This window comes from Ischnura elegans, chromosome 7 (genome assembly GCF_921293095.1).
Source record: "Ischnura elegans chromosome 7, ioIscEleg1.1, whole genome shotgun sequence".
Lineage (NCBI taxonomy): Eukaryota > Metazoa > Arthropoda > Insecta > Odonata > Coenagrionidae > Ischnura > Ischnura elegans.
The window spans coordinates 79,105,299-79,169,970 of NC_060252.1; the positions used below are offsets into that span (position 1 = coordinate 79,105,299).

A 64,672-nucleotide genomic window follows, 5' to 3' on the forward strand; every position below is an offset into this window, starting at 1 on the left:
AAGGGACATTGTATTTTGAAGATGATCAGCCTGAATTTCTACTTTTTTAGTGGGATCGAAGATTAGGGTTGAATTTAGAGAGATAGGGTGAAAGAAAATTTTATCAGTATTTTTAAGAGATCTCATTGTCTTCCATATGGATTTTGTGTCAAAGGGTGCTGGGTTGTCAAAGGTTAATTTTTTGATATGGTTTTCCCAGTTTCGGAGGTTGATATTAGTAATTTCCTTTTTGATGTCATTTGAGAGGCGGTTGTAAGTGATTTTATATTGGGGTGCTCGTTGTCTTTGCCATAGCCTTCGGGCAATGTTGCGGCGCTTGATCATATTGACAAGGAATTGGGGGAATTTGGTGTGATCTTTATTTCGGGGAGTGAAGGAACGGAAGGCCAATTCTTTGGCAGAGGCTAAGGCGGAGGTGATTTTTTCCACCTGATTGTCTATGGTTGCGGGAGTAGAGTCTGTGATGGGATCGATTTTGGAGAGGGACTCGTTAAGGTGAACAGTGAATTTATCCCAGTCTGTGACGTTCATGGTTGAGGGGGAAGGTGGCTGGTTGTGTAGGGGAAGGGAAAATTTTAAAGGGAGGTGATCTGAAGTGAAGGAATAGATTACTGATGGAGTGAAGGAAATTGGTAGGTTATGGGCAAGGCCGAAATCGATGACGTCACAGGATTTAGGGGAATAGTGAGTAGGTGAGAGTGGAGCCAGGACCTAGAAGTCTTTATTTTTGATATAGGAATGTAGTGTGTTTCCATGTTTGTTTGTCCTATTGCTGTTCCATATTGGGTGTTTACAGTTCCAATCGCCGAAGTAGACGCCGCTTGGAGTGTAGAAGAGGCGTTCCAAATCGTCCGCTGTGAATTTTTGGTTCGGTTTACGGTAGACTGTGAAAAGGTTGAGTGGACCGGCTTTGGTGTTTAACGAGATACCAAGAGCTTCGAATTTGGTGGGGTCTGGAGAGTTTAAGAGGGAGTGAGGGAGGGATTTCCGGATAAGGATTGCTACTCCTCCGCCACGTGTTAGGCGGTCCAGTCTGTAAGTATTGTGTGGAGAGTACAGTGTTTTGTCTGGTGTAAGATGTGTTTCTTGTAATAGAATAATGTCGATGTTGTTGTCAAGGGCATACTGGAGGAGTTCGTGTTTTTTAGCCAGTATGCCGTTGCAGTTCCAAGATATGCCGTTTAGTGAGTTATTGTTGTTGGGGTGTGTGTTCATTGTTGGGCTTGGAGGAGTAGCATTTGATTGAGTAGGAATATTTTTCTTTCCACTGTTGAGTGGAGAGAGAAAAGGTGGGAGCTTATGTCCTTGAACCAGGTGAGTAGTTCACTGACTTCGTTTTGGGGAGCGGTTGAAGGGTATAAGGAAGGGAATCCAGGGTTCGTGACAGAAGCGAAAGAGCGGGTAAGCGGGGGAGGCTGGGGAGCAGATTGCTGGTTGGTACTTGCTAGGCGGCGGGCTGCCATGGCGGCTTTCGCCGCTTTGTGTTTATCGCACCCGCGGTAGCTGGCCGTGTGTTCCTCTGCGCATAGCGCGCATTTGGCTGGAAGTTCTGGGTCTTTCTCACATTCAGTTGAAGCGTGGTCTCCAGCACATTTTACACACTTAGGTGGGAGACTACAATGGTTTTTTGTGTGCCCTATGGCTTGGCACCGGTGGCATTGTACCGGTATGGCAGGTTTCTTAAATATGTCTATTTTTATGCCTACTCCGGCAATGTGCTTTGTTGCCATGAATTTGGCGGCATCAATGGTGTTTTCTGTGATAATATGTATGGTTTGGGTAGGGTATTTGGGAACTGAGAGCGTTCCTTGATCACGTAATCTTTGAGATGGTCTAGTTGAGTAGATACGATGGCAGGAGAGAACGGGGAATCCTAGTTGTTGTAGGTCAGCAAGGATTTGTTCCTCTGGAATCGAGACAAAGATTCCGCGTAGTGCGAATTCTCTTCTCCTATTTTCAGGAAGAAAGTATGTATTGTAGGGTATGTTGAGATGTTTGAGTGTGTTTTGTGTGGCAAGAAAGTCGGCGGTTGTTGAATATTTGATTATTGCTGTGTTTTTGGATGTTGCGTGGGAAACTGGTGGGAATTCGCAGTTTTTTAGCAGTTGGGAGTGTAGAGTTGGCCATTTGGAGGTGCCGGCCAAGTGAATTGGAGGGATGTTGGATCGTTTTTTGGAAGTGTCGTGTGTTCTTTGCAAAGTGCTAGCTTCAGCATTGTTATTAGTAATGGTTGGTGATGGGCTGGTTGAGAGGAGATCGGCTTGTGCGATAATTGCGTGCGTTTCAGTGATATTGCTGCTATGAGGGATGGGAATGGTACTTGCTGGGCTATAGGGGGATGAGGTTGGCCTAGGGAGGCGGGAGTAGGGTTGTCAGAAGTTACCAGTGCTGTGGGAACGGGTTTTTGAGATTGCGTGATTTTGGCCCTCTTAAGGGCCACTTCGGTTTCCGCTTGTCCTAGGACAACGGGAGTCAGGTTTTCGTTATTGTAGGTGAGTGGAGATTTCATTTCTGTAATAATCTCAGAATTGGTCCTCTTAAGGGCCGGGGCTAGGTTGCCTTGAGGAGGCGCCTTGGAGGGGTTTGTTAATCTTTGAGGTTTGGGTTCAGGGGTGTTTACTGGATTTTCATTAGCCTTAGACTTTTTCCGAGATGTCTTACTGATGGCACCTTTGTTTTTGGCGTTATTGTCGTTGTCAGGAGCCAGAAGGGCGTATTTACTTGGTTGAGCAAAAATTGGGGTGACTATGACATTTTTTCCTCTGCTGCGCGAGGTGGGGTTTTGGGATTTGTTGTCCAGACTCTTACATGGGGGGGTTTGCGACTTTTGCCTCTGGCTGGCAGGGTTGGCAGGAGGAGTTAAAGTGGTTGGCGGTGGTGGAGCTGGTGTCGCAGCTGGAACGGGGTTGATTGTTGCGACGGGATTCAGCTTTACTGTTGTCACGGTGGCATTTAAGGTCCCTGCGAGGACCTCGAGGGCGTCCGGTGGTAGCCTGGCAATCAGGTCAGTGATCGCCCGCAGCAGTGCCGCGGGGTCATCACCGGCCGTTGTCTCGGTGCTCGGTTGGGCCGCCATGGACTCCATGGTGGCCTGTTGTCTCGTTGGGGAGGACAGGGGTGGCTTTACGGGCCTAACTCCCTAGCGAGGGGACCCGGCCGGGTCCCCCAGGCGTGCAATGAGTTAGACTCTAGTGCCTGGGGTAGCGGCCGGGACAACCTGGGGAGTCGCTATTGTGAAAAGGCACCACCCGGAGGTGATAACCACGGTGACCGGGTTCGATCGGTAGGTACGAGCCCAGTCAGCCGCGGCCCCCCGGGTGCCCTTTTAGCGACGGGAGTGGCGAAGAATGCGCTGCCGAAGCAGTGCTTGAAGGCGGCCGATGGTGATGCAGTAGAAGCGGCTGAATATCGACTTCACGGTAGAAAAGGCCCTTAAGAGGGCCAATGTGGCGAGAGATTCGGCTGCTGCGCTGGACCAAGTCCTCAGCTGGCTGAGCTCTTGAGGGCGCTCGGCTTCTCTGGTCCTCCGGAAGCTGTCCAGATGGCTTCCAGAAGATTTTTGGGCTGACCGTTGTAGACCACGTGTTGGCGTTGATTTGTCGTTAAAAACGTTACAATTGACTTATTCTTATACTTATACTATGGATTATCAATAAAATACATCAGTAAAGAAAAAAAAACATGTCTATCTTCTGCAGCTCTTTAACCTGCAAAGAAACATAAGAAATAATTAAAGTCATCTCCATTCTAGGCATTACCAGTCTTCACAAATCCCAGGAATCGTTGGGTTTGTTGATGGTACTCATGTGGCCATAAGAGCACCATCTGAGAATGAGCACCTCTATGTGAATAGAAAGTCTTTTCACTCCATTAACCCATTACTGCCCAAATGATTTTTTTTACAAAAATTTCAATTTTTTAACCTGAATTACTTTATATGAACTCATTGAAACAAAAAAATGATTTTTTAAATTTTTTGCATTTTTCAATCTAAAAATATTTACATGCAACTCAAGTTGCTCGTGGGCACTTGAGTGAACTAAATTCAGGATCTTCATTAGTATTGTAATGAGAAAGATACTTTTTTTTAAATGTTACATGTTATTCATTTTATTCTTTTATATCACTAATTCGGATGCATCATAGATACAATGAGCATAAAATATTAGACAGTGACATTTTTTTAAACAGTTTTTACCGGGTGTTTCCACCATGCACAAAATATTTCGTCATTTCTCATGAAATGCAAGAAAACATTCTGGGTGTAAAGAAATATTACATTTTTTGCAAATGCAAACTGCTCTTTTTTACACTGGGCACATACTTTATACTTTGATGACCCTTTAGTTATCAAATGGTCTAAGTGATCAGTCCTCATTTCCTCAGCCCCTGTATGTGATTGTCTAAAACCACGTCCAGCAGATGGAGATCCAAACTGCCTCATCATGTACAGAGCGCATTCTCGTCGAAACTGTAAATTGTCTATTGTACTCCCCACATGTCGGTGTAACAACCAGCCCTGAACACATGACACGTCTACTGCCCAGGCAAAAAATGGCCACCACCACTTTTTTGTACTGATGTTCACCCTGTACATTAGGCCGGCCCTTATTTTTCAGAATTGCGAAAAGTTATGTTTTCCTAGTCTCAAAATGATCCAAATGAAGTTTATATTCACATGTTAAAATTTGGTTACTTTAAAATAACGGCAACCCGTGCCCCAAGGGCCCTAAGTACTGAGGGCCCTCAATTGAGTTTTTTGGAGCAGAAAAGGTGTTATCCCTATGTAAAACGTAAAAGTAATGCCCTTTAGGGCCGATTTTCTGTTTGTTTTGACCTATCTCTAAGCGTTTACGAGATATCGTCCGTCGTAATGCAATCCACCCCCCAGGGCGCAACCCCGCACCGCGACGCCGCTGAGGTACGGCCGCACCACTTACTAGAGACTTCCCCTCCACCCCCTCCCCTCCTTTGACAAAGTCTTTGCTCCCACTGGCAAGATCTATCCTCTGAAGAAATGTGCTTACTTTAGGAAGAATTAAATTGCAATGACAATATTTCCAATCCAATTGATCAATTTATTTTCACGCTGGTCATGAATTTCTGTAGATATCAACCAAAATAAAATACATTTTCAGAGTACTTCTAATCTTTCACTGACACCCCATATTTGGCACATAAAGTGTCTTTGCGCATGTTAGGGGTTGTGCTATGATGAAAATTCGCACTTAGCAATACATTTTTAAAGCTTTCTTCCTAAACTGACTTAAAGCCTTGAATTTGTTTCACCCCTCACTCTACACAATCATTTACCATTTGAGGACCGCGAATAATTTGCAAATCGTTCTTGGTTGTTCATCCCATCCTCGCATGTGTGAATCAAAGAATGGAGTGCATATTTACGATGTATTAAATAGCTTTCTCGAATTAGTAGTGACAAAATTGGATATAGATACCTTAGTCATGTCTTTATGTTCATAGAATGCCTTCTTCGGTGGATCATATTTTCCCTCACATGTCCTCATACGGAGTATCACGTTTTCCTTTTCACACCTAGAAAAGGATCCGTCAAAGAATGCCAGGCCGACAACTCCTCACTCAGGTACCACAAGTGGTTTGAAAACCTCTTTTGTCCTGCTTTCGCTATGTCCAGGTTAACACTTTTGCAATTAACAAATCTTTTTAGGAACTGAGGGTCACTGTTGGGAGCAGGTGCACCACAAGGAGCGGAGAACCACATCTTTTTCTATCTTCTTGAATATATTGAAATCTATTCCACCAATAACTGCATTTCGTGCTCCTCTTTGATTGCGTAAGAATTTTACTTCTTCTGCCCAAGCACATTTATCCGAGAGATTAACTTCACTTTCCTCCTCGTGCGTCAAAAAATCAATGGTACCGCGCCTTGCAATGTCAAACAAATCATCAAGTTTTGTTACGAAAGATTCTCTTCTCTTTATATCCACTATATTTCGAGCTTTCTCAATATTTCGTCGCACGTTCAACCATTCTTTGCGTAATTTTTCTAGCTTTTCAATCACTTTATTTTCCGTAATAACAGGAATTCTCGTTTTGTACCATGGATGAAACGCATTTCTTACGGTTTTTCTTGCTCTAAGTCAAATGCATTTCGAACCCATTAGGTGATAGAGAAAACACACAGTACTATTCTCACTGTAGGTAACCTTCAGCCAAGTTTTTCTTGACTTTCTTTTCCAACCAGTTCAATGCCTTGATTTATTCTTGATTTCATGCCTTTCCTTGTTGGCCTATTCTTAAAATGAACGTCACGTGTATTCATGATAAACTAGTTATTTCGCTTTAATTCTCCTTACATCCTGAAAAACTTAAAACTTACTATCCTTTGCACACTGTACACCAGAACTATCTCTCCACTGTCCGTGAACTGACCGCCTCGTTTCTTCTTCCTTGAATATTTCTATCTACTGTTGGAGCCTTGGAAGCCCAACTCATCTCCATCATTCCTTTGTAATTCACAGACTCAATGCTTGTAATATTTTGTATATAAAGAGCATTTTAGAACTTGCTGGAATGGTTCACGGTCGTATGGTGGCAACAAATTAAGGTTTAAGGGGTCGGTACCCAGTGCATAGGATGGCACTGAAGGGTTAAAATTGACATTGTACGCTTAGACAACATTAATCATGACACGAGAGGAACAACCTGTTCAATTCTGTACCAATAGCATGTAAATATTGTCATCAGGAGGAAAGTCTTTGTCGAGGGAGGGGAGGGGGTGGAGGGGAAGTCTCTAGTAAGTGGTGCGGCCCGTACCTCAGCGGCTCCGCGGTGCGGGGTTGCGCCCTGGGGGGTGGATTGCATTACGACGGACGATATCTCGTAAACGCATAGAGATAGGTCAAAACAAACAGAAAATCGGCCCTAAAGGGCATTACTTTTACGTTTTACATAGGGATAACACCTTTTCTGCTCCAAAAAACTCAATTGAGGGCCCTCAGTACTTAGGGCCCTTGGGGCACGGGTTGCCGTTATTTTAAAGTAACCAAATTTTAACATGTGAATATAAACTTCATTTGGATCATTTTGAGACTAGGAAAACATAACTTTTCGCAATTCTGAAAAATAAGGGCCGGCCTACTGTACATGGCCAATAGTTGGTCGCATAAATCTACTCCTCCCATGAATTTGTTGTACTCTGCAATGGCAAGAGGAATAGGAACAGTAACATTTTTTTTCTCTTTCCTTGAGTAACGGTTTACAACCTTATTTCCTCCCTGGATACAATTTGTCATCATTGTTACCACTGCATTATCGTTCCAGCGAGTAGCAAGTATGTCACCATTGGTTCTTTCCTCCATCGTTCCTCTAGCTTCTTTTTTGAATTTATTTTTTTCTGTTAACCCATAATCTGCATACTTCACTCGATTTTCACGTAGTGTGCCGGTACCTCCAATTTGCATATCCTTTAAAGTGTACAGTAACTTTTCAGATGTGAAAAGGTTATCGAAGAACAGCCTTGAACGTTTTTCTAGTTGACTCTTTTCCAATAAGCCCACAACTACATCACCTCCTGGCCCAAGATCAGACTTCGGTATTCGAGTACACAATCCTCCATAGGGCTCTGCGTGAATTATATGGCCATTTGATTCTGCCAGACACCATAGTTTGAATCCAAACCTAATTGGTTTTCCTTTTATAAACTGCTTCGCGCCATGTTTTCCATAATATGGAATTATAGTTTCATCAACACAGCAGTTCATCCTTGGAGGTAATAGCTTAAAATTTCTGTTTAAAAATTGAAATATTGGCCGTATTTTATATAATCTATCAGAAGTATCAAGGTTTGTGTTGTCTGCTAAGTGTAAGTAGCGGAGAATATCATCAAATCTATTCCTTCTTATTGTTTCTCTGACAATATTGACATTGCAGTCATCATCTGTGTTCCAAAAGAGGCGTTTTCTGGGTAAAAAAAATGCATATATCTCTTCACTAGCTACGCTGAATCCATGATTTCCTCTTTAAGTTCGCATACATATTTGTTTGTTCTACTATGTGCAACACGAAATCCTCAGAAAAGAAAACCCTAAAGGAATCAAAGGGTGACTGATTGATCGAGAATCTACTCAGAGTTAGAGGGGGGATAAGCTCAGGTAATTTAAAATTTAACTCAGTTTAATCGCGCGACCATTTTTTTGTTGAATCTTTTAACTTGCGTTTTTTGGCCATCCTTTTGCACCCTTTGAATGTCGACGGTTGCTCTAACTGCGATTCTTCAGGCAGAGTTTCCCTCGAATGAAGCTGTCCTTCTGCATCCAAAACACGTCGTGGTAGATGCGTTGGATCTCCAGTCACTTCCGCATCTGATTCATCGGAATCTTCATCCGTAATAGCCTCAGCACCTTCCTCCGGTCCAGTTATAATTATTGTCTGCGGCCTGTGTTCGTCACCCTCTTCCTCTAGTATATTTATTATTTCATTTACGGTCAGACGCTTTCGAGACCTGAAAATACATCATTTTAATTTATATTTACACGGAAAATCGTAAATTCATATGATATAAATAACTTGTTAAATGAACCTACATTTGAAAAGAATGTCTCAATAGACGAACAGTCTCAGCAAGAACAGCCCTCACTGCAAATCACTCTGCACCTACAAATGCTAATAGCAAAAAAGCTAGTTCATAATTGTTATAGACGTTTAAAGCATGGAATTGATCAATATTATGTAAGGTAATGTGGGGTAAGTGCGACCCCTAAATAGCATACATCAATTTTAACTAGCTTAGGAAAATTTTCTAGGTTTGCTAAAACATGAGATTCAATGTATAATATGTAGGTGAATCACTGAAAAAGATAATTAGATTAAAAATCCTCTCTCTATACGGCGGGGAAAGTCCCCCCATCTAAACTAAATATAATACCCGAGTTCCAAAATTTAAAGTAAAGCAAGGAAAACCATTCCATAAAGAAGATTAATCAAGATATATTTCTTACCTTACACCTCCGATGCGTTTATTCTTAGAGAACTGCGGTGTCGCCTCTCATCAAAACCAACTAAGACTACGAGATGAATGGACGGGTATATTTCCTAAGCATGTGAAACGAGAACTAAAGGGATAATTATTATAAAGTTGTTGGCTCTGGTTCCATTACAACGTATGGAATATGTTGCACTGCCGCCATCTGCTTTGAGAACAGAAATACGATCTTCCTCAAGGGAGGTCGCACTTATCCCGCAGTCGCACTTACCCCGCAGTCGCACTTACCCCACCTCACCTTAACATTTAGTAATACATAAGAAAAACCTTTTTACAGCTTGTTGAATGCATGGGAAGAACTGAAACCGGTATTCAATCTTTCAAGGCAAAGGAGACAAATTCTAAGGGAAAGGCAAAAATTAGTACTACTATGTGCCCACGAGCAACTTCAGTTGCATCAAAAGTTTGACCATCAATAAAAAAATTATTTTCAAGCCAAATCGCGAAATATTTTACTCAAAGAAAATTACATATTTACTTACCATTTTGGAGTATTCAAATCCAATATGCATTCCGCTGGGCAGATGGTATATATTCCCGAGCAGCACAGAGTCAGAAGCACAATTGGCGGCGACGGACCCTAAAAGGATCGGCGTAGCAAAGCCCCGTTATCTCTTTGCTTGGACGCTTTTAAAAAATAACCTAGTTAGAAGGAGGAACAACCCTTAAATAGGGTATTCTCCTGCATATTTGTGAGCTTCCAGGAGGGAAGGAGAATTTTTTTTCCTTGATGCAACTGAAGTTGCTCGTGGGCTTTAATGGGGTTCAAATTGTAGGTTTTGACATGAAGGTCACCTAGATAAAATAAATATTCACACTATGATTCTTATTTTGCGCATTTTTAGGTGTGTGACTCTGTCCTTAAAATTTTAAATATGAACGCCAAATATCCAGGCAGCTCACATGATTCATTTGTTTGGACAAATTCTGGTGTTAGGGACGTCCTGGAAAGAGTATGGAGAGGAGGTGAAGAATGTTGGCTCTTAGGTATGAAAATTGAAATTTTTTATAGAGTAAGAAATGGATAATGCTTAAAAATAACGCGGGTATAAATATCTAAACAGGTGATTCTGGATACCCGAATGAGCCATAGCTGATGACTCCCATCCTCCATGCAGAAGAAGGTAGTCCCGAAGCCAGGTACACCCATGCACGGGCAAAATGTGCAGTGGAGAGATGTATAGGGGTTTTAAAAGGCCGTTTCCGGTGCCTAAATAAGGCACGATGGCTGGAGTATGCCCCTCTAAAAGTATGCAAAATAATCAATGCATGCTGGGTGCTGCACAATCAGTGCCTGTTTTATATTCTGGATTACTTTAAAGTTTGAAAGTATACACATAATTATTCAAGATTTTACTACTCTTTTAAACGTCTTTAATTCACAACGGAACTCAATACACCATTACACAGGTTAACACACAACCGCTCTGACCGTCTTCCGGTCATGGGGTACCAACCTTACATTTATGTCAGTTACCAATCTCTAACATCTCCCCCTTTAAGAAGAATACCTTTGGGGAAGGTGTACAGCTCTCCCTGAGCGAGTTACATATGAGCTTGAAGCTGAGCTTTTATTACTCCCTTCAGGAACAGTACACAAGGATTACATACATTGTTAGATATAACCCTTGAGTCACTAATCATGCACTGGTCAAAGTCAAGAAGTTCTCTTGAGCTATGCATTGGGGAATTAGAATAACATTTTCTTAAATGCATAGTGTTTCTTCGCACTACAGTGCCACGTTCAGTTTTAACAAGGTATGATCTGGGTGAGTAGTGTTTGTTCACCACTGTAGCCTTTTCCCAAATGTCTGTGTTTTTGCATTTTAACCATAACCATCTCCCCCTTTTGAAATGTTATTTTACTTCTTCTAGCATACACACCATGAAAGGGTTTCATTTTAGAACTAGCTTTTGACAGTTCCTTGACAACAAGATTTGGGGAAATGACACAGGGTTTCAGGGATTCATAGGACACAGGAAGATTAGTGCGTAGTCTCCTACTGAACAATAGTTGTGAGGGAACCAGTCAAGTCCTGTCAAAGGACGTTTACGATATTCGCACAGTAACAACAGATACGATGTTTTAGTTTCAGCAGCCTTTTTTTATTTTTAATTTCTGACCTTCACGAACACCCGCTCTTCTCCTGGTTGCTATGACTTCTCTTCCTACCTCCCCGATTCACTGCCTTTACGTAATCCCTAGACCCCCCCTCCTTCAAAGACCTTCTTATCACGCATCTTTTTAGTCAAACTGTTTCCCCCCCTCCCTTGCTATCCTTTCCACCCCAACTTTCTCTTGCTGGACGGTATATAAAGAACTTGGAAAGCCAAATTGGTACCTTGATAATGACACTACGTGTCGAAACCGGGTCGGTACTTAAGTAAATAAAATTGTGTGGAAGGTTAACATTTTAGTTTATTCTCATGAAGTAAGGTTGTTATCGTTATTTAAGATAACCTTATGGTGTTTCCTGTGCACCTGAACTGTTTCAAAAATACATGGAACAAAATTTTGGGGACATTCCAGGTGTGGTATTATTCTTTGTTGATTTACTCTGTACTGAGGTGACAGAGAAAAAACATGATGAATGTGTGGCTGAGGTAATGGCAAGGGCCAATTCACTAGCGGTAAAGTTTTATCCCGATAAATTACTATATAAAGTAACTGAAGTAAAGTATGTGGCCAAGTCTTTTCAAAGGAAGGCATGAATGCTGATCAGGAAAGGGTACGAGCTCTATATAGTTAACCCCCACCAAATAATGTAAAAGAATTTCAGCGAACTTTAGGTATGTTCAACTATGTGAGGTCATACATCCCTAATATGGCATCTATTAGTGCACCATTAAGAGAGCTGTTAAAATCATCAGTTACTTGGAATGGCTGCCTATGCATCAAAAGGCATTTGAGCAGTTGAAGCAACTTATTGCCAATGCCCCTGTGTTAGCCACTTTTAATCAAAGTTTAAGGCTTGTAATTCAGTGTGATGCCTCTTAAAGTGGGCTTGAATGTGTTTTATTTCAAGAAGGCCTTCAACCTATGGTCTTCAACCTATGGTCTTCAACCTATTCATATTGCATCAAGGTCATTGACTTGTTCAGAGAGTAACTACTCCCAAATAGAATAAGAATTATTTGCAGTTCAATATGCCACTCAAATTTAATTACTATATCTATGGCAGAACAGTTAAAGTTCAAACAGATCACAAGCCACTTGTGAGTGTAATATCAAAGGCAGTTCATCAGATAGGATCTGTTCGCCTTCAAGCCTGTTGCACTCTGCATGACACTGGAAAGTGGTTTAAGATACCACATTTATTACACTTCTTCCCGTAAGCAGGGCACTCTCTCACTTTGTGTGATGTGTTAAACCTTTTGCACTGAATTAAGTCTCCTTTACATTTAGAAGACTTGTGAAATACCTTGTTGTGGGTGTGAGTTTTACCTCTAACTGCATCGACAGAGGCTGCTTCCGCATGCTGTTTGTTTTGGACTTGAGTGTTCATCTCCTGGGCCTGTTGACGGCTAACTTCAACCGTTCTACAGTAGCGTTCCACCTTTTCTAGCGTAACGTCTTCCATCCGCAACAAACTTTCACGGACTGCATCATCGCGGATATCGCGTACAATTCTGACTATCATTAGATGGTCTTCTTGAGCTTCTTCCTTGTCATAGCCACAATACTGAACCAATCGCCCAAGATCTGTCAAAAAGTGATCAAAAGTCTCTCCTTCCTTTTGTGCCCTCATATCAAAGTGGAAACTATCGTATATGCGATTCATTTTAGGCTGCGCAATAGGAATCATAAGCAGACTACACTTTACTATAATCATTCGCGTCGGCCGCTGGTAATTTAAACGTATAAAATAACTCCCTTCATTTGGAGCCTAGCATATTTTTTTGTAACGCTATCTTAACTGTGTCCTGGGACTCGTCTTGGCCAGTTGCAATAAGATAGTTTTCAAAGTCCCCAATAAACGTCTGCCAATCTTTGAGTGCCGATGGACCCTCCAAGTCTACCGACTCTGGAAGTTTAACTAAATTCACATCCATCTTATCCACAACAGCAATCACGGAAAGTAAGGATTAAACTTTCGCCCCCACTCACCGGCATGGCCTTAAACACTCGCGTGTTAAAATTCAATAGTCATCGTAGGTGCAATATATTACTCCACACGACTGCGCCATGTTTTATCTTCTGAATTACTTTAAACTTTGAAAGTATACACGTAATTATTCAAGACTTTACTACTCTTTTTAAACTCCTTTGATTCACAACGGAACTCAAGACACCATTGCAGGTTAACACACAACCGCTCTGACCGCCTTCCGGTCAGGGATACCAACCTTAAAATAATGTCAGTTACCAATCTATAACAGTGCCTCAGGGTGAACCTTGAAGAGCCAGTTCTCTTGGAAGAGGAAGATGGGGAATTAGCTCAAGACCCTGTTGAAGCACTGGGGCAAGTCGGTGATGTCGCCAGGGTAGTAAGGAGGAGATTAGTGAGGCGACTATTTCAGAGATAGCCTAGCCTAGATCTTTTATAGGCAGATGACAGAGGCCACTGTACACCCGGGCGTGGCTGGTCCTCTGTCATTCGTTACAGATTCTACAGGGATTGGGTTGGTGTGGTGGTTAGAGTGCTGGCTTTCCACCCAGTCGGTCCGGGTTCAAATCCTGGCAGTGGTAGAGATTTTTCAGACTGCCCAATCCCTGAGTGAGTGCCTTACAGAGGGCACTTTAACTACAGCACTCCATTCATCAGATGGGACATTAAGTTGTGGTCCCCTTGCAGTGGGGGAGCAAGAAATTTCATTTGGGGCGAAGGGGGGGGGGGCAAAATCAGGGGGAAATTTTTTTGAAAAACAGGGTACTAAGTAGAGGGTTTTAAACTAATTTCAGCACTTTTCATAATCAAAAATTTTAATTTGTCAAAGAAATCTTTTGTAAATTCAAAATTGTTCAGTATTTTCCCTTTCCTCATGGTGCAAATGACCTCAGCTGTTGGCTACCTACTCCAAATACCATGCCACTTAATCTACCCAAAACTTACTCATGCAAAATTTCTCTCATCAACTGAGGTATTTCTTTTGCCATTGTGGCCATTGCGTCAGCCATCTTTTCTGAGGTCGCAACACTTCGCTCCTCCAGTGAAGAGGCATCATCTATGGGATAAAGATCAACATTACAAGAACAATATTATAGATTATAGGCTTACAAGTAACATGAAATATATTTGTTTAAGTGCGAAAAATCCTAATTCATAGTGACAATGGCGTAGGATCTTTGGTAAAACACCTCATTACTCTAGGTATCTTTATTTTTATGATCACACAGAAAGATGATATCAGCAATGGAATACAGTCCCAGAAGTATTGTTTTTTACTTATGTGCTTGAAAGGAAACGATGCATACAAAGGGTAAAATAGGAGTTGGTTGTATGTTTTCCCTATCTACCGATTCGATCGATGGATTTTTCTTCCTCATAGGAAAATCCACTAGGATTGGTAGAAAATTAATTGCGTATGCTTGGTTTCGCTATTTAGTGGGCCCTTTTCGCTCTGTAGCGTTAAGGTGTTTTTCCCCGTCCCCTCCCTTCCGCTCCTAACCTTTCCCAGAGGCGTCGGCGGGCTCCCATCGCGGCGGCGCCTCTATCCTTTTTCCTTCCTCTCCAGCCCCTCCCCGGGTGATCGGGCGTATAAGCCACGGGCTTGGTTCCCGGCCCCGGTGTGTTGTATCCTTAAGAGGGTTCGCCTGGAACACTCATGATCATTGTATGTTTTCCCTATTGTTGAAACTTGTGCAAGAAATATGCCTTGTGTGGAATGACTGATCAGAACAAGCGCTCCTGTGGAGCTGGCTATCCACAATGCAAGTATAGAAATTATTTAATTATACTATTACATGCTGTTGGTTGTTGAAATTCCATGCAACTACCATGCAAACTTCATAGTTCTCTTTAACAATTACCTTTTTTACTTTACCCTGTGGATGATATCGATTAGGGGCATGAACAAAAAACTGTCACCGTGGAAACTAAAGTAAAAACTGTGATTTTTACCCATACCAATCTGGCGTGAGACAGCTATTTCGATTGGCATGTGTTTTCTGCACACTAGTCATTGCATAACTTTTTTCATAATTGCAATGTATTATTTGATATTGATCGTGTACATTTCTTCCTTTGTGCATTCATTGCTGCAGTACCTACTTGTATAAATGGCTGAAATGATAAGTATTCACCGAATACAATTGAAAAAATTATATTTGTAGTATTGTTTTCCTTAATGTATTTCTATTCTTAGATATTATTGTGAATTAGAAAATGAAGGTCAAATACAATTTTCCCCCTTTTGAAATAATATAATTTTATTCCGCTCATATTCAATACATTACATCGAGAAAAAACAGTAATAATTGTGGAATATATAGGTACCCCTTTGTGGAAAAGTTTTGAAGCTACCATCATACACTATTTAGAACATGACTGGTGCTAACATACATAAAAAAAATACATTTATTTCGTTTAATTGAATGATTTGTTTTCTTGACAATTGCATTCGATTGTGAATTTACAGTAATTTACACATGGATAACTTTTCTTAGCACACACACTTTCATAACACACTTTCTCTAATAACGCATAAGAATTACATACATGATACCTTTATTTGAAAACGGTTATAACAACTTTCTTAGCAGAAACTCTACTTCCTCGTACTGCATAAGCCATTTTTTAACTGCGGATATAAAACCCCATCTCTTCTCCTTCTTTGCCACATTTTTTGGCAACATACTATATAATTTTGGCCCCAAGTATTGATATGACTGTCAATATATTTCAGTCGTTGGCCTAGGTATATCAAAGTTCCTCCAAGATCTGATGTCATAAGTTTGTGGTCTGGCCTTTTCACCGCTACGGTTATAGAAAACTCTTAAGGACTTTATAAATGAATAGATGCCTTAGTGGGAGGATATCTAATTTTTTGAAAAGAGGAAATGAGTGGCAATTAAGTGGCACAGTGGAAATTAACATGAAGGTAAAGGAATATCCACGAGACTTAACATGGGCATGGATAACTTAATAAATTCTCGTGAAAAAAAGTTAAACCTTCCAATCAATGTTGTTATGAATGATAGTTCCCTATAATAATTGAAGAATTGAATGGAATTGTTGGTATGCAAGAATTTACCTTTCTCGAGGCGGCACCTCTTCCGTGGCGCTGGAGTTGGAACAGATGTCTCCTCATCTACGATGACTTCCAACTGAAATGAAATAATACAGGGCTAAATATGCTGTGCAACCACTGTTTAACAATTTTGTTTCATTAATTCCCAAAATAATCATATGTACAAGTGAGAAATTTCAATGCTAACCTCAATGGGATCCATCACCCCCTCCACACCAGTGACTGCCACCTCTCCAATGAGACCAAGAAGTCTCTCTTTCAAATTGGGGAGGGGCGTCACAGGCAATGGGGGTCCACCACCGGTGCCAAGGGGATGGCGACGGATTTTTGACGCCTTCTGCTTGACGTCGCATTTCCAGTCCTGCCAGCACTATTATAACAATCACAGTAGCATCAAAGTACAAGTTTTACGACAAAAGAAAATCGTAAAGAAGTATTTCATTTACTTCGCCCACTTCCCCACATCTTTGGTAGCCCCACTGGGACAGGAATTCAGCTTTTGGCTTAATTCCTGCCACAGCTTCTCCTTGACTACCGTGGGGGCCAACCAACTTGTTATGAGTAAGTCCCGACCTCGGGGAAACCTAGCTGAAGTACCAGGAGACAATCCCGAACATGTCTCTCGGATCATCACATTCTTTCGCTTTACGGACCTTTTTAATAAAACATAAATACTTCTCTTTTTTAAGAATTTCCGATCATATTTTAAGTTCGACCTTTTTTAAAATCAGTATTATTTATTTCTTTTTTCCAATAATTAAGTGGTGCAAAATGGCCCTAGCCGCCGACGAAGCCTTTAAAACTAATACTACTATTCATATGTGCGAAAAATTTCACGCATGTAGCTTGATCTGGGGCCATCTCTACCCTTATCCGTTCAAACCAACGTTTGGGATGAAGAACTGAGAGGCTTTGGGTCTTTGGATTTGCGGTTGGTGAAAAGCGTGCGCTTATTATTCTTGTGGTAGAGAATGAAAAAACTCGTGTAAAATTTTCCGTGAAGCGGTATGCCACCGCTACCAGAGTGTTTAGAATGCGTTTTCAAGAATTTCATGGCAATCAGATGATTTGTGTGGGTTGTTGTCTGTGTGAAATTTAAAGATTAAATTTAAAGGTAAAGTTAGTCCAAAAAAGTTGCACATGGCAGGGAAGTTTAGTTTTCAAGAATTTCATGGCAATCAGATGATTTGTGTGGGTTGTTGTCTGTGTGAAATTTAAAGATTAAATTTAAAGGTAAAGTTAGTCCAAAAAAGTTGCACATGGCAGGGAAGTTTAGTTTTTTAACAATTCATGTCTTCTATCACTTTTTTGTATTTTTAAAATTTTTAGCGATACATAATAATGTTTGGAGGTATTTTCCAAGTGCGTCTCTTATTCCGTTGCTGGCCTCGCTTTGTATGCGTGCTTCCACACCTCGTAGAGGCAAACGGTTGAATGGAATCGGTAGCAAAGCACCAATGGCATGCACAGCCTAGTGATGATGGTCCACGCCCATACGCCGTAGAACTCCATGAGGGCAGGCTGCAACTCGGCGCGGTTGTTCTTCAGACGATTTAGGGCCCATAGTGCGACGTTCGCCACCAGGAGAAACGAGATGACTTGGCGTCCTGGTTTGCTCCTCAATTGTGATGCTGAAACGCATCTTCTCCTCCAGGCGTCTAGGAGTGCCAGCGTAAGGCACGTGCTTTGAGCGGCAGCCGCGACAGGGGTCAGCGCCAGCAGTAGGGCTGCAGGAGTGTCGGGAACCAACAGCCATGCACCCAGGCCCTATTATGTAATCAGAAAGCAACATTGTTGAAGGATTTGATGTAAGTGGCCGTGGATTCTTGTCGCGTTCGGGATCCATAAATTTCCCCCACTGCTTGTTTTTAAAAATTGTTTCCGATATAAGCTATCAATTAGCTGTTCCTTGTAGCCGTTATTTTTAGCAATTAGTTTAATTGTGTTTAATTCCTCGTTGAAATTGATAGGGGACATCGGAATATGGAGCAACCTATGTGACATGCTGTGTAAGGCTAACTTCTGAGAGAAACAATGTCTTGAACTGGAGTGTGACTTTAAGTGACTTTAAGATTTACTATTTAATGTCCTTAAAAATTCAGAGTATTTAATGAAATGTCTAAAAGGTTGGGTACACAGGAAAAACCATTTCCTTGGCAACTGCTTAGTGCATCGAGAATAAAATTTGCGTTACCATGGCTCAGTAAGTAAGAAGTTGCGACTCCATGCTTATGTACGAAAACTACTTAAAATTGTCTCCCCTATCGCCTCCTGAAACACATTGTATATCACCAACGTTACAGACGTCTCGTCCGTCATCATGAGGAGTGAATTAGTTTGAATTAATAGAAAAACCGTTGAGATGTATCCATAAACAGCTACAAGTATCATGTTGCCCGGTTACTTCTTACTGGCCGGAAAGGTCTTGGGAATCTGAATTAAATGGTGAGTTCTATCGTTTTTGATCCCCGTAAAAAAAGGGATTCCGCTGATTTATAAGGTTACGACCTGTGTATGGATTAAAATTATTTTTATTAAGTCGGTTCTCAACGGCCTCCTTATCAAGCTTGTCTCAGAAGTTGCTGGAACGATAGACTAATTTTGCGCTATTTCATTCTATCCAGGGGTCCCTAGTGATACTGTTCAGCCGCAGTAAACTTGTCTCGTTGTCCAAGCCTGCCCAATGCCTACAATGGTCCCTAAGCCTGTTACTCTGAGAAAATATGAGCGTTATATCTAATGCATTTGAGGCGATTTTAACGCCTGCTAGGAGTTTCAAACGATTCAAAACTAGCAAATCGACTGGTGTAAGTGGAACCATAATAACTAAGTATTTGACTGAAAATGAAAATTTTGCTTCTTCATCTGAATTTCGTTTGTAACATTCAATCGCGTTTCGAAATGAAGGTGAAAGTGAATAGCTTTTCTCTTCACAGGGAATGAACCTAGCATCCTACTCGGATCTTTAACTAGCCTGCGAGTGGAAGTACTGAGTGAATGATGCAGTACATAATGCTAGCTTTGAGATAATATTTTTTTAAATCGGCATTATCTCACCTGGAAGAGGCAGTATAGGTAGACGCCAGCTTGTGTGACCATTAGAATGATGTGCTCCAGCTGCAAGCGGCGTTCACTTTGAAAGTGCAGTTCCCGTACCCGCACCATGCATCCAATGGCTCCCAACGCTGATGCGGCGTACACCGCCAGCTCCCATGCCCGTAAGGGTACGGTGGCTGAAGGGAGTGTCTGTTGTCGGGACATGGCCAGCGCGGTGAGGAGTGACGTCAGGGTCAGAACAAGCACCAGTACTCCGAGGAATAAACCCCTTCCAGGAACAATATGGAACGAAAAACTTGTTGAATGAAAAAATAGCAAACTGAGGTCAACAGTATAATTTTGTACCCTTTGAGAGGAGAGAATATACGCTACGTCATCTAGATGCGATAGAATTCAATCCGGCCTCATGAACGGCTACTTTAAAGGGAAAAGTTCTTTCGGATGGGTAATCGAATCTTTGCTATAAATAAACGTTTATCATTGTCGGCGTTTAGATGGGTGACTTGGAGCTAATGAGCCGGTCAAGACAAACACCATGTCATGTCCTAATGACAATGGACAACGCGGCCATCGAAACATCGGCGGAGATGTAGAATGTGACTTTTATTTGGATTTCCCATTTCTCTGGAATGTATCTCTTGGCTACTAAGCATGTGGAACTGTAAATTATTATGCTCGGCATTCATTGCGTTGGAATATTTAATTTCAAATTATGCTGCTCCTTTTTTGAATTACAATATATACATTATATATTTTTAATGCCTTCTCTCCTTTTATTTACCGGCATACATTTTACGACAGCCTAGCGGTTTTCAGTTTAGGCACTTGAGTCTTACAATTTTGATAATACTATAAAAATATGCTACACGGATTAAAATTTCTATCCCTAGCTAATTTCTAACGACTTCCATTGAATAACCGCGCCGAAGGCGCTAATATATGTGCTGTAGTTGTAGGCCTTGGCTCACCCCAACCAGCCAGTTTACAACAAACAATTAAAAATAATAGCGCATGTGTATCGTTGCTGGTATAAAGTGTTGTCTGTGTGAAATATAAACTTGAAACTAGATTTTTTTCAATACTAGATTTACAATAAAAATTCAAAACAGACATTTAAAATATATATTCCTTTTTTCTTTTTTATTGATCAATATTATTTTTTTAATTACCATTCTCGTAATAAGTAATTTTATTATTATTTTTAATCTTTTACACAATTTTATTATAAAAATTATAGGAGAATTATCAACAGTTTTTAATACATTATGTTTTTTAATTTTCATTATTGTTTCATTTATGCATAGTGAATTGAACCATGATTAGAAAATAGCCTTTGATTAGAAGGAGATCAGGATACAGTACAGACTCATATGATGGGACTTACACATACATATAGTAATACCCTATGAGACTGAGAGGTGGCATTAAGTTATTTCAGTTGAGGAAAAAGCTCAGCATGATGCAGAATATGTTTTTGTCGCAGTGGAGGTAGTTGCGGTCAGTTTGCAGCCAGATTACTGTGCGGTGTCCACCGACGGATTGTGACAAATACCGCTTCGCAAGGGACAAATAACGCTACGCAAGTGCCACCTCTGCCCCGCCCTAGTTCCGGGCCTGACCTTGGGAACTTGTGATTATAGTTATATCTAGATTCTACGATGCAATCATAGAAGCAAATTCATTCAATAATCCCAAAACAACCGTCGCTTGTACTACTTGCCTGTAGGAGGATGCGCAGTCGACGGAGAATCGGCTGCCCGCCCTGCCGGCCCTCCTGATGATCACGCTGACTCCGCTCTCTTCCCTGCTGCTGTCCGCGTGGGACGAGGGCGTGTCGCGGAAGTAGGGGGCATTGGCGCTGCCCCACATGACGGCCAGGATGACCGCGCAGAGGAGGCTGTACTCGACGGTGAAGGGGAAGAGGAACGGCGAAGACTCCTCCAACAGCGATGCCATTATGTGCGTGTTGCGGCAGCGAAACTTGGTGAGGTGGGCGTCGGAAGATACTGAAACACAAACGCCGTTTAAAAGCAGAAATTCAGACACTGTTTTAGTATCACGGGGGAAAAATACCGTCCAATTTTGGCAGTTGTGAATCGCTTCTGGCGGTGAGGTATATCCTTTACGAGTGCGAGAAGTACAGGGTTTTTTTTTGCACGGATGACAAAAAAAATAGGTTGGTAGAGAATATTTTAAGGAATGATAATAGAAGTAAATAGAAACTTGAAGCTTGTGCGAGGTGGAAGGGCTCCATATTATCTATATAAGACACATCTGTTATCTCCACAATTTATAAAAAAATTGACCGGTTTCGGCTGTTCAACCATTATAAAAAAATATTCAACCATTATCAAGTATAGAAAACACATTTTTATGCACTGTCATATAAGTACAGAAAATATGACAGTACATAAAAAATGTATTTTCTGTACTTGATAGTGGTGTAAGAGCCGAAACCGGTAAAAAAAAATATTGTGGAAGTAACAAAGGGTCTGTCATTGTTTATAATGGAACAATGAAAAGCGCAGGTCTTATGAAAGAGCCAAAGCTCCTATCTCCTTTATTTACGAGAGTTGCCCAGGAAGGAATGCACCGTATTTATTTTCTTCGACTTTTATTTTTTGCACAATATGAGAATTACACAGACGAAAGAATGATGTTTTAGCTACAGCCCCTATTTTTCCACTTATTCTCCTTCCCATTCTGTGGCCTTCCTCAAGCGCGAAACAATGACGTGTATGCCTTGTTGGTACCTATCCTTGCTCTGGTCACGGATCCATTTCTTCACTGAGTGAATCACGCCCTCGTCATTCTCATAATGTCTTCCATGAATGGCATCCTGTAATGGCCCAAACAAATGGAAGTGGAATGAAGGGAGGTCAGGGGTATAGGGTTAATGGAGTAATGCTGTCCTATCCTGTTTTTCCATGTGTTCATCGTAACATTTCCTCGGTTTTTATGGCGCCGAAGTCGCCGGAAGAGCGTCTTGAGGTATGTTAATGTGTTGACTTATGGTTCTGAATTAATGGTTCCTCCTCGCTGCATCAACAGTATGACAATGGCAACACCATCTCGCTGCAACATGTCAGGTTTGACAGCCATGGATGGTCCCTTCGCAGGCCAACTTTTTCATGTTCTTTTTCAAGACTTCAATTTTTGAGCTATTTAGGGTAAAATAAGCATGCTCATTTCAAAACTATAGTTCTTCTTTCATGTCAAGTTTTTCAGTATTCCTAGTGTAATTGTGACCAGTCACTGCTTGATTGAGCGTCGGTTACAGGAGTCATCTTCGCTCTCCAATTGGCTGACATTAACCTTATGCGGCTCTTGCTGGGTGACTGACACCGTTGGAGGCCAGCTACAAGCGCATAGTTGTCTACTTATGAAAGTTTTAATATAGTGAGACGCAGGCACGTAGTCCGAAATTTTTTCAACGGGGTATTTCAATGTTTTGCGGTTTCCATGCGCTGAATTTTGTTGTCATTTCACGCGCATCGGTAAACCGCAATATTTAATATATCACCTAAAAATTTCGTTTGAATATTGCTGAAAGTTAAATTCACCGTTGGTTATTGTCAGGCGTTATGAAATGTAACTGTATCAAGAAGTGGAGGGTCAGAGTATAGGTGCTCCTAGGCTGCAATCTGACGTAGAATGCGAGTTTCTTTTTACAAAGTTAGCAGAGTTAAGTTTTTATTTACATCCATTTTCCGTCTTGAATTTTTTTTATTTCAAATTATTTATATATTTTATTTATATATATGGACAAATTCCACTCCATCACGCTTGGTTCTTCTAATTTCCTGTCTGCTTGTGCTAGTCGACCTCTTAAGACAAACAGCAATGCACTCGTTAGGCAAGCCATTTGTTTGCCTATTTTAAGGTGAACATTAGTGCTCAAGATAAATCATTGGCCCCGCACAAAGTGAACAAGCTGTATTTCAGGAGTAAACTGACCTGGAGGAAAGGATTACTATACATTTCTATTTGGTATTACTATGATTTGGCGAGAGCCCAAAGATCACTCACGTTGTTGCTTTTTAATAGCAAAAAAAGTCTGTATACAACAAGAAAATCAAATGTGAAAATGAGTAATCTAGTTATTCATCATATATACGCCCTGTGCTTCATCTAGCTAAAATTCCAGTGCCAATTTTCAATTTATCTCATTTCATCTCTTTGCAAATGCAGGAATACGAATCTGGTGAATATTGAATTGACCCCTTTGATGAATATAATGAAATTGATGGTGATTCCGTTAGCAAGGGATCTGTTCAGCATGAGTCGAATGATTTGGAACGAGACTGGAAACTCTCTTAAATAGATTGTCACAGATAAATGTCCAAAAATTAAGCACGCCAGAAAAAAAAGCTTGACGCGAAAATGTTTACCTTAATATTTATATGTTTCGTTTATTAAGAAATCCACTATTTGATTTATTGCAATTTTTACTTGCAATAACTTTATATTGCTCTTATATGAATGAACTCATTCTGTATGGGCAGTATATGATGTAAAACTTCCCTTTAAAATCATTCTTATGCAAATTTTGTATAGCACATGAAACTAAAAGAGGATATACTGTAGCTCAAAAAGTTGAAGTGATAGATAAAGACTGAGATTATTTTCTTATTCAGGAAGCAAAAGTTAGTCAAAAACTAAAGTCAATCAAAAACCAAAGTAAAACCAAGACTCAGATCTAAGACAATACATTTTTTTCCCAGTGTAACAGGTCATCAAAATTGAATTGGAGATATGGAGGAAAATCTTATGGAATGTGGCAATGATCGTAATAGCGTGGGATATTGGCGATGAAAAATTAAAATAAATAATATAATTTTCGCGAAAAAATACACTCCTGAGGTTAGGAAACAATGGAGAATCCTCCTGTAATATCTCTTCCTGGCGTAAGGTGCGAGTGAAAGTGCGGGGAGGAGAGACTCCGAAAACAGTCACCTGAGCTAAGATCATTACATCTGAGATTAAGGGACGAATAGTCAGACGGTACGTGCTTATTGGGAGTGAGACTTACCTCCCTCGTGTTCCATCTGTCGATTGTGAAGTAGATGAAGGATATCGTGCTTGGTCTCCTGGACGAGAGCGTTCAGCCATTCACACATGTTGGTTGCAATCATATGCATTAGGCCAAAGCGGACTACTATCTGGTATTTGCGGAGCGCCATTATCTGTAATGAATCACTGAATAATGAGGTGCATTTTTTAAAGAGTAATAGTTGATAATTGCTCATAATTAATGACAATACTGTGCGATGAAAATGAAAGTTGAGGAAATATGGAGATCAAAACTTTCATCTGCTGTGGTCTTAGACATTTTTTCTGCTGATACGTTTTTTATGGCACCATTTTACCCAGGTATATATTAGGCTAAAAGTCACGCCTTTCTTTACTCCTGGTTATATAATATTGGAGGTCGCAAGTAGAATTACATGGCAATGCGCCTGCAATATTTCTTGGCGTGTGCAATCAATTTGTTATTATTATGCAATGAAAAATACCCATGTTACACATATACACTTGCAGTTCACGGTCATCTTAGCTATTTTGGCATCTATTCCATATGAATTAAGATACGCGTTATTCAATCAACTACCTATCTAAAATTGGTAACCATTGTGATTGGCTAAGGCATCATCGTTGCCCTTCTGGAGCATAATAACATTAATTGCAGTAAAATACACTCTTCGTGCTTTACAACTGCAATTTTCTGCAGAGGATATATATCTTCAAGAACATTTTTTATTATTGTGCGAATCGACTTCTATGCATGGGGTCAAGATTGAAATGCCCAAAACGTAGATAACATAATGAATCTGGAAGGGATGATTGGCTTACTATGACGATAATCCTTTTTTCATGTTTTTAATCTATATTGGAATTTTCATTTCCAATTAACAAAATATTCTCGAAGAAGGAAAAGAATCTTACTGTTAACGCAATATATTCGCAGGTTTACAATTTACTTTGCTATTTTCATTTCTCATAGTAGGAAAGTATAGGTTTCAAAGTTGGGCTAAGATCTTGAATACTGCGTAGTCAGTTTTCACGCTCTCGTTAATGTTTTCCTCTTAGTTCACACCATTTCACCAAAGTTTGGCACCATTTCAGCCAAAATACTTTACATTTTGACTTAAAAAAAAATAACTTTACGTTGCCTCGATGAAAGGGCCAAGTAGATTTTTTGAGACCAACCTTATTGTTAGCGAAGATGAAGACCATCTGGACGGACGTGAAGACAATGCGTGAGAGTGGATTGATGGCCAGGAACACGTTGCTACACTCGGGGCCTTTGATTAGTTCGAAGTATTGACCGAACTCCAAACCCGAGTAAATGACACTACCCACGCCAAACGCTGTAGAAGAAGGAGATAGAGGTGAGGTTATTGTGCAATGGTCTTGGTCACCTTATAGCGAACGTCCATTAATTCGCGAGACAATTTTGACAACTTTCGCACTCCTTCTCCCCTTAGCTTTGGTTCAGCCCTCTCCTCCTATGTCACGTGATATTTATCAAAATGTGTATTTGTATGAAAATTTTTATTTGATTGCGTTGGATTTACTTGAAATACATTATTTGCGTCGTTATATTTTTTAGACTAGTACTTTAGAGTACAGCAAACATAGACTAGAATCATAGTATGAAATGGAACTATTAAATTCTTAAAGAACTGCTTCTCACACTTAAACTCAGTTTTTTTTGCAGAAGTAAGTAGTTTATACGCCGAGATCTCTGCTGACGGTACATGAGATTCGGCTCGACCCTCTCCCCCTTAACCACTACATCATTGACCACAGAAGTACGTCTCTCTTTGATCCTTCCGCATATATCAGCCATATCCATGGATGGGATTTGAATACTTACCTACTACTCCAGCTCGGAGACAAAAGCAGCCATGCCGTACTTGTCGAGAGTCCGATCGTTTTACGCGTAGCATGCTTCCTGTTGTGAACAAAATTTTTTGGTTGTTAAATACGACTCCATATATTTCATGCCCTTTTTAAGCTGATTACCTTAAAGGTTAATTACATTAGTATGCGAAACTACGATCACTTATGTCACAATCTTGTAGGGGCGGCAAAAACTTGGAAGTAAAATGATTTTGGTGTACCCCTTTTAGGAATAATATCTTTAAAATGTTAACTATAGGAATAATTGTGTTTTTATTTATTGCACTATTCAAAGCTTAATGTCGTCAAGCGGTGAACTTACCGCGTCTTTTGCCTTCAAAATTTTCCATTGACTTTTAGAGGATGCTGACTTAAACGCAAGCATGCCGCGAATGAGTGGTAGGAAACCTTGTGTCTTACTTAATAAACTTTGTTTTTGAAAATTTTGTAAAGAATTAATTAACTGTCCTAACGGAGATCAGCGTAGGGAATTTATCATTCTATTCAACCACATAAAATATTCGTTATTTATTTTCTGCTCATGGAGCTCTATGAATTTTGCATCATGTAGCTTCGAAATATAGGAAAATATAAATTTTCACTGAAGTCCTCTCAGTTTTTCATGAAAATCACTCTTTAAGCCCTTTTTTGTCAACCGTCGTATGGTGCACCGTAGTATATGAATAGCAAGTCTATTCAATGCTTCTAGTTAGTCTTTATTTTTTTCCTATTTCAAAACCTCCTCATAACGAGTCTTTCTGACTTATTCAGGAGGTTTGTATTTTCTATATTTATGTTGGATATGAGATTAAAAAGATATGAAAGCAAGTGAAAAGCTCTTTCGACTGCAACTCGGGCTATTCGCTGGGAAAACACCCAGTCCTTCAGATCTGAAGGTATAAAACCAATCAATGAGTTAATATTATGGGAAATATGCTATTTCATGAGGCCAACGAAAACTGAAATGAATCGCTAATCACTGGCTGCGACGTCCTCGAATTGGATGCTAAAAGGAAATTATCCTGCTCTATATTATCCAGGCATTTCTAACGAAATCAGTAGATGACGGTAGAAAATGTTTTAATAATAGAAATATTTTTACCGTAACGATTTATTTCGATAATTTTTGATAAAATGTAAAACTTATAAGCCAAAAGCACGAGAATTTTTTTCGGTTACGGCAACGTTCAAATTTTTACCTTCGGACTGAAAATACTAAATATCTTGTATACCCTCTCAAACTACGAGTAAATAAATAAATATTGAATTTTTTATTCTGAGTATTACGGCTTACCGGAATGAGTCTGCGAGGCCGATGCGTCCGGATGCTCTCTTAGGAGCGAAGCGTAGGTGAAGAGCAAAAAGAAAAGGCTGCCATGGTACAAGTAGAGCTTGAATGCCTGTTGGGGTGATAGTTATTTTAACGCCTTCTCTCTCACAAGGAGAATGGCTGATGAATCATAATGTATCTAAGAACCTATTTTTAGTTATTTTCACAGGATAAAAACGTCAACTAGATTAAGAGCAAGATATTGGATGCTAGAAAATATGTGAAAATATATCTGTAGGTGTTAGCCCTACGTGTGAGACCGACGCAAAATTGATAATGCAATGAAAAAAATGGAAATAGATCACACGGAAATAGTAATAATTGACTGAAATTTGAAAACGAAATATCTCCGAATTTTTTTTAGAATTCTGGGAATATATAAGAAATTGTGATGCCGTTCTGGGGAGAAATTATCTGGTCTATTAATTTTTTGGCCTAAATAACATCGAATGACACACGTTTGGTCACATTGTGTTATGTATGGTTCTGAGTGGTCAATGAACCAAAGAAATACTGCCGAGAATATGTACTTCAATGTGTACATTTCTATGGTGAAGTATGTCTACGTTATCATTTTATCTCATTAGTTTGACGAATCTTTCGACAAGATCAGTTTCATACTGTGATGTAAAGATAACAGTTTTACTTTCGTGACAGATTTGTGGAGTGGTGCGCGTACTGTTCGGATGCGTCACGGTGAATCTAATTATCTCACGCAGTGAAAAGGGTCGATATGCTCACATCGTGGAATCCAGACGGTGGCTGGTCGACCGCGACTGCTTCAGTGACAGGCAGTGCCACTCCAAGGACCACAACTAGCTTACCGTAGAAGGCGGAGAGTGTTGCGACCAAAGCGGCGCTGCAACAGGAGAGAAATGGTGAGGCATATTTAGCAAGGAAAATGAGACTACAACGACGCCATTGAGAACCCTCGGATTCTGTCGATGTTTTTGGCGAAAAAAACAATAATGTGCAATATTGCAGCCTTGTGAGCAAGATGTTATTGGAGAATAAAAGAAAATGTAAAAATGCGCTTACAAATGAATAGTTAATCAAAGTAGGAGCAGTCAAACAGTAATTGATTGAATGACAAAATGATAGGCATTACTTGGATAAAATAGCTATTGCTCTCTTTGTCAGAGGAAACTTAAAGGAATGGTCATATATACTTTTAATTATGTTTTAAAAGGTTCCACAATGTAGCAATATAGTTAATCGTTTAGGCAAGCTTCTCTCGGGATTTCCACCGCGTTGGAAACTTCATTTCTGTAGACGCTTCGAGCTCCAACTAGGGGTTCATCCTCAGGGCTACTGAGTTTCGTTTCGAGGAAATTAGCTTTTTATCGTGAAGTTATTTGTTTCTGGTTAAATTTATTATAGTCTGATACAACGATAATATAACCTTGAGGAAAGATTAAGCACTCAAAAAACCGTAAGTTCGACTGTGGCGGCGTCAATCACTCCCGCGGCGACTTTAGAATTACTCTCCACGGAAGTAGGTTATTCCAGGGAGTCTTTTTTTTCGTTATGTTTTACCATTTTTTCTCGTTTTAGTGGGCCGCATCACGTAAGAGTAGTTTGAACGAAACGAATTAAGGTCAATAAATGGCGAAAATGATGCACCAAGTTAATTGTAACCATGTGACACAGCAATAAAAAAGCAAATAACTCCACGATAACAAGTTTAATTCCCTCGGAACGACATATAGCAGACCTGAGGATCATCCACGAGTCGTAGCTCGAAACGTCGGCAGAAATGGACTTTCTAACCCGGTGGGAATCACGAGAGAAGTTTACCCGCATAATTCGCCGGGAAAGTATAATATCTTTTTTCATATTTAATCGTAGCTTGGGAAGAAATTTTGGAATTCACCGTGAATAGCATCTTAGCGTTCGTAGTGGTATTTTTTTTGTTCGTCTTTCTCTTACTTTCCTTCGCGCTTCCACTTGCGGCTTCCCCATCTCACCACCCGATGACCTTTGCCGCTGCGGACTGAGTCACACCGCGTTCTATTATCAATGAATGCCGATTCCGGAGAGTAGAGCGCACTGCGGGACAAAATGGAATCATATTAATGACGAATGAGTCGGGTTTAGTATCCTATTTAACATACAAATCTTTTATGATAAAAATGAACAACAAATGGTAATTTCCACACTTTAATATACTACGCCACTACCGACAATAGTTTCGACACTATCTCGTGTTCAAGGTCGAAACCTTGGTCCGTTGCGGAGTTGTATATCGTCAAAGGTACAAAGTTAAATTCAATACTGGAACTGAACTGGTTAGTGGTATCGCCCGTGTAAAAAATCGTTCATTGAGTTTCACTATAGAACAGAACCGTAGCGTCCCTTGTGGGAGTGTCATTCTTGCCAATGCATAAAAAAGTAACCGCTAGGGTGCGTTAGGTCAACATCGGAGAAAATTGCTCTAAAATACTATGAAGGGGATTCACTAGAGCACACTGACACAACTATCTACGTGTATCCACAGTTTGCCTGCATGATAAATGGCCCGTATTATATTCTGTATCAATTCCTGTTACTAGGCTATTAGGTAATCGGTAGCGTGGTTGCCCATTAGTTGGATGAGGACCAATTTGGATTCAGGAAAAACAAAGGCACAAGGGAAGCAATATTGGCCCTAAGACTGCTCATAGAAAAGAGAATGGAAAAGAACAAGCCAACATTCGTTGCGTTTGTGGACTTAGAGAAAGCATTTGATAACTTGGATTGGAGCACAATGCTTGGAATCCTAAAGGAAATTGGGGTTCTTTATAATGACAGAAGAATCATCCACAGTTTATACAAAAACCAAATAGCCGTGATAAAATCAGGGCCCAGCTGTGAAGAAGCAAGAATTAAGAAAGGAGTGCGACAAGGCTGTACATTGTCACCCGTAATTTTCAACGTTTACATTGAAAAAGCCATTAAGGAAATCAAAGAAAAGGCATTGGGAGTGAATATCCATGGAGAAAAAATAAGCATGCTAAGATTTGCCGATGACATAGCCGTTATAGCAGAAACAGAGAAGGATTTGAAAAATATTCTGGTTAATATGGGTAGGGTAATGAGTAGATATCAACTGAAAATAAGCACGAAGAAAACCAAGATCTTAGTAAGCAGCAGAAGAGAAGAAGTCAAGACCAACATTAAAATAGGGAGGCAAAAACTGATAGAAGTGGATGAATTCTGTTATTTGGGAAGCAAGATAACTAGTGACGGGAGAAGCAAGAAAGAAATTATCAGCAGAATAGCCCAGGCGAAGAGAGCATTCCACCAAAAGAGAGACCTGCTTACAGCGGGAAACTTAAATATGGATGTAAAGAAACAATTTATAAGAACCTACATCTGGAGTATGCTCCTATACGGAAGTGAGGCATGGACAATGACCGCAGCGGAGAAAGCAAGGATAGAGGCCTTTGAAATGTGGTGCTACAGAAGAATGATGAAAATCAAATGGATCGACCGAGTTAGTAACGAGGAAGTCCTAAGAAGGGTAGGAGAGAAGAGAAGCCTCATGAAAACCTTAATAAGAAGACGGAACAACCTTATAGGCCACATCTTGAGACATGATGGCCTGATGAAGACAATCGTCGAAGGACAGACGGAAGGCAAGAATGGAAAAGGAAGACCTCGAACAAAATATATGGAACAAGTAAAGAAGAATGTGAAAGAGAAGAAATACGTAGGAGTGAAAAGATTAGCTGATAGGAGAACTGAGTGGAGAGCTGCGTCAAACCAATCCTAGGATTGTTGACCAGTGATGATGATGATGAGGACTTGGTATATATTTCCAAAACCGAATCCAACTAAATCTTTTCCTCTACTCTTTGGGGGCATTCTGGGTTCGAAAAATCGGTGGTAACGAGGTATTGGAACATCGCGGAGAAGCTTATTAATGGCAGAAAAGTCATTGTGATAGCCATTAGTCCATATCTTGTAACTGTCAGAAGGCCTGAAAGTCGAGAATTGTTTGGTTTTTTCCAAGATTCATCATTAGTAGGTTAGATATCACTGGAAAAAACGATCCTCGTGGAACAAACGGCGGACAAAAGTTGTATTAACTGGTATAGTGACTAGAAAAAGCCGTAAGCCTTTTCCTAGCGTAGAGGCAGGCCCATGCTGGGCCGCTGGGGCACTGGGACGTATCGCGGTGCGCCCTCCAGCTTGGAAATCATTTGCACCCCCCCGTTCCGAAACTGACACATTTAAAAAACAGAATACCCAAATTGAGCAGTCAACTTGATTTCAATGATGCCTAATTTAACAGCAACAAGCAAAGCAATTTGAGTAAACAAAGCAATTTTTTAAATAAATATTATTCATTCTGGATCTTTCCGGTAATCTTCCCCCTGCATAGTGCCCTCCGCCCTCTGCTCATGGCCGTCCACCGCCCTAAGGCCCCTTGCACACACACCGATTTTGGACGGCCGGTAAAATATCGGCCGATATTTTACCGGCGAAGCGATGCGTGCACACACGCCGGATTTTTACCGGTCAAACGATAAGTTGCTATGTTTTTGAGCCGGCGCCGGCGATCCACAGTGACAATGGCCGGCAGCTAACCGGCATTTTGCCGGTGCTGACGCGTGATGGTGTGTGTGCTAGCTCCAATGTTCTCCCATTGTTCACTATTGGAATGTGGACGGCCGATATTTCACCGGCCGTCCAAAATCGGTGTGTGTGCAAGGGGCCTAAGGAGTCCAGCACGGGCCCGGGTTGAGGGGTTCTGGGGGGGAAGAGAACCCCCAGCGAGCAAAAGCGAGTATCTATTTCTCTCCGATTATATCGTATCCATTTAAAGGAAAATGGAAGTTTTCACTCATTTTAAAAGCTGTTTTACCTTTCGGCGACCACGCTGTCCATGGTTTCGAATTTTATCCCATTCGTCTGCTCTTGCGAAGATCCATAGCAGGGTGTACGTCCGTGAAGGGAGCTCGCTGCGATCCAGATTGAAGGGCGGTATTTTGCTTTCTCTTAACTTATGCATGCTAGGTGTCGCGGCGGAATATAGGCTCATGGTCTCAGTTAGCACTCAGCCCAGCTCGGCGCATTGTTGACAGAATCTATGGGGACAGGATGAAATTATCGCCTCTGATCTTAGTGCTGGGTATACTCGAGGGATAAGCCCTTCGATTTTCCATGCTCGCACCGTTGAGAGAATTATCACTTAACTATGTAATATTATGATACATGAAGAAATAGGATGCATAACGAAATATGATTCCCTGGGAATTATTGCTTTTTTATACGATAAATTAAGGATATGTCAATTAATTATTTACTCTTCTCTATGTATGTTTGATATTGACCCAATTAAAATCACGGTTATATTTTTTCTATTTTATTTTATTTGAATTATTCATTTACAGACTCTACATTCTTGTGTAGTCATTCCTCATATAAATATGCTTGTCTCTTTTGATGGTGTCACGGCATACATTAGTGTTAACCCATTTATGCCCACTAATTTTTTTTCATGAAAATTTAACTTTATTTACTTTTTTCGAACTTATTATTCCTCTGGACAACAGAAAAAATGTTGAAAAAAATCCTGAAGCATTTGTTTAAAAATTATGACATGGGTCGTTTTCGACCCACTGGGCATTGGTGAGCACATTTAGGATATTGACTATTGGAGCGTTTTCCAATAGGCTCTTCAGAGTTATCGAGGTGCAACTGCTTTATGATTTCCAATTTGTTGTCTTTTGTTTTTTAATTGAAATTTTAATTAACTTACATTATTTTGGGAAAATTGTTAAAATAAAAAAAAATATTTTAAGATACTATTCATATAAAATAATTGTTTATTTCCTTCTAAGTTTTAACAGTCAGAGATATTTTTATGGTACTCCTCAAAGCACTTATCGTGCAAAGGAATGCAACATTTATGGCATGATTTTACTGTTTTACTACGACATAAAACGCATCTTCTTCTTGGCTGATCTGTGAGAATAATATGGTGCGGTCCACTCGTTCGGATTATCTCTGGAGGTGCAAACTTGCTTGTTGGTCCTGCTCGTTGTGGTGGAGTACCATATTTCTTCAATAATGATATTACAATTTCTCTTCTGAAAGCTAAACTGTCCAGTTTCATACCATAAGTCCTGCTGAGACACCATGCATTACTCATGTATACATCCATCATCCATAGAAATATGGGCGTGTACCACTTTTTCCCACGAATGCCAATACGGTAATTAGAGATATTATTGTCCATTTGGTCTACACCACCCATGTTTCGATTGTACATGGCAATAACGTGGGGTTGTGGAATTTCAATTCTTCCTTTTACGGATGCTGAATATCTCGATGCCTTCTGCTGAGGTTCGACGCCAAACTGATTAGATAGCATTGTGACAACGTTATTGTCCATCCACCTAACTGCACTGATATTGTCCTCCCGGGATACACGACAGTCATATCTACCTCTCTCATTTCTTTTAAACACTTTAACATCCAGCAAGGGGCAGTTTTCAATTCGGTTCACTCTAGCGGTTCCCGTTCCACCATAGCCAAATTTTGTTAGTTCGTGTATTAGATTCGCAGAAGTGAAAAAATTATCATAATACAGGGAGAAATTCAGCAGTGGATAATTTTTTTTTAGGTTTTCAGCAAACCCCATCACCACAGATTCACCGAGCCCTCTTGATGAAGTGAAAACCCTTTTTTCCTTTACTTTCCCTTGGTAGATATCAAATTGGATGCAGTACCCTAGGCGGAGTGCAGCTACCCAGGCCTTGTAACCGAATCTCACTGGCTTTCCCCGAATAAACTGTTTGCATCCGTGCCTTCCAAAGTATGGAATCATAGCCTCATCGATAGAAATTGATTCTTCTAAAGGCGCAAATCTACAAAAGTTTTTGTTGAGTTCACAAATGACTGGACGCAATTTTGCGAGACGATCGGATATGTCTAAGGCACTATTATCTGCACAATGGATGTTCGTAAATATTTCCTCAAACTTGTTTCTTCTCATACTTCTAGACACCAGTGAATTGTTGACATCTTCCTTTTCTTCCCAGTACATTCTTCTTCTTGGGAGCCAGTTATATCCGGACAAAAACAATATGCCTAAAAATGTATACATATCTTCCTTGGAAACCTGCACACACCTATTCCTCGCTTCTGCATATTGGTTTGTAAACTCAACAAGTTTCGTAATGATGTTGTCATCAATAAAAAGTTCGAAAAACTCTAATGGGTGACTGGACGAGGATAAAGTCAGTAGAGGTATAAAACATGTACTCCAAGAATCACAAACAGGGGTAGTTAGATCACAACTGACCCATCTCCGTGTTATGTTTTGGGTTTTGGTTGTCTTCCTTCTCCTTTTAGAATGGGATGGTTCTTCAACGAATTTGATTTCCTCATCAACTTCACCAGGGTCATCTTCAATGTCAATGTTGAAGTCACCGCTTGCAGCTGCCGGCCACAAAGACGATCAGGATCGTTACATTCTTCGTCCCCGGAATCCTCACATGTTTCGTTTCCATCTTCTGGAGGAGTTATGTAAATATATACTTCATCTTCTACACCTTTTTCATCCAACTCTTCTAGCTCGTGAAGTATTTCTGTTGTAGTCAGCTGTTTGCGACTAATTTAGAGGTATAAATTAGTCAATGAGCTCACGAAAAAAATATGTTTATAAAATAAAAATATGTCCTCTAGGAGTTATATACTAACCTTGCCATGCCAAAATTTATTTGGACTAATGCACTCCAAAAGAATCTTATCGCAGTTCAGCAGAGAGAACGCTCGAATTCTGGTCAACCTAGTACGTCTGGTGTTGCCCAACAAACTAGCCTTATCTGCCCAGTGGGTCGAAAACGACCCACGCCAATATCATGACCCGTTGCAGACACAGGAGACATGAAATTTGGTAATTGAATACGGAATAATGAAATTGAGTGTATAAAGTATTGTAGCATGTCGTGTCATTTCGATTGAGCTTGAAAATTTTGGTTACATTGTAGGTCAAAGTTATTCGAAAATCGCGTTAAAGAGAAGTAATTTTTTATGCCCACATTACAATGATTTGAAAATGTATCCTTGGAAATATTACTTCAGGAATGAATGACTTGCTTCCCTGTAAGACGAAAATAACAACAATGTAGACAAATACTTCAAATTAGAGGGACTAGGATTTTTTATATCCTGTGGGTCGAAAACGACCCACTGGGCATATATGGGTTAATGGTAATTTTGTTACTAATTTTTAGCATTTCTCAGGGTAGCCATTTTGAGATCACAAATTACTCATTTCTATATCTCTTAAATTTATTCTGCTGCTCTAGCAACGTATTCTTTTTCAGTCGTCGTAGGAGCTACCATACATTTCATTTTTTGTGTGTCAAAGCCACGGGAATCCATTCCTCCATTCAATACAATCAACTAATTCGCACCCCTTCGTCCAATTTGTTTTCTCCGCAGTCAGAATTTGAGCTAGCAAATAATCCTGAGTTTTATAAAGGTTTTCTGAATCATAAATCAGTCATTTTTCTCATTTAAATAATACCACATGATTCTCTAACTTATTCGTTACGTATATTTGTGACTTCGTGCAATTCGTCTTTGAAGGCAGCGTGCCCCACTCAGCGGTACAAGAATGTATTTGAAAAATTTATTGTGAAGCGATATTTTATATTTTGTGATTTATTGTAGGTTTACTATAAATATATGTAAACGAACGCCATAAAACAAAATCCGTACGAAAAATACATTGGATTTCCGATGGATTCAACTTAAAACTTGTTCGGCATGCGACCTGCGCTGAAAATTTTGGGGGCGCTTCTGTAAGTTTCATATTTCACCGATATTGTTCGAACTCGTGCTAATTGTCATCGATTTTATGATTATATGCCTTATTTGGAAGCGAAACGTATTTTAGTGTAGCAAATTTTACATGCGCTGAAGCTGTTTTTACTAATTACTCGACCGATAATGATGGTATTTCGACATACGGTGGGATCCGTTTCATGATCGCCCCTTGAAAACGTCATAATTTCATTTAGAAAGGTTGTACTGTAACACTACTCGTTAGTTACTTTTTCTCTAGATCCCATATATTTTAATTCAGTTAACTACGCATCGTCTTTGTGGGATGTCGATATAATGATCAATATTTTTATTTTACAAAGGCTCAACAATTGTGGTGCATTGAACTGGAATTCTGAGGAAAAACCGTGGAGCAGGTGCGCGCAATGTATGGAAGATAATATTAAAGGAAAAAATCATTCATCGCTCGCGAGGGGGGCTATGCCTTCGCAAATCCCTCCCCCCCCGGAATGGTCACTATGCCTGATCTTACAATTGTTGTTGAACCCTATGACACAACACTGTACCTCCGTTGTTGAAATAATTATTCACGAAATATTTAAATTGGACGATTTGACCAAAATTAAAAGCGCTTGAAAATTGGTTTCTCGACATTTCACGTGGTGTTGATTCAAAAAACGACATTTTTGAAAAATCGATTTTTGATCCCAAAGAGTAGTCATAGTTTATGGCTAGTATAGTCAAACGTTGGCAATACTGTAATAGATAGAAAATTGAATGTTTCGACAATTTTTCCTAGGGTTTCCGACTACCTTAGATGGAGTCGATTCAATGACTTTTCATCGTATCTCGTCTTGTTCACACGAAAAATTTGTATAAATTTGTGCTCGGAAGTGGGTTTCATAGTTTATAGAGAATTATGTTTATAAATGTGTTAAAATTATGCTCTGTGATGATATAGATGATTAAAGAATCATGTTTTTACGCCACGATTGAAAAAATGATTGCACTTTTTCTTGTGCTTTCAATATGGTATGAGGATTATTTTTTATTTATTTATTGAATCATTCAAAAACAGTCCAAACGGCCTTTACATTGAATAGGCGACTTAAAATCTAAAGATTCAACAAATATAAACTATAAAAAGGATACTAAAAAAAGATTCAGAAGATGGGTCTTCGAAGCTGCCTCTTGAATGATCTTATGGGCATTGAAAGATCCAGGGAAGGGGGGGTAGTCAAAATGGTATTGAAAAAGGTAAGGAGTCTGTAAAAAAGTGATCAGTGAGAGAGAGAAAGACGGAATTTAGGTTGGTGTATTAGGTGATTAGTATGAAAGGCGCGGGTGGGAATGTGGTGTGAAAAGGAAGGGAATATTTCTGATGATCTGAACTTGCCATTTAAGGCATTGTAAATGAAGGAAAGATCATGAAAATTAGAATTACACCAAAAATATTTCGCCGAAGTCTAATATGGTACGGGAAAGTATTAACCGCAAGCCGATCAACTAATCCACGAGGAAGCTGGAGTAGGCCGGACGCTGGTGCATTTCAGTTGCGTCGCGAAATCCACCTTTTCCGACGAAGGCCGAGTTAGAAGATGAGCTTACCTTTTAGCACGTAGGCTTCGCTAGCACATCCTCTCGTTTTTTACGTCCCAGGGAGAGGAAAGTCAAGGGAGGAGTTGGCAGCTTTTTATAAATACTCGCACGGGAGGCAATACCGCTCGCTAGATCCCGCCCCTCCGAGTTTCCAAATCACTGGACAAAAGAAACACGGCGGTTGCGAGGGGGCGGGGGTGGTTGTTGTGTCCTCACCCCGTTCGCTCCCTCTCTCTCTCTCTCGCCCCAATGACCACGCCCCTCTGACCCCCCTCAAATCCCCCCCGCAATCCCCTTTGTGTCACACTGCCTGCCCCTATCTAGCCCAGCGGAGGCTGCTCACACAAGAAGTTCGTTTTTTTTCTTCTAAATTTATCCTTTTTTATTTTTATTTGAGCGGTCACTCTCCGGGAGAGTGTCTTTATGTCGTGTTTGGCCCTTCCGCGTTCGCGCACTCAATGCACCCAAAGTGTTCGGGGGAGGGAGGGGACTCGGGGTCGCCGGGCTGTGACCAAAAGGGTGATGCGCACCGCTGAAAAATATCCGCTTCTCTCTCTCTTTTTACCTCTCCTGTCGATACACGAGGGAGAGGAGAGCGTCGCTAGCCGCTATCATCGGGCGCCGCGCCGCTCCTTTTGGCCCGTGCCGCTCCTGCGTTGTATGTAACTCTCCAAAATGAGTGGTGTTAGTCTTTAGTTCATGTTGTCAATGGGAATACGTCATGGGTAGGTCCTACCTGTAAATAGCTTTGGTCTATTGTGCTGTAGAAGTTGAGCCAATTGCATCGCGAGGTCTTCAATGGGTTTTAAGCTGGATGAACGTTTTGAAGGTTACCTGTGTTTACCTTTTTTCATATAATTGCCATCGATTATGTGATAATACACCTTAGTTGGTGAGGAAGCATATTTTACCATAGCAAAATTTAGATGCGCTGTTGCTCTTTTTACTGATCATGAACATTTGATATTAATGTAAATTAGTGAGTAAACGAGGCTCATATTATCTTAAGACCTGTACGTTATAAATTTCCCCAAACGGTGCTACCTAGGTTTAAAAATCCCATATATTGCCGACTTTTTATGTTACGGGGTGGAATTGAATTACAATTAATAGTATTGATGAAGAAATCTATTTATTATAGTGCTTTAAAATTCAAAAATCTCTCCACAAAGTGGAAAAAAAGTTTTCAATTTTAAATTTGGTTCTTTATTTGAATCATTGGAAGTTCATTTGACTAATATTACACTTTACAGATCTTATATTTTCTTTTATTGATTTCTTGGATTTCGAGCTCAAAATTATGCATAATATTTTATATCACCACAACTCGCATTGGGTCGCAGGTAAATCGTTCCGTTTTCTTTTCTGATTTCTGCCTTACGCATTTTTTGCCGCTTCATCTTGACCAACACTTCATATAAAAGCTATTAAAGGCAAAAGCCAGTGTAAAAATGTAAACCCATCATGAAAGCAAAACTGACTCTATTTCATACCATGTCTATCTTCCAATGTGTGGTTTTGTCACTTTGTATTTCACACTGATTGTGGTATTTTGTCAGTTTTGCTTTCATGATGGATTTATATACACGGGTTTTTTGTTTATTAAACATTGTGTCGTCGCATGGTTCCGAAAATTATCAGTAATTATTCATCACTGGGTCATCACTTTGACAATGACAGGTCTTCCCTATGATTGTTTTCCTACCTTATCAAATCATATCTTTCATTCTATTGTCGTATGTGGTGTTGCTTATATTTCATTTAATTTTAGAAAAGCGTTCGATAAAAATGCAGATGTTTCAGGGAACAGATCGTCTTATTGAAGTCCACCCTAGCATATACTTCGAAAATTTCTTCCCTAAATATATACTATACTTAAACTGTAACTTCCTGTAGCCGCAACCCTTGTTGGAAGTCTCTCTGGTGTGGCCATAATTTCTTCTCGGAAAAGTGGGAAAGGTGTGCTTTAGACTTTTTAATATTTATAAAAAATGAAAATGACCCTTTATTTGACTGCGGAAGATACTCTCTTAAAAGTTTGAAAGCAATGCGCCAGACGCTTTGATTAGGAAGTGTTTATAAGAAAGTGAGAAATGAGAGGTCTTCTAAGAAAGAGACGAAACTACTTCTACGACTACATCACGAGGCATGGTGGCATAATGAAGGCAATCGCCGAAGGACAAGTGGATGGGAATAAGGACAAAGGACGACCCCGAATGATTCACCTACGACAAGTAATTAAGGATTTAAAAACGAATGAAAGAATGTATGTGTACCAAGGTCTTGGAAATTATAAATTCTGAAATTTAACATTGGACTTTAATGAAGTATACATTGGTCGGCAACAAAACTGTTGTCCGATGGTGTTTGTACGTTTGGTAAGTAAACCACAGCTATTCGCAGTTTTGTAGCCTAAAGAGTAAGGTATTAATGGAGAATTAAAGAAAAGATTCACACTCTTTAATACTCACCCGAAGTAGGATGTCACACAGTAGTTTATTGGGTGACAAAAAATAGCCCTTACGTGCACAATATAATAGGAGATAGTCATTTACTCGTCTCAAGCTCAAAGTACGATTAAGCTGAAGTGACTGATGAATGTTTTATTGTAATGTTAGCATGCACGACATCGTAATCATGTGAGTAATCGGTTATTATGAGACAAAATATTAATGATTTAAAAGGGAATAAAATTATTGCACATTTTTAAAGATTTGATTAAAGGAGAGCGGATTGGAGAGTTCCTTCAGACCAATCTTCGGATTTTTTCTCCAATACTGATGATCATGATGAGGATGAGAGCCATAAAGTTCTGTATTTGCCATAGTTACGTGGGTGGCTTTGAGATTCAGGGTGGGCCAAGTTCGTGGCTTCCTCTGGTTTCATTTCACCGTGATGTCATACCCGACGTATGTTCGAACAAATCGCCTCAGTCGCGAACCTTGTAGGCGCTCTTCCATATCTCGCAGAGACACACGGTTGAGTGGAATCTGTAGAAGATGGCTAAGGGCATGCTGACGTGCGTGATGATGGTCCACGCCCACTTCCCGTAGAACTGCAGCTCCAAGGGATGAAAGTCAGCGCGACTGTTCTGCAGTCGATTGATGGTCCACATCGCCATGTTGGTCACGAGCAGGAAAGTGACCATTTGCCTCCCCGGTTTGGATCGCGCCTGTGCCGAGGTCAGGCAGCGTCGGTACCACGCATCCAGTACGAACACTGTCTGGCACGTCGTCTGCACGAGGGAGACGACGGCTGTCGCCATGATGCCGGCCCTGGAAGCCTCCGGAGCGGCGGGCGGCGCGTCGGCAAAGTAGCCGGCCACTATGGAGAACATTGCGTAAAGGTAGAGGCCCGTCTGGGCGATGACGAGCAGAATGCAGTCCAGGGCGTGGTGACCCCTGCGTTTCTTCTTCAACTTGCGGATCTGGAAGGCGCACAGGAGCGTCGCCAGGGTTGTCAGGACGTAGAGAGACACTTCGCATGCGTTCACCTATGGACAAAAATAGGACATGATGAGCTCTAGGTTTTTGGGTACCAATGTGTGATTAGGTATCACGACGGAGGTAATCTTTAGAGGTATTTAAATGTAGAAGAACTACGTACCTGGGTAGAGATGTTTAAATTATAAATACGTGCTAATGTGGGCGAACATTCTTTGGTTTAAAAAATGTTAAAAAGGTAATGGTTTTTCAATGTAAGGTTACCTAATCAAACATTAAGATCCATGAAGTCACAATAAGTAGCGATAAACAACTGAAAACGCACTACCAAATACCGATAGTGTGCCTCTGAATATGAAGTGATGAGATCTACGGCCTTGATAGGCAAATGTTAATTAAATACTTCCCTTTTATACATCTTGACCCGCTCTTCTTGAGCTTATTCTCCCGCCAGTTCCAGCTTGGCGTGTGGGTGTGAGTGAGTGAGTGCAAAGCCTTACCGGTTGAGAGGCTGTGTTTGGTCCCTCCAGTCCTTTTCATTTCGCAAACCATCGCTGCAAAATCCGGGTCAGTGTAAAACGGATAAGTGTAACCTGTTACGGCTTTTGGAGTATTTAATTAACATTTACCTATAGTGCGCTTTTAAACTGTTTAAGTTGATGTCCAGAGCGCTAAGGAAGACTATGACGAGAATTATCGACACGAGAATTTTTCTGCTTTGACACATCACGTCATCGGGTAAAGTAAGAAAGAAGTAGAATGTGTTTCGTACTTCGAGAATAGCTAGGTGAGCGTATCCCGGCTCCCTCTCCAGCACTAGGAACATGATCAGGGAGATGATGGTGAGGACGAGGACGAGTATTCCCGAGAAGAGGCCACGGTGGGCGGAGGCGCAGTCCACGGAGAAATGCTGCGAAGAGGTTGTGGCCACGATGGCGGCGGCTTGTGGGTTCTCAGACCAAGGGGTCACCCTGGGAGTCGCTAGCAGGGGAGACGGGGGTCCCTCGGGCATAATGGTGGCCGCCTGGCATGATGTCCTCCACATTGCGTACAGAATGACGGCGCAGATGAGGCTATACTCGATCGTGCACGGGAAAAGGAAGGGCGACGCGTTCTGCACCAGAGAGCCCATTATGTTGGTTCGCCGGCACTCGTAGAAATCGGCGCTGCCGTCCCGGCCCACCGACGGTTGTGCACTGCCTTTGGACGTCCTGTTCACCGGATCGACTGTATGGGTGAGGGAAAGCATCAGACAGTGTGTCATGGATCAGATAAATGGTTGGGAATTAATTTCCGGAGTATTGCTGCACATCGTGCAAATATATTTTCGACCAGTATGTAGCCAGAGGGGGATCCGGGGGGTCCGGACCTTCTCGAAATATAAAAACACAATTATTGGCCTTCATAAAAGAAAAGAAAATATTGAAAAATCAGGAATTTACAAAATGTTTCTCTAAATATTAAGTTTTTTCGATTATGAAAAGTGTTAAAATTAGTTTAAAACCCATTACTTAGTGCCCGGTTATTAAAAAATTTCCCCCCCTGGTTTTGGCCCCCCCCCCCCCCGAACGAAATTCCTGGCTACGACACTGTTTTCGACAAAGAGAAAAGTGAAGTCTTGAAATCAACTGATTTTGGCGTGACTTGGTGGAACGATGAGATATTCATGGTTCATATTGTTCATTCATGGTGTTCTGTTTGTCTTGATAATGACGCCATTGCAGTCGAAACTAGTCGACAGCAAATAAAAGTTTGTGGAACAGTACTGGGTTTTTGCTTCACCATGAAGTGGAGTCCTATTTATTTTATTTATTTATCTCAATTACCCCCGAAAACTGCACATTGTGGCCTTCACATCGGTAGTTTAAACGATCAACAACAGTGGATCATACAGCCCCATGTGCTGGAAGGGGAAACCTATCCAGGAGGGACTCGAACCCGCGACCTTCAGTATGGTGTGTAAGGACTTACCCACGCCGCCATCGATATTTTTCGCGACATTTAAGATGGGAAAAACTTTTAACATTGGACAAACGCGCTGAAAATTTCTTGTGCAGGTGCAGAGTTAATAGGGATCACTAAGTCTTCGTATAAAAAACTTATGACTCGTTGTGAATGGATGTCATGTAAATATAAGTTAAATGAAGTTTTGCAATCTTTCCATTTAATTTTCTAACGCACGACTCGTTTCGTTGTTACAACAACATTCTTAAGTGACGCTTTCTCGGCACTTGAGAATACTGTTGTGACAACTGAACGCGTCGTGCTGAAATAAATTCAGTGGAAAGATTACAATGCTTCATTTGACTTGCATAGAGAATTTCCACTACCGCGTGCCTTATATCATACAAGATATCATGTAAATACGTTTTTGACGGAGAGAAAAGTATAGTATTTTATACTTAGTTGCGACATTTAAGATGGAAAAAGTTTAAACATTGGACAAACACGGTGAAAATGTCATTTGCATGCATATACTACGAGATGATCGTACAACAGGTTAATGATAGACAAACTTATTTAAATAGGCATACATTTGATTTTTATTATTATATTTTACATATTACAGGTGAGGGATCTAATATTGTTTTTTTAAATTTGGGAATGGGCATATTCTAAATTTTTAGTTTACAGGATGGCGAATAAAATTATTTCCCTTACTTAATTGTTATTTTTTAGTGGTAGAAGTCAACCTCCCCTTATAACCTTTTTCACGGAACTTGGACTTTGGCCTTTACCCTTTGTTCGCTTGTCTTCCTCGCCCTTTTCTGTCATTTGCTCTACTAATCCCTTTCAAAATATATATATTAGAAGATGAAATGATCGATATGTATCATCGGAAGGCAAGGAAAAAACTCGAAACCGGCCAAGTAATAATTAAAAGTGTGGAAAGTGCCAAATATTGTTTACTCCTTTGTAAATTATCCATTACCAAGCTGTTTTTCATGGTTCGTGATTTTTTTTTAAAGTTTACATTGCTTGCAACTTGTCCTGACAACTTACCTTGAAGTCCCTCGGTGGCGGCTCGTGGATCGTAGAACGTGAGAATCTCGTGCTTGGTCTCCTGCACGAGCACATTCAGCCAAACGCATAAGTTGGTGGCGATCATGTGCATGAGGCCGAATCTGACTGCCACGCGGTGCCTAGGACTCTCGATTTGCTGTAAAGAACAAGTGGGCACATGACTATTTCCATACTGTTGTTACTCGCTACTTCTTTTTGAGTGCCGGTACTGTGAGTGGCTACTTCTCTGATATAAAGTCTACATTTCGCTCTTGATAAAAGCAGGTATAAATAAAAATTGATTGTAACCACATGTTATCGTTTCATTTTTTTACCATTGGTAACTCATACTACCGGAAGCGACGTTAGAAAGTATTCCATTACATTTTTGCACTATAGAATTTTAAATTATGTATCATACTATTTGTATTTTGTATTATATTATTAAGGTATTAGCATTTAAAATACTATAGTGCAAAAACCATTTCAATCTTGCAAAAATGTGTCGTCAAAAGTTTATAGTGTGCTTTAAACCATTAAAGTTTTATTAAAATTTAGCACCATTTGACATAAATACGCAAATGAAACTACAGCCTTGGTAACCCACGCTTCATTTGTATCCCAATTAGAATTACTGTTTAATAAGATTTTTCATTGTTTGAAATTATTTAAGGGTTCCAAGATTTTAAATTACTATTATAATTTATATATTTGTATTTTTTGGAGTCTATTTAAAAATCTTCTATCTGGAGATTAGAAAAATGGAAGTAAACAACAGCCAGCAAAACTTCAGAATATCTGGTTACTTCGTGATAGACTCTAGTGACTACAAAATAATTTCTATAGTCCCCCCAAAACACATAAGGTATTGCTTATATTGTCATCTTCGTAAAATTGATTTTTTGAGGCGTAACTTGGTGAAAGCGATTCATAATTAAATTAAAAAAGAAGAACTTTGTGCTTCCACATTAATATTTATTCACGACCATGGTTTCAACGTTAGACGTCATCATCAGGTGATTATGACGTGATGATCAGGTGATGATGATCTGATGATGACGTCTAACGTTGAAACCATGGTCGTGAATAAATATTAATGTGAAAGCGCAAAGTTCTTTTTTAATTTAATTGTCATCTTCATTGGCGAAACAAATGTATACCCTATGTTGTAGGAAAATAATTTTTAAATATAATTTTTTCTCCTTTCTTATTGACTTGCTCAAAAATAAGTGGAGGAATGATTGAATGCAAAAAATCGAATTGCTAAGAGATCTTACTCTGTTCTTGAGGAAGATGAATTGCATTTGGACGATGATGAAGGCCATGCGGGTGGCTGGAGTGATGGCTTGAAGCAGAGTGTGGCAAGACGATGGGATCCCCCTCTCTGTCTCGAAGTACAGGCCGAACTCCAGGCCCGAGTAGATCATACTGCCAATCCCGAAAGCTAGAATTAAGGCACGGCAGGGAAATGAATATGAAGGTGCCTACTTTGAGGATAAGCTGATAGACATTCTGGTTCACTGAATTGAGTATAAGTTGTTGAACCATATGGCTGAATATAAATTAGCTAATTTTCGTTCAGTTTGTCATTCGAATGAAAATTTTAGTATTTGGACGGTTATGTTTTCGATTCATAGGAGGATCAAACAACAAAAACTCTGGTCAAAGGAAGAAACCTAAAATTTGGTTTTTGAAAACGGGAGCTGATAAAATGTACTGAAAAAGAGGCAGTGCTAAGGCAATTAATAGAGTATAACTTTAACACTTGGAGAATGGAAGTTTCGAGTTGAGAGGACTGGTATGAATCATTTTGACCTATAAAAAATTCTATGGTTCCTTGCCACATTTATGTTATAAATATGTACTTTTTGTTTTTTTTCATGGCCTATATTTGTAATACAAAGTTATTTATGCCGTGATAAATTGATAACCACTGACACTATCTTATTCTTCTTAAAAATGTATTATTTGCGATATTTAGTAACAAGGAAATAAATGGTAAAACGTTCGTGGATTATGGAACCGGTGCCTAGGACAAGTTCTTCCGTGGAAGAATAACATTCAAATGGGTCAATTGAGTCAAAATGGCCCTTAGCCGTCTTTCTAAGCAAAAATGGCGCCGACGCGTAGTTTGGAAATATCATAGGAATTTCGAAATTTTCTCTCTTTATTCATAAAATATGAATAAAAGTGTACTAAGTAATGAAATTTCAGGAGAAAAGGATTACAAGTAAGGTGTTAAATTTAAATTTGGATATGACTCATGTATATAAAGTGGCTGGCTTGAATATGTTTTGCAATCACACTGCCCTAGAAAAAAGATCGGATGCTTTCCCGGCGTATGCTGGTAGTGAAGGCTATTCGAGTTCTCCACCAGGTAATTTCCTCCAATTACGACTCGTACCCCGAAACGTCGGCAGCCATAGAGGAGATTACCCGGTGGAGAACTCGAATAGCCTTCACCACACTGCCCTAGGATTCGATAATGGAAAGTGAGATCTCAATGGCATAGTTAGTAGTTGAGGACTCGCGAAGTTGGTGATGCCATATTACTCACCCACGGCGCCCATGCGCAGGTAGAAGCTCCCGTATCGCGTCCTTCCGGGTGCCCCATCCGGCCTCTGTATCATCGCTTCCTTTCCCACTGGCGGTCTCAGTTGCCCAGCACACAGGTACAGCAGAAAAAGCATGCTCCCACAATACAGGTAGAGGTAGAATCCCTGAGCAGGATAGTAGATAAGTTTTACACATAGACACGTCAAGTGTGCAAAATGTGTGTGTGTACATGGCAATCCAGAATTAATTAAACGATTTTAATTTCTCCTAGTGAACACTATTGATGAATTCTTCTCGGGTTCTCAGCCAGGTTAATTCCGTCCTATAAGCCGACGTTTCGAGAGACGACTAGTCTCTCATCTTCAAGGCCGTGTTACTGTTTGAAAGTCCAATTCCACACTTTTAAATTATAGTTTCAAAGATTAGTACGGCCTTGAAGATGGGAGATAAGTCGTTTCTCGAAACTTCCGCTTATACGACAGAAATAACCTGGCTGAGGACCCGAGAAGAATTCATAAACAGAATTTATTAGTTTTTGCGGAGGAAGTGGGAGAGACTCAAAAATAAAAAATGCAGTGCTGGGCAAGAGCATGGGAGTTTAGTGGGTAGAGCGATTGGCTGTTGATCCAGGCATCCCGAGTTCAAATTCTGGGTATTCCATGTATCGGACGATTAAGCAAAGTAATAGAGACTTATCGGTACAAATCCTAATCCAAAAGCAGTTTTGAATGGCACCTGTTAACTCATTATGTCATACTTACTCACTTGTACTTGTAGTACATATTATTATAAAATTTACTGTATTAAACCGTAGTGTAAGCAAAAAAATACCTTAAAACATCTAGAAATGCCACGCTTTTGTCGTTAAGCGTTGTCGATGTCAAACACCTGAACTCAACAACGAACTAAAGAGCCTATTTTTCCTCTGTCGGTATCGATATTTTTTGCAGTGCGTGACAAGGAAATGTCAAAAGCAAGAATTTATCTTTTTGTAATCTAAATGTTTATGTTAAAACATTCTTTGCCCTTTTCCGGCCGTTGAAAATACTATAATTCAAGCTTTACTGCCAAGTAGCACTCATTACTATACAAACAGGTTTTTTTGGGGATGTACTTGCCTCATGAAAGGTTGGCGGGACGTGCGCCGATATGACCTCAGCGACTGGGAAGGCGATGCCTTGAACCACCAGAAGTTTGCCGTAGAGGGCCGAGAATATGGCCGTCAGGGAGTCATCCGTGCTATCCCTATGAGGAGAAAGGGAATGGTATCAGATTCAGAGTGTTCATGATTAATTTGACGCTGATCTCATAAGTAATTGGGGTGTGAATGAAAATTGTAATACAATTTCCAGTCGGATAGCATTGTAAGTTTGAGAGAACTTTTATAATTATATTACTCTTTTGATTAGTTTTATAAACATGACTACTAAATGAAATGTATAATACGGGGTTATCATTAAAGAATGGTGTGGTTTCTCTAATTCATAGGAAGATACCGGATCTCATACTTTGCATTTTTTCTTGTTTGGGTACATCCAAAGTGTTGTTTATGGGGTTAAAATTCGTGACCTAGACCACTTAATGAAAAGAACGAATGAAGAAATGACAGTTGCCAACGAAATAATGTAAACTTATGTTTGGACATAAGTTGAGTATCGTTTGGGCATTTGTAGAGCGACTAATGGCGCGCATATTGAAATTTATTACTTATGTTGCAAAACTGTTTGAGCCGATTAATTCTGCAAATGAAAAGCAGAAACTATAAGTAATTCTGCTTTCATTTCAACTATGTTCTAAAACGCACAATTCTTTAACGTTAATTTTGTATGTAAGCTTTGGACGAAGGGCCGAATCATTTTGCATGATTTTATTGAAAATACAAATCGTTAAATAAAATTCTAAGAATAATTATACTCTTCCGTCCGTCATGAGAATCGAAGGCTTCTATCTTAACGGAAAGTGCTTTAAAGAGCAAAAAATGAAGCCGTTGCGCCGTAACCTTGTTTTGGCTCATGAACGTCCTGGGGAGGGGATATTAGGGTTCTGAGGGACACTTGCAACAAAGTTAAGCTTGACAAATTACCATCGGAAAGTACTTTGTAGAGTAAAAAATGAAAGCGTTGAACTGTAGCCAAATCTTGGCATTGAAACCACCAGGGTAACGGCCCTTGGGGTTATGAGGGATAGTTACAATAAGCAAATAAGCTGGTAAATAACCCTTAAACTTGAAAAAAGTACGAACATTTTCCAACTATCATGGTGATGTGATAAATTGTGTAGAACTAATCTATCAAGGACGAGCAGACATTTATGCATTCGTTTTTATGCGTATTGTGATGCGCCCTCTAGTTTAGAGTACTCCTTCAGTTGAAGCTATTCCTTGTGATTCTACTTTAAAAAAGCAGTACAAGTATATGAGCGTCGCATGAAAATTCGTCCTGGAAGCTTGAACATATTTTTCTTTCTGGTGCGGAAGGAGTAGACTGCAGGAAGTGCGAAGAAAAATTGTATTTTCGAGACGAAAGTCGCAATAAATATATAGGAACACATTCGCAATCTCCGCCCTCTCTCTCTCCTCTGGAGGCGGGGGCTCTAAGTGGGCGCGGTTTCCTTTCCACGAGGCACTCGTTCTGTCTTCTTCCGGACCGGGTTAGAGGTGGGACAGAGCGGGGTGGGTTTGCTCGCCTCCGTTCAGCTACTTCCGCTCCTCCTCGACATTCTGATCGTCAACGCCGACGAACGAAGAAAACAAGGAGAGCGATAAATTTTGATTTGAAGTGGGGTAGGAATCAATAATGAGGAACGAATGAAGGCGCCATCCAGCCTCCTCTTACCTGCCTCATCTTCTCCTCATGCTAGAAATTGTTTATATAAAGGTAAAGAACGTAAACACAAAACACTTATATTCCAAGCAGTTGATGTCAACTTGAAATTTCTTCTTTTCTCTTGAACTCTGTTTTAACTTGGGTTAATGTCTTGGAATGTAGGTCCTGAAGAATTTAAATTCAAATTTTTGCCAACGTTTCGGCGTTTTTAAATGAAAATAAATGCATAAATTTGACACGTAAAGGCATGAAAGGTTATTAGAATATTTTTTACAATAATAAAATAAAAAAGAGAAATTATTCAGTTGCAAATCAATTAAAAGAAAAGAAAAACAACTTGTGAAAATTATAGTCAAATATTTTTAATTTATTACAACTGGAATTAAAAAAAATTACTATCGCAATAAAATATTTTTATGCCATTATGTACTCATATTAATTCATAGCCCTGATTAACTTACATAAATATACCGAAACGTTGGCAAAATTTACATTCAAATTCTTGAAGACCCACACTTTAAGTCACTAATCAACGTTAGTAACAATGGAAATGATAGTTCAATGAAACAAAATTGCGTATTTTCACATGCTTGCAATATCATTGTTCCGAAAAATAACTTGACTGAAAACTTAATTGCTAATATTTAAGCTGGTAGCCTCATTACTTGAACTTTGAGGTGATACATAATTATTTTATTAGCTGATTGTAGCTTTTTCGTATCTATGTCCCGCAAGATATAAAAACCGGTATGCATTTACTCTGCTCAACTGACGGTAGTACCTATCATTATATGCAAGGCTCTTCGCAAGTTCAGTAATTCTCCTGGAATAAAAAGTTAATAGCTAAATCAACTTTTTGTGTAAATACACGGTCATATCATGGCACACCGTAGGTTTACCTAGCGTCACAATAAATTTCACGAGAACAGTTCCTTTAGCATTGTACCTGCTTTCCTAATCAACCCAGAGTACAAAGAAATAAGTGGTATTCGATCCAACCATGTGGATGACTTCATAGCTAAAATGACATATTTCTACATCAAAAAGGTATTCGGACATGGAAAAGTGGCCACGCTGGGGCCATTGTATACGTGTATGTTCATTTTCTCGTGTTTATGTATCGCATCTGTAGGTTTACCGCTGATTGCCATCCTTGTTCATAAGCTCTTCATTAATGAACTAGGCCCTTTGCACGTTCATTTCCACCTGCATTATTTTCTCTAGGCGCACTGTTTAGGTGCGTGCGTTTTCCCCTCTCACGCCAGCACCTTTCATCTTCCTGCGCCTAGAGAGACTCTCGCCTCTTCTCTCAAAGGTTCAGATTTTCATTCGTCGTTTTTTGTATCGCTTTTCAAAGGGATGCAAAGTGTTTCACCTGCTTAGTTTTTTTTCCTTTTTTTGTTCCTCTCTCCGTGAACATTATTAACATTATTGTTTGGCTTTTTGCAGTTCCTATTTAGGCCTACGGATCACAATGGAGACCTTATAAGTTGGCGTTTGGCCAGTAAAGTTCTGTAAGTGACCGTGTAGGGGAGAGGTGAAGGAGTTTGTATGACGGACACATAATTATGCTTGTAGATTCATCGTATTGCTAATGTGCAAAAAATCTTTTCCCTAAATATGTCTCAATCTGCCCTATTTCGAAGGCAAGCTTTTGCGCCATTTTAATGCCGAAGGGATAGTACAGTGTACCATTACCTGTTTGCTTTTCGCTAACCTTCCTTTTAGATATTGATCGCTGATTTTAAATGTCTGCATTATATTAATTTTATCTTCTCTTCCTTTGTGCGATAGCCGTCTGTAGAGACTTCAAAAAAACTCACCTTAAAGACTTAAAAAATAGGGCCGTGATCGTGGCTTAGCTTTATTGTATTGTTTCACATCTTTAAGTCTTTATCTGTTTTAATTAAACTTTATGATACTTTGGTATACACTCGCAGCAGTTGCTTCTTTCTTGTCAATCTTAAATTATCCCTTATTTACATTTCACTGGCGCCTTCTTCTTATCAACAATTTTATGGATTACCGCCTGGCACTTAAATTGCTTTTATCTTGAATTTTAAACTTTTTTATCAATGTTTGTTCGTTCTCCCATGACGTTAAAAATTAGACTAGCCCATGAATAACCGTTGGCTTGGCAGCGGTCTATCTTCACCAAGTCAATTGCGAGTGATGTTAGACGTGTGTCCGCTTAAGCAAAAAAAAACTCCGCTGTTGAAGAAAATTTCTCGAGAGTTGATGTGTTGGGACAACTGGCGCTAGATCTGTGGTTCGCATTCCGGTCAGGGCAAATGACTTTTCCTTCGTGGAATTTTAGCCCTTGAAAATGTAGTTGGCCCTTATTAATTGCCGTAGAAAAAAATCCTCGGCACCTGGCAATTGAATCAAGGGCCTTTCATTTCAAAAATTAAGTTGCCATGTGCATTAAGGAATTGAACGAGGTCGTGTATGAGGCATTTAATGAGGAATTACAATAACACCGTTGTGATCCCCGGAGTGACCCGGAAATCTAAATGTGAATCTTACCGCCGCTCATGCGGTAAGCTTTAAAATGTAGTGAAAATGCTGTTAATGTCCAAAAGTTTTCGATGTAAATTTCTGTAATTCGAGATATGCATGAGATGCAAAACGCCTGACCTCAGAGGGAATGTGAACGGGCCACTACTCCCGTCGCTTCATCAATTTGTCATTGCGAGATATTTCGCCCGCTGCCCCAACCAATCCTCTCCCCCCCCTCTTAATCCCATCACCCAGCTTTGTTGGTCGCTCGCGGTCCGGAAGTTGGAGCCATAAAGGCATTAAATGCCTCGCACATTCTGCGGGAAAAATGGAACTGGTCCCAAGAGCTGTTGGTCGCCGTGCTTGCAAATGTTCGTCCCGACGGTAATCGCTTTATTAACTACGGGAGCAATGCGACTGATTTTCATCCCTGCGGAAATTAAACCATTAGCAACGCCAGGCGGACGGACGAATCTGTATTCAAGCCGCTTTGGTACCTGCCCTATCCCAAAATAAGGCCTCTCGAATCTGTTGGCGCCCTGATAATTTTAGTTCCAGGTCAATCACAATAGCCCAATCATTCAGTATTTTATGACATCGGTTAAAGTAATCACGGAAGAAACCTTCGGACACCTCAAAATAAAATCCTCGAAGTCCGAGGTGCCTCAGGGAAAGAAACTGCCCCCCTTGCCCTTAATGTGTGATATTAATACGTTTTAGTTTAGTATAGGTTGAGCTTTACCCTAACCTATCCAAACCAACCTTCAGATTGAGTAACTGAGAGAGTAAAAATGGTATTGGTGGAAACGCCTGTGATATGGTTTGGAGAGATGGGCAAATTTCCATATCTTTTCGGTAGTCTAGTGCTACTAGTCAGTGCTTATATGTAAATTATGCGAAAATTCCCTGTGCAAAATATATCTTAAAGCACTATGCGAACAAAATTTGCATCCTTAGAAAGATGGCCTCTGATGTACTAGTACCTTTGATTCGTTGAACAGTGCATATGCTCCAGATTATGCGAAAGTATTCATTCAAGTGCAGCCTTTATACATAGAGTTTCAAATTGAGTTAACCGTATCATCATTAAGCGAATAGTAAAACTATGTCATTGTCAAGGTTGGCCTCGCAATGTTTTCTCTTTGAAAATCACATATTGTGTCGAAACCATGATCGGTACTGGAGTTATATATTAAAGTGTGGGAATATCATTTGTTGTTTAAATTTTATCGTGGATTTATCACATTTTCATCTTGTCAAGCCTGAAGCGATTTCATGCGTTCAATTTCAGTATATTGACTTCAAAATCTGAGACAGTTTTGGGATTCAAAGTAACAGTGGCGTAACTAGGAATAAGCTTTGGGGATGATGAGATGTCCTGGGGCGGGAAAATTTTAGAAAAATGCCATGCATGACATGCTAATTGATGCCTTTGAAATGTGGTGCTATAGAAGAATGATGAAAATCAAATGGATCGACCGAGTTAGTAACGAGGAAGTCCTAAGAAGGGTAGGAGAGAAGAGAAGCCTCATGAAAACCTTAATAAGAAGACGGAACAACCTTACAGGCCACATCTTGAGACATGATGGCCTGATGAAGACAATCGTCGAAGGACAAGTGGAAGGCAAGAATGGAAAAGGAAGACCCCGAACAAAATATATGGAACAAGTAAAGAGAGATGTGAAAGAGAAGAAATACGTAGGTGTGAAAAGATTAGCTGATAGGAGAACTGAGTGGAGAGCTGCGTCAAACCAATCCTAGGATTGTTGACCAGTGATGATGATGATGACATGCCTGAATATACACATTCATTTTGGCACTAAAAATTAAAATTTAAGCAGATGAAGTTTTTATATTTCAAAACTAGGCAATATTTTTAAATAAATTTTTCATTTCTCTGATGTTTTGGGGGAATCTATCCCCCCCATAGTTACGCCACTGCAAAGTAAAATGGACGTTTTAAAAGTGGGGATTTTAGTTGTAGATTTTCTAATTGTTAAAAAAATATTAATGTAAATCCCTGAATAGACAGGCGAACTAGTGAATTTAGATTACAATTACTCACTCTCCGCTGGGGTCGACCTCTTTGTCTTCATCCAGGGTAGCAGACTCCGCGATCGTGGGGTAATTGGTCGTCTCCTGGATGAACGGCAGCGAGAGGGATCGGCCTTGCACCGATGGCTGTCTCCGCGATGCCATCAGCTGCCCTCGGCTGTGCACCAGCGAGCACGCCAACCTGAAAAAAAGGTTAATACGGTGCGGAATATGCATGGAAAAATCTGAATCTTTTATCGTTTACGCTTGATAATTTGGCTTTCTCGCCTATTATAAAGGGTGTACGAAAAAAGTGTCCCATACTTTGAGAGGTTGTTGTACCCAACAAAACTAGGAAAAGAAAGTCCAAAAAACCTTGTTCCAGAAATTTATCCATTGTTCCGGAACAAGTGTATATAACCTTCTGAGTTATTTACCCTTGTTCAGGCAGCAGCTGAAGATATTCGGTCCGGAAACAAAGTTTACGCAACCTGCAGTGCACTTGTTCTTAAGATACGTACATCCTCACGTTCTTTCATTGGAGGCACTCAATGTGACGTCCGTCCATGGCAATACATCTCTGTGCCCTTCGGCGCAACGAACATCGTACTCTTCGAATTATTGGACTTTTTTCTTGTTGTATATGGTACTAGCACCTCTCACAGTATTGGACACTTTTTTTCGAACACCCGGTATACAGTTATCATAAAAAAATGTAAAGTTTCAGTAATTAAAAGGAAGATAGTAGGGGTAGGTTGGTAGAGATTTTTCGGAGGCTTCCCATTCCCTGCTCGAGTGCCATGAGGAGGGACTTCAACTGCAGCACCGCGACCGTCGAATGGGACGTTTCGTTTGGCTAATGTCGGCGCTAAGTTTCTCTTGTAAAGCGACTAAGGGCACTCATATTATAATTTATCGATTATGTAAAAAAACTGATTGAGGAGAACAATTTCAAAAATGAAAAACTTAAACAGTAAGTAATATTACCTTAATTTAAACAGTGTTCAAAACCACACAATTCTTTTATGATAACCGTGGATTTTATTCTGAGCTGCTTTCACTGATAACTTCACTCAATTGGTCCAGACTAGCCAGTACCAACGTCTTTGGCCATTATTGCCTCTCACCTTCACGAGCTCCGAATTATATCTTGCTATTGTCTTAAATGCGGATCATATTTACACGTATTAGTGTAGCGTAACTGCCTTCCTACTAGTAAATGTAAAACTTGCCTTAAAAGTCATCTACCTATCTCATTCTTGGTGTTACCTCCCATTTCCACTCTTATTCTTCACCATATTGGTTGTAGTTATGACGCACCTTACCCTCTTTCCTGAAAGTGGTTTACCTTGTTATCCTGTGGTACAGGATTCAAAAGCCGTAAAATCCTTAAGCAATCCTTCACATTAGGCATTGTCTTCCTCCTTTCTCAATTATGTTGTTTAACGCTGCTTGAAATTGGAAGCAAATATCACGGTAAACATCCCCTATTCCATTCATCATGTGTCCATACCCCAAAGCACTGTCTTTATTTTGTCATTTTTTCTGAATTTGTTGCATGTAATCGATATTATCCTATCATATTAATATTCGAAGTCAGTAAAATAACAGAAAGAGTCGTTGAGCCTGCTGTTGATGTTGAATTGTGACGACTACTTAAACCTTTTAAAATAGTTTGTCGTGCTATAGTCCGTATAATTATGCTAACATGGCGACACATATGAGTGCATAATTCTCAGGTAAAAGTTAAATCATTCATTTTGGTGCATGAACGTAATGTAAAGTCTCCGATAAAAAAGTTCAAATTGTTATACTATGAGATTGTAATGCAATCAATTTGTGCATTTATATGCAAAAGTATGGATTATAATACTTCTTGATTTCAAAACAAGGGCTAGTCAATCTGACCGTGTTGGGTTCAAATGCAGAAATAGAACGGATTATAAGAATTCTGGATAATGTAAGGAGAGAGTTTATACAGCAGTCTTCCGCTCCGTCTGGTCAGTGTCCATCTTCCGTGTATAAGTCGCATCGCGTCGTTTCATGACAACAGTTTCGTTCCTTGTCCTGTAATCTCCTTGCCAGCGTCCATCTTCCGGGTATAGGTCGCGTCGGTAGACTTTCCGTGTTGTCACGAAAAGTCAACTGACGCGAATTATACCCGGAAGATGTACGCTGGTAAGGAGGGAGGGTTTCATCGGGCTCGAATGCCGGCTCCATATTCCCATGTTAGCTTCCTTCCGTGTTGTTGTAGCCTAGGTAACCTGAAGGCAGCATTTACACTAATTATGTCTAATTAATTAATTACACTAAACTGCCCGACGGTCATTGCCAAAGTTGAAAAGTTTTATGGCGTTGAGTTTGCTCAACAAAATAAAAAAATCGTGTTAAAAAAGCAGGACATTTCCTATAAGTCTCACCTCTCTGTTTCCTCGAGGAACCTCATGGTGCCTGAGGGTGAACTGGCGTCTTCTTTCACGATCCCGTCCTCTTTCGGGATCTTACGTCGCTCGAAGTAGTTGTGGGATATCGAGGATGTGCAGCGGAAGTTATGGAGCTGTCTGCAGAAATCCGCGAGTGCTTTCTTGATAGGAAAAAAATATGGCAGCCAGCGCTTATCGTTGTACTTGCGCTTGCAGTTAACACCTTAAACGACCTCCAGCTGTCCTTAGCTTCGATGGAGCAATTTATTCCGACTTTTCCGTGTTTGCTCGTATCAATTACGTTCTCCCTCCTCCGGCACGCTTGGAATTCCTCCTGTAACCTTCGTACTGATTTACCAGTAGGTGTGTGAGGTCAAGATTCTCATAGCACTTCCAACTTGGTTGCATTAGTGCTCAGGTTCGGTAGAACGAAGATAATGCGTAGTGTTGTTTTAGATCAACTAAGGGTTACCCTTACGTAGCTTCAGCATACTTGTAGAAAAAGGAGTTTTGAGGGACTTCATAAAATAAAACTTAAGAAAGAGTAATGTTTGCCAAAAAGGGTTTAGGCTAGTTACTTCAAATACCTGTAGTTAATCTAAGGAACTACTTACATAAATAAAAACATAATATCGTTCAATTATTTATAGAAAGAGCTTTTCCATGTCTTTGGCTCAATATTAATCGAAAATGCTTATTTTCTTATTCAACCAGCGATGATCAAAATTATAATAAATCCATCGCAATCATGCTTTACTGATCATTCTTACAACCGCTTCCAATAGATAAAAATCATTATGTGTTTCAACATCCATCCATCCACTCTTGTCTTTGAACTGCTCCTTGATAGAATGGTTCTCTGTCTCCTAATAGCTTTTCTTAGAGCATGACAGTTTTTTTTCCTATGTATTGCATATGCATTATTCAGACTCAAGGGCATAGTTGGAAGTAAACCTCTGGAAGAGCAATTCCGGTAAAAAAATGTGTGCTTAATGTAACGGCGGAAACTGTAATTAATCTGAATATCGCCGCGTCTACGCTGTAAGTTTGAGATAGTATATCGTAGTGGTTTGTGCTGTGGCCCATGAATCCTAAGGTCTGTACGTTGCAATGTTTAACATTTAATGTGAATTACTGAAGTTTACGCGAGAAGTTTTGAAATACATAACCAATGCAGGAGAGATCTTACAGCTATTTTCATAAATTTTTACGAAATTATTTCGCGAGGCAAAAAAGAGACGATTTTAAATTTCCCTGCTTACAAGAATACGATAAGTTTTTTCAGTGAGTAAAAAAATAGCCGTTTCTCAGTGTGTCAGGGGTTACCTACAAAACTTTACCCTATGATGCATGGACTAGTAAGAGAATAATTATGCAGAATACTAGCCGAGAATAACTCGGCCATGACTTCAGTGTACCATTAACGAAGGGTATGTAGGCATGATGATATCATAATAATATGGTATGGTATTTCCTCATTATGGTGGAAACTAGGGGTTGGGACATTCCATTTATCGCTGCGCGCTAAAACTATAATGTCCTCTTCCTGTGATAAATCAAACCATACGCACATATGTATTAATTCACTTTCATCTACGCCTAAGTCATGGTGATTAATCCACCTCTAGGCGTTGGGATTATCCATACGATATACGGTAAAGGTTCTTTTCTTCGGGATAAACCCTCGAGCTCAAATGCGTGCGTTTATGGATAAAAATACTTCTTACCAATGGCATATAACCTATTCCTTTTTTCAGTTGAATCTTTTTCCATCTGAGTGGCCTAGCAAATCTATATACGTCTGACCTCAGTTTATCTGGCATTTAAGGGAATGCATTCATGTTAATACTACTGCACGGTTATTGGAGGAAGTACTCAACCCGCTAGTTAAGAAGTACAGAACGCGCAAAACTAATCCCGGATTTAGTTTCCTTTCTAAGGTTTTCGTTGGAACTCAATATTTTACATGCTTTACTGATGTGTCATATTTGGCTTGCCAGTGCTGGGATCGTATAGAATATTCAAGGCTCGGCTCTTGGTAACCAATACAAACCAATACGAGAGAGAGCCAGGGAGAACCTGGCTCTCTTGTGTATTAGTTTGTATTTGAGAGGTAAGTGAACACGTGAAAAGTTCAAACATTACTACCAGTTGTATTCTCAGCCTTAAGACTCTTTGTTGCAGTAATAATATTTTATTCCCCAATGGCAGCGTTACTCAGGGTTGGCATGATTTTGAAAACCCACGAGTGATAGAAAAGGAGTGTGCTTTTCAAACATGTAATGTTGGTTATTGTTTTCAGATTTCCGCAGCGATTAGACGAACCATTGCTATCCATTTTCGGGTCGGATAATCTATATTATAGAAAGCCCCCTAACGACCACTCACTCACTAATTCATTCATTCACTCACTTATACAAATGTTTGGGGTGAACGAGACGAGATGCGACAAAAAGTCTTATGAAGACCCCCCTCTAAAATTGTCTGAAACCCCAGGAAAAATTATGAAAACAATAAATTTCCAATTATTTATCCGTCTATTCATATAAAATTGAATATGGGGATTAGTTCAAAAAATGGCCACCAAATTCCAATGGCGGCGCGGCAGTCATGCAAACAAACAATCATAGCAACATATTTGTTTATGCAAACAAGAGGAGCTAAATTGGGAAAGAATATATAGGAATTAAAACGAAAGGATGATAAAGATAAGGTAGGATATTTACTTAGTAATTCTTGAAAAGTCAATCTTTTAATGGCTTCTTTCCGTATGAACAATAATTTGATCACATTAAAGCGTATTCAAACGAAAAGAGGAGAAATATAAGGTAAACAAACCTTCCTTAAAAGATAGGTTCGTAAAAATGATTTTATTTTCATTCTTTGTGATGGCGATAACGTTTTATTTTTCTTCACGTCCTGTTTCTGTTACTAACCTTTTTAATGTGCAATGTTATCCGTGAGTTGGTGCATCAATGGCAGTGAATAAGAGAATATGGAGGATTTGTGCGATTATAGAATCGAAAGTGTGGTTGTTATTAATTCCATAGTTAACAAGTGCACATAATGTAGTTCCTCTCTTGTTGCCGATACACGATTGCAGTAGAAAGATATCTAAACAACCTTTCCTTAAAAGATAGGTAGGTAAACATTAATTTTAGCGTTTTATTTTTCTTTACGTTCTTTTCCTGTTACAATTTTGTGAGCTGGTGCATCATAGGAAGTGAATAATAGAATATGGAGGATAAGTGCAATTATAGGTATTTCTTATTCAATTATTTGTCTTACGAAAAGCACATTTCATTGGGTGACTAAGTTATTTAGCTTAAATATATTCTAAAGCATGACATTTATGATGCCTTGTTCATCAAAAATTGTCATCTGCACCTCACCAGATGATTTAATTTCGCATTATATTGGATATTAAAGCTGTAAGGAGATGTTTGTGTATACCGACTCATTAAAAAATTTATAGAGGTTTTCCTGAAGTGGTATCATTCGCGATCATGACGAATAATCTTTCAATAAAATCGTCATTTCTAAATTCCGTCATACTAGGCCCAATTCATGCTAAGGGTCTCCACTTTGTGCATTTTCTCTAGATATTGATATTTAGTTCCTACGTAATTCTATTTTGTGTATCGTCCTCTCTTAAGCTTACGTAGGGGAACTGCAATCATTCCTATTTCAACAATTTGGTTGAATGATGTGAAAAATAATTAGTAAACGTGTTTTTAATATTTATCATGACAACCGATTAGCTTGGTCGATAGAGTCTGTTATGACCCGTCGGGGACCCGTGTTCAGTAACCTATGCAGGCATATCTCTTCTCCGCTTTCTTGTATTTATTTTGAGGTAACATACATTGAACTCCTAATTTTATGATTTTCAATCAGAGCAATGTTTTTCTGGGAGGAAATTCTTTCATATGCTCATGCTACGTCGCGTTTATTATGCATATGGTCTTTATTGTTTTATCGATCTGATGGGTGCGATGTTGATAGTATTTATCAAACTACACTTATCAAACTTGTTTGTTAGAAGTAACAGAAGTACTATTCAATACTCGATATGATTCCAAATTGCAAAGCGTTCGATCACAAACTGGTATTCCTAACTAGGTTTTTTGCAGTGTTGACTCGCTTTCTATAATTCTTTATCAATTAAAATGTAGTTTACTTTAGTTCATTGTATTTCGTAAATTCATTATATTATGATATTAAGTAGGTATTAATTGAGTTTTACAGGGGAACATGCTCCCAAAGTTATTTTGTGTTTGAATTGAATAAGTTAGAAACACTGTCAGACTCATAGAAATCCATTTTATTATTTTAGTCCCTCAGAAAAACGTTCCTCTTCATTAATATTTCATTTTCATATTGTAACTGACGTACCATACGCTCGTTTTACTTGAAAGTGGAAATATTACTTATATCTAAGCGAGCCAATTGAAAAGTAAAATATCCGTAAGTAACAAGCGGCATACAAAAAGTATAAGACCTTCCATAGCGACCAAAAGAAGGCCGAAGGCCTTCTTCGGGGGGTCTGAGGGGGCAGAGACCCCCAGTGAGCAAAGCGAGTCCTCTTGTGTAATTCGCTGCGTTGAATCAACTTTCAATGCTCAACGTTTCGCTTCTGCTGCTGAGAAAGTCACTCGGAGACTAAATAATAAAAGGACTCGAAAGTTGAGTCGCTGAGCAATAAAAGTTGATTCTATGCAGTAGTAAACCCAAAAACTGATTAAAATCGTGCATTTAAGGTTGATGCCTAATTAATGATGGCTTTCGCGGAGTGATATACCGCGTGTTACCATCTTCGTACGTACGAAGGTAAACACAAGCGGTTTATATCCCGTAAACATCTCTGATGAACATCATTATGGGCGTTTGTCTACTGCAGTCCTTTTACAGATTAAATTTATCGGTATTATTTTACAAGAGGTACAATCCGGATTTCGCCTTCAAACCTTCACTTTCCTGTAGTATTTTTGCCTCCTGATTAATGTTGTGACATTCATTCCTGGCGCAAATTAATAGTTTTCGAGATATTTTAACTTTTATGGATTACGTTTTTCGGGTTCTGCGCATGCGCCGCCATTTACGATCTTCACTTACTCACCCTTTACTTTACGCACTTCACCTTCTGCGCATGCGCAAACATTACCATGCCGCCAAATTTAAAGTTTCACTCTATTTCGTCCTTGTCGTCATGGCGTGCGATTCCTGTGACTTCAATTACTTCCAGTTCATGCCATCAGTTCGTTTTACGAGAAGGAAGACGCTGCTTTGCAATTTCTGCAAAGCCACGGGGTTATTCCCTTTTCTATTACGTGCCCCCGGTGTGCTGCTCCCTGTCATTTTCACCAAAAGAAGCATTTGTGGCGTTGCTCCCTTACGCGGAAATCACAAAAAAAAGAAAAGTAAGCCCTGCGGCTTCTCAGTATCCGCGTTTAAAGGTACTTTTTTGCGTGGTGTTCATCTACCTGCGTGGAAAGCGATCCTATTTGCCAATCACTGGCTTGCCAAACATTGGGACCACGGTACCATTCAAGAGTGTTTGGGCTTTTCCACCAAGTCATCGGTTGACTGGAGGTCCTTTTGCAGCGAGGTTACAGACCATTGGCTCCGTAACCAACAACCAATTGGCGGCCAAGGAATTATTGTGGAAGTCGACGAAACCTTAATTGTGCGTCGAAAACACGATAAAGGACGTCCTTTACAACAAATTTGGCTTTTCGGGGGGATTGAGCGTGTGTCAAAAAAAAATTCATTCTTCCGTTAACTGGAGACGGCGAAAAACGGAATCGAAGTACGTTGGAGCCAATCATTACCAAATACATTCTCCCGGGCTCCATCATCGTCTCCGACTGCTGGAAGGCGTACTCCAATCTAGAAAATCTGGGTTACACACATAAAACAGTGAATCATAGCGAAAAGTTTGTGGACCCTGACGATTCTGAGATACACACGCAAAACGTCGAGAGACTCTGGCGGGACGTGAAGGAGAGGGTGAAACGTCCCGGTATTCGCAAACATTTTCTCCACCAATACTTATCCCGATATCTCTTTCTTTCCTCCATCCCTAAAAAAAACCTCCACGCCTTCTTCATACAAGCCTCCCAATTGTACCCGCCACTCTCCCCTGAACAAGACCTGCCTGGGACATCTGCGCAAGCAGAGGAAGACCTGCCTGGGACATCTGGGCAACCATAAGCACTGGAAGGTAAGCACATTTTACCCTCTTCTACCTCCCACTCTACCAACTGGACCAGCTCGAAGGATATTTTTTTCTAGTTGACCAACTCGTACATGTGCCCGGAAAGTGATTTACCCACTTTACCAACTGGACCAGCTCGAAGGATATTTTTTTCTAGTTGACCAGCCCGTACATGTGCCCAGAAAGTGATTTACCCACTTTGCCAACTGGACCAGCTCGAAGGATATTTTTTTCTAGTTGACCAGCCCGTACATGTGCCCAGAAAGTGATTTATCCACTTCTACCTCCCACTTTGTTATGTATTGGACCATCACTAGGGATATTTTTCTATTGTTTACAATTTCAAACATGTTCCGTGAAACTCATTTACCGCCATTCCAATATGGCCGCGCATGCGCAGAACCCGAAAATCGCTATTCATAAAAGTTAAAATATCTCGAAAACTATTAATGCGCGCCAGGAATGAATGTCACCACGTTAATCAGGAGGCAAAAATACTACAGGAAAGTGAAAGTTTGAAGGCGAAATCCGGATTGTACCTCTTGTAGAAATTTACCAATTTATCTTGTATCAGACCAGTGCACGAGACTGAGGATTTGTGTATGGTTAGGCGGCATTAGTATCACATTTGATTTTGGATAATATTTTTTTTCAACAAGCTCTCAGACTTAATGGTATGTATTGAAAACAGAAATTAGTGGGCACTTCTTTGAATATATAGTGAATATAGGTTTCCTTGAACCTATTACGTTAAGTTGCGCTAAAAATAAAAAAGAGATTGTTGGAAGTGGTAGTATTAAAAAGTTTTTTGTTGACTCATGAAGCTTAAAGTAGTTCATCCTGCCAATATGGGCCCAGCTATATTGTGTTTGGAATAGAAAAACATTTAAATAGTCCTACCGCCAAATGTTTAATTAAGTACGTGTTGCATATATTTTTGACCATTTAAATGATAGACCTTACTATAACAGTTACTATAATAGCTTTTTACAGAATTTAAATCGCGGAACAGCATAATTGTCCAACATCAAATCTTGAAAATAACAGATGGCAAAGGATATCTTGTTTAAAAATGAAGATAAATTGCTGGGAAACTTTAATCTGCAAAAATCAGTTATTTTGCCCTTAAATCAAGGGGAGCACTTTCCTACTCGACTTCATGTCTAGTTTTTGTACGTCCGGAAGGTTTCGGTGAAGCATTTGGTTTCAAGAATGGTTTTGAAAGTTCTATATTTATCCCAACGTATATAGTATCCCAACAGCAAGGGTAACATGATCCCAAATTAAATAAACTTAAGTAAGTAATCTTTCCGATAAACTGAAAAATATTAAATTTTGGGCTATTTACGTTGCTAAAATAACTTGCAAATGTTTTGTAAATGATCTTCATTAAATTATTGTGACAACTGTATGCATAAGTCATCAGTTCCAGTCGTACTTGTTCTTGTCACGAAGATATCTTGTAACTCTTACTAGCTTCTGAGCTGTATAAATGCCCAACCTGTTGCGCAATTTAGACCGCACCATACCAAAAGTTGAAAATAGTATTTCAAGCTGGAAAGATGAGAAAAACTGTCAGAAACCATCAGGCAAGGCTTTGATTTCACGGTGCTATGGTACGCCATGATGAAACCACCGCGGATCACGTGACGGATGATTGAGGTGTCGGATTATTTCATTTATGTTTCATTTTCTCGCACCAAATGCATAATATTCCCTAATGCATGCACCTTTAATTGTTGGTTTCTAAGAGTTCTCGGTGACAAAAGACGGGGAGAAATCG

The 64,672-nt window shown here is 39.9% G+C and overlaps 3 protein-coding genes across 3 annotated transcripts; all 3 read right to left on the reverse strand.

Moving 5' to 3' along the window:
• Positions 1 to 2,098: 2,098 nt before the first annotated feature.
• Positions 2,099 to 3,085, reverse strand: LOC124163019 (mucin-2-like). Its single transcript, XM_046539801.1, has one exon. It carries the CDS (start codon positions 3,083 to 3,085, stop codon positions 2,099 to 2,101), a length of 987 nt encoding a protein of 328 aa, XP_046395757.1.
• Positions 3,086 to 17,506: 14,421 nt separating this feature from the next.
• LOC124162485 (proton channel OtopLc-like) lies at positions 17,507 to 32,489 on the reverse strand. The gene is made up of 10 exons (XM_046539038.1): positions 32,356 to 32,489; positions 29,436 to 29,555; positions 28,248 to 28,365; positions 27,471 to 27,576; positions 26,151 to 26,228; positions 25,481 to 25,641; positions 24,303 to 24,456; positions 20,991 to 21,276; positions 19,271 to 19,538; positions 17,507 to 17,980 (listed from the first exon to the last, which is right to left on the reverse strand). The coding sequence occupies exons 1-10, from the start codon at positions 32,376 to 32,378 to the stop codon at positions 17,585 to 17,587; spliced, it is 1,710 nt and encodes a 569-aa protein (XP_046394994.1). The 5' UTR covers positions 32,379 to 32,489; the 3' UTR covers positions 17,507 to 17,584.
• Positions 32,490 to 40,189: 7,700 nt separating this feature from the next.
• Positions 40,190 to 56,792, reverse strand: LOC124162811 (proton channel OtopLc-like). Its single transcript, XM_046539471.1, has 8 exons — positions 56,670 to 56,792; positions 54,281 to 54,451; positions 48,010 to 48,136; positions 46,893 to 47,055; positions 45,613 to 45,779; positions 44,336 to 44,492; positions 42,105 to 42,559; positions 40,190 to 41,382 (listed from the first exon to the last, which is right to left on the reverse strand). Exons 1-8 carry the CDS (start codon positions 56,693 to 56,695, stop codon positions 40,819 to 40,821), a joined length of 1,830 nt encoding a protein of 609 aa, XP_046395427.1. The 5' UTR covers positions 56,696 to 56,792; the 3' UTR covers positions 40,190 to 40,818.
• Positions 56,793 to 64,672: the final 7,880 nt, after the last annotated feature.

Bases quoted from the DNA above. Each gene is read 5' to 3' on its own strand.
- LOC124163019 (XM_046539801.1), bottom strand. From the start codon at position 3,085: ATGGAGTCCATGGCGGCCCAACCGAGCACCGAGACAACGGCCGGTGAT.
- LOC124162485 (XM_046539038.1), bottom strand. From the start codon at position 32,378: ATGGACAGCGTGGTCGCCGAAAG. The intron at 28,366-29,435 runs GTAAGAGAAAGA...CTCCTGTTGCAG, and splicing joins AAGTGGAAGCGCGAAGGAAA to CGCCGCTTTGGTCGCAACAC. The intron at 21,277-24,302 runs GTAAGTCTCACT...TTTGTGTTTCAG, and splicing joins ACAGATGGAACACGAGGGAG to TATCTTCCGACGCCCACCTC.
- LOC124162811 (XM_046539471.1), bottom strand. From the start codon at position 56,695: ATGAGGTTCCTCGAGGAAACAGAGAG. The intron at 44,493-45,612 runs GTAAGATCTCTT...TGTTCTTTACAG, and splicing joins TCATCTTCCTCAAGAACAGA to CAAATCGAGAGTCCTAGGCA. The intron at 41,383-42,104 runs GTACGAAACACA...TTTTGTCCATAG, and splicing joins CTCACCTAGCTATTCTCGAA to GTGAACGCATGCGAAGTGTC.